Source organism: Aedes aegypti, chromosome 1, assembly GCF_002204515.2.
Source record: "Aedes aegypti strain LVP_AGWG chromosome 1, AaegL5.0 Primary Assembly, whole genome shotgun sequence".
NCBI classification, from domain to species: Eukaryota; Metazoa; Arthropoda; class Insecta; order Diptera; family Culicidae; genus Aedes; species Aedes aegypti.
This window is the reverse complement of record NC_035107.1, coordinates 171,500,415-171,572,503: the sequence shown is the minus strand read 5'-3', so window position 1 is coordinate 171,572,503 and position 72,089 is coordinate 171,500,415. Positions and strand designations below refer to the sequence as shown.

General features: G+C 38.7%; 2 protein-coding genes across 2 annotated transcripts; one reads left to right on the top strand and one right to left on the bottom strand.

Moving 5' to 3' along the window:
* The first annotated feature begins 50,467 nt into the window (after window positions 1-50,467).
* LOC5570640 (alpha-amylase A) lies at window positions 50,468-52,269 on the top strand. Its single transcript, XM_001653234.2, has one exon. The coding sequence runs from the start codon at window positions 50,500-50,502 to the stop codon at window positions 51,997-51,999; it is 1,500 nt and encodes a 499-aa protein (XP_001653284.2). The 5' UTR covers window positions 50,468-50,499; the 3' UTR covers window positions 52,000-52,269.
* Window positions 52,270-59,055: 6,786 nt separating this feature from the next.
* On the bottom strand, window positions 59,056-61,419 carry LOC5570644 (alpha-amylase A). The gene is made up of 2 exons (XM_001653233.2): window positions 59,693-61,419; window positions 59,056-59,626 (listed from the first exon to the last, which is right to left on the bottom strand). Exons 1-2 carry the CDS (start codon window positions 61,166-61,168, stop codon window positions 59,615-59,617), a joined length of 1,488 nt encoding a protein of 495 aa, XP_001653283.2. The 5' UTR covers window positions 61,169-61,419; the 3' UTR covers window positions 59,056-59,614.
* Window positions 61,420-72,089: the final 10,670 nt, after the last annotated feature.

The window sequence follows — 72,089 nt, the reverse complement described above, 5'->3', positions numbered from 1 at the left end:
TTTTGTAGGTTCGATATTATTATAGCGAAACATTTCTAGGGAAACATTGTTTCTCGCAATTGAGTACTTGGTGTGATGTCATTCTTTTTTCTATATTGGAGGATAATATTGCAAAACTACATAAGGGATGGTACACAAATTATGTCACGCTAAATTTCAACTTTTTCGACCCCCTCCCCCCCTCCCCTTTGTCACACTTTTTGTATGAGTCCTCCGAAAATTTTGTAAGGCTTGTCACACTTGACTTGACCCCCTCCCCCCCTTGGAGCGTGACGTAATTTGTGCATGACCCCTAAGTATAACAAACATTACTCATTGCGGTTCACTGAAGCTCATTTAAGGTGAAGATGAATCGAAGCCAAACTTCAAATTTTCAAGAGCACGGATCTGAAGAACCAAACATCCGTTTAAGCTGAAAACTTAATCGATTGGTCCCTAGCTGGTGGTGAGCAATCGATTAGGTTTTCAGCTCAAACAGGTGTTTGGTTCTCCAGATCCGTGCTCTTGAAAATTTGAACTTTGGCATCGATTCATATTCACCTTTAAACATACTTTTGATGCATTTTTTAATATAATTCAAGATAAACATATGAATACACCGTATGTCGTAAAATTGATTATCAAATACATCACACAAAGCTTTTTCTTGTGAACCCTTCCGCACCCAACTTAATGGCGACTCCAAAAATGATGTGCGGATCGTGAAGTTTCCATGATTCCCTCCTCTTTAACTAAGGTGCAACGCAATTAAAGGATCGTGTATTTAGTATTATACCTGATTATGTTCCTTAGTCTATCACCTATAGCAAACGACTTTGTCAGGAATTATCAAGCGAATTAAACGACGACGCACGGTGTGCTGAAACACACATATTATCGAACTTGCATGAACCTCCGATCTTTTTTCACTAAAAGTTAGCCTTGGTAGTCAAAACAAGCTTGCGACATATTAAAATATCTTTCATCGGCAAAAATTTGAGAAAGTCGATTTTTGTACTTTTGCCCTTTCCCCATATAAGGGTTCATAGAGTTACACTAATTTTGATGAACTTTTAACGGTTAAAGACCATTCTGACATATCTTGAACACGAATGAATTATCAGATGTTTCAAATTGAGCATAATTTCCACCTGCACTCACGCAATATGACCAGCCCATGGTAGTATGCCGTTTTATAATGACTTTACTTATTGACATAACCGTATTTAAATTTAAGGTAAACACACTACATCTCATCAATCTAATCCAGGCCTGAATAACCTTTTTGGATCATTTTGGACATAAATGGTTGATGTATTCGCAATAATAGTCCGACCAGAGAAAATCTTCTTCTTCTTTCTGGCGTTACGTCCCTACTGGGACAGAGCCTACTTCTCAGTGTTCTTATGAGCACTTCCACAGTTATTAACTGAGAGCTTACTATGCCAATGACCATTTTTGCATGCGTATATCGTGTGGCAGGTACGAATATACTCTATGCCCTGGGAAGTCGAGAAAATTTCCAACCCGAAAAGATCCTCGACCGGTGGGATTCGAACCCACGACCCTCAGCTTGGTCTTGCTGAATAGCTGCGCGTTTACCGCTACGGCTATCTGGGCCCCCCCAGAGAAAATATTTCCTCTAATGAAAGCTTGGTATTACACCTGATTAATCCATGTATAAAAAATCGACATCATATTAAACTCTTCGCTAGTGATGCAGATAAGTCGAGAAATTAATGCGGCCCGCGGACCGGATTGATTTTTGCCTGCATCGCTAGCAAAGAGTTTATTTAAAATATATATAACCAGATATAATACGATCATGTCAAAAAAGAATCGAAATGGTTGGGCAGAAGAACTATTAATTGAACTTTCACGCATCACTTCACTTTTGTAAAAGAAACAAATTAATACTAAAAATTACTAGTAAGGCGAGCAAATACCTTTAAAGTGCAATATGTTTCTTATCTTGACTGATATGCATATTTCGTCTGCGACTTCCAGACTTTTTCAGTGTCGTGTGCTCGACTTTGAGCAGGCCTGATCTAATCCATGGTCCCAATTCTACTGAATAATTGGAATCATTGGAAAATATTATTAAACATTAAGCTTTCTTGAGATAGTAGAAATGTCAATTAAATTAAACAATTACATACAGCCAAAAAAATAAACAGATATACACATACAGGTCGGACTCGATTATCCGGTGACTCGATTATCCGAGATTCGATTATCCGGAATTTTAGACTCGATTATCCGGAATATATATTTTGATATTCTTGTTTTTCAGTTTTTATGTATGATTTTGATATAATTTAGTATTGCAATATACAATATGAATGTTTTAGCAGTTTTGGACGTAGGAAAGAAAAGGGGGGTTTTTTGTGTATGCCGATCAAAAATTTATTTTTCTTCGCAAGATCCCTAATGTTCCTAGAAATAGTTTCTGGCTACGCCACTGCATCATATAAATAAAACAACGAAAAAAGATAACATTTAAGTTCATTTATCGCAGATTTTAATTTATTTTTTAGTGATTCGATTATCCGGAGGATTTGATTATCCGGAGTGAAGAAAAAATCGAGTCCGACCTGTATATAGCTCTGTATCGATTTTGTATGGCAGTTTCACTCCTACTAACCTTGTTATTCACAATTATTTTGAAAGAGTGAAAAATAGAGGAAGATATTTACGCAGAGTCCCGCTACAGTCGGTGGAAACTTTTCGTCAAACGAAAAATTCATCATTGGGCTACTGGGTGTTTCGTATTGTTGCCTAATGTTTGTGATCGTTCAGTCTGTGCAGCCTTGAGCTAAAGACGGTGTAAATTGTCTTTTTTTATATTAAATGCGGCATACCACCATGGGCTGGTCATATTGCATGAGTGTACGTAAGAAATTATGTTCAATTTGAAACATCTGATAATTCAATCGTGTTAAATGTCATGTGTCAAATTGGTCGTTAACCGTTAAAAAAGCATTAAAATTACTGTAACTCTAATATTCTCCTATAAACCCTTATATGGGGAAAAAGCAAAAATACAAAAATCGACTTTTTTCTAATTTTTGCCGATGAAAGATTTTTTAATATGCCGCAAACTTTTTTTAACTACCAAGGCTAACTTTTAGTGAAAAAAGATCGGAGGTTCATGCAAGTTCGATAATATGTGTGTTTCAGCACACCGTGCGACGTTCGACAATAGACCAGATCTTTCACGAGCGGCAAATCCAACAGAAATGCAATGAGTACCAGGTTCCTATGCACCACTTTTTCATCGATTTGAAAGAAGCATACGACAGTATTGACTTGTAGAGCTATGAAAAAGATGGAAGATAGCTTTGCAGGAAAGCTTAAGAGATTGATTAGAACAACGATTGATGCAGTCCAAAACTGCATGACGATCTCGTGCGAACACTCCAATTCGTTCGAATCCCGCCGGGGATTGTGGCAAGAAGGTCATGGCATTTCGTGTCTGATGTTCAATATTGCGCTTCTAGCTGTCATGGGAAGAGTAAGGCTGTACTGCCGTTCTGCGCATATTTGTCCCGCGATCCTAAGGTTCACATAAAACATGGGACAAGAAGGCGTAGAAGGGCAGCGTATAGTTAAGGTATGATTTTCACGAGATCCAGCCAGTTTGTCTGCTTTGCGGACGACATGAAGATCATTGATAGAAAATATAAGACAACGGCAGATTTGTTCACCCGCCAACGCGAAGCAACAAAAATTGACGGAACTCAGTGCGATAGGCCTAGGCCTAGGAACTAGTATCAAAATAGAAGGGGACACTTTCTAGGAGGGGGATGAGTTCCTCAATCTCGGATCCTTGTTGACGACTGGCAACAGCGTTAGACGTTAGAAATAAAGAAGCGCATCATCTAGGCGAGTAATGGCTACTGAAAACTCCGGAAGAAACTGAGGTCGAAAAAGATTCACCTCTGCACCAAATGTGCCATGTACAAAACGTTAATGAGACCGGTAGTCCGATCTACGGGAATGAAACTCTGACTATGGTCGAGGAGGACTTCAAGCTCGTCGAGCTTATGAACGCCGGGTGGACGATCTTGGGCGACGTTGAGAAAAACGATGTGTTGCGACGATGGATAAACTACGAGCATGCACAACTCTACTGTGAACCTAGTATACTGAAGATGGCTTAAGCCGAAAGTATACGAAAAAGGCCATTATAAATGAAAAAGTATTCATCCTAATCAAAAATAATAATAACTTCAACGCAGCACTGCTTTTTTAAAGGGCGATCGACAACCACTAATTTGTTCGAATTTGTATACTTTTCGTTGAGTGCTATGGAAAATAGAAATCATGTGGAAGCTTTGTACACATATTTTAGTAAAGCATTTGACTGTGTTGATATACCCATGCTTATATTTAAACTGCGAAAAATGGGTATTGAAGCCAAACTGCTGAAATGGATCATATTTAACCACTCGCGAGCTAGTAGTGAAATTCAAAGGAAATAGTTCAACTCCCATTCATGTGACTTCAGGGGTTCCACAAGGCTCTCATTTAGGTCCGCTTTTGTTTATACTGTTTGTGAACGATCTGTAATTTATTCTTGACAAAATAAAAGTATTAATATATGCTGACGATATGAAACTAAATTTGGAAGTAAAAATTTGGGGTGGGTAATCTCTGTTAAATAACCTCGGTTGACGTAGGACTACTATGGACACAATATCGATCATATCGGGGTCACTCTTACAACAGTGCGGTAGCTTCTTGCAGGTGATAGGATATTTGATTATAGAATATAGGTGCTGTGATTGTGAGTATTCAATTACGTTATGGTTTTAAGGGAGATCTGTTTTTTTGGAAGCTTTTTCAGAGTTTCGGATTTTAAAATAAAATACTCTAAAAAGGGAGTCGAAAGCATACCGCCGTCGCGTTCGAACGCTTTTCTGTATAGCTCTGAACTTATCGAATCGAGTTTCTTTGTTACGCTCCGAAACAATCAACTATTGTCTAGTGTTCTACCGATGTCGGAGCATTTTGCATTGTCTCCCGGAAGATAACTTGGGCTGCACACAGGGGCCCATTGTTCTCTATTGGTTGAAAGGGAATCCACGTGGTGTTGCTAGTCGTAACTTTAGAGCGGTGTGTTTTTTTTTTGCCTTTTTTGCCTCCTCTATACTAACAATTCCCCTTTCCTTTAGAAAGCACCGTACAAAACAACACAATTCTTGTAACTATCACACTATCTTAAAGGTGCAGGGATTTGAATCAATTGGGTTTGCAGATGACATTGTTATTATAGAGTTCGGTTTTGCGTCGTCCGATAGATTTTGCTGACAATTTCGCGCGTGTTTTCGTTGCCGGAGATTTTTTTTTTTCCTGTTTTGGAGCGTCTAGCTGGGTAGTGCTTCATGAAGCCCAAGCTGGACAGTTCGGTTTTGCGTCGTCCGATAGATTTAGCTCACGGTTTCGCGCGTGTTTTCGTTGCCGGAGAATTTTTTTTTCCTGTTTTGGAGCGTCTTGCTGGGTAGGTATTTGGGAAGGCCCAAGCAAGACGGTTTGTTTTCGGGACGCCAAGAAGTTTTGCTGTCAGTGTCAGTTTTGTGTTCAGTCGAGAATGGATTACCAACTGGTGAGTTCGTTTCATGCTTATGATAACACATTTTTTCTTGAAAGCGTAACTTTTATGTAATATTTAAACAAACATTGTATGGTTCGTCACTATAAGTGTCGGCATTATGTTTTTTTCTTATACAATTTCAATATACATATATTTTTCTCATTTTGACATTATTAAAAATTACCTCTGAATTGTTCGACATTGTGAATGTTGACGTATTTTCTAAAACTTCTACCATATCGAGACAAAATGCACAGTAATACTCATATGTAATTTTCAAACAAACTATGTAGGGTTCGTCACTACAAGTGTCGGCATTATTCCTGTTTCATATAATTTAAAATATAACATGTAATTTTCAGTTTTCTTCATTAATAAAAACGTCTTTTGAATTGTTCGACATTATAGATGTTGACGTATTTTTTCCAAAAACTTCTCGAGACAAAAATACAAAACTAGCTTTAAATATAAGTCGTATATTTCCCCCTTGTCCATGGATCGCATCACCGACCAGAGGTGACTACCAGATTATTTCCTCCCTCACTAATAAACACCCTTCCCGTGGTGATTGTGTAGATGCAGAGGTATTCTCGGTCTCTAGAAGCAACAATCATTACACTCTAACATTCCTTCCCCATCCCAACTGACTGTAAGGACTTGGCCGGAGCCGTTATTGATCAATAATATTAGATCTGCTAAAATTGCACTTCGAGAGTAAGCGGAAACTCCCATACCTTATTCATTTCGATCGTAGTGCAATTCTTACCAGTTCCGATCAATCACGGAGTAGCAACCATTGACATGTACAGTCAGTCTATGCTATGCTATGCTATGCTTAAAATAAAATACTCTAAAAAGGATTTGATTTGATGATGATGTTTGAACAGTGAAGTTTGAGTATGAGTGTAGTGAAAGATTATTAATAATTTGTCATGTGTATGAATTTGTAAGTGTACTAGTTTTGTGTTGCTATCGATCGGATGAATTTTTCAGATATTATTTCTTTTTGGACTCATTTTGGTGGTCCTGAAAAGGACCATTTGTCGTTATGTGGTTCCGAGAACCAGTGTTTGGTGTTGCAGGAATAATCCAGTGATGTGCCAGATGATTGAGTTTGTTTGTTTGGTCGTCGCTTCCTTGTGTTGTTTGGTTGGGTGATCAGTTTCAGTTCTGGATCCAGCTGTAGTTTGTCAAACTTCTTCAGTAGATTAGATGTTTGATAGCTCGGGTGCTTCGATCTTGAGAATCGATAGAATCGGTCTATGGTAAGAAAAGTATGAACAATATCGACTGCACTCTACACTTATATTTTTAATGAACGTTAAATCAATACAAGAACCACCTAATGTGGTCACTTCATTTGGACGATATGCCAACTTTAAATTAAAATGTTTATTCATGAAATAGATAAATTTAATATAATTTTGTTTGGAAACGTCAATATTAAATTCACCGGTGGTTACAATAGGAGTACTTTGTTATACAAAATTGAATAAATTACGAATCATGAACATTTACGTATCTTGCACAGTAGTACCTGGAGAAATGTACACTGTTATTAGCAGTACTTCAATGTCCATACCTATAATCGATGCAGCATAAATGTGTCCAACCTGATCTGCTACGCTAAGCATTGCATCATATTCCTCACTAATCTCTTGTGTGAGGAACAGCTTCGTTGAAGGCCATATCCATCTGGTAAATCGCCACACCACCAGCTCTCACGCCTGGGCGTTTGAACTGGTTATGCAGCTGTAGCCAGCAATGTCGACGGAGAAGTGATCGTCTAGCCAAGTCTCACTCAGTGCAAGGAATTCTACATTGGTCAGGATGTGGTCTGTAGCAATATTCATTTCATGAGCATTTAGGCTCTGTACTTTGATTCTCATCAATGTGCAGGCAGGGCCGCTATGATCCAGTATTTCACGTAGTTCGTCTTCAAGCGTCCGTAATCGATGATTGCCTAAGCGCTGCAGCTCGTTCCTCTTGGGAGAGTTGCTGCCTTTGGCGTGATGGAACTTGAAGGAATTGGTAGAGTTTGTCAAAACTAGTCAAGACCACCGTGATGAAGAAGACCCCGACGAAGCCGCTCCTGCAAACCCCATCGGTCGAGGAGGATTTCAACCAGTGAGCCGTCAAAATGTGTCCGTGTTACTCGAATTCAACAATTCAATCGGCCCTTTTCAGGGCCAACACATACTTGCTATAATCTCTTAATTCATCTCGTAGCATCATACAATATGTGATTTATTACGAATAATCGACAATACGATAATTTGAGGATGTCTCCGAGGACGTTGCTGCAGTGCCGTTGGGATGCAATAACAGCACAATGCTCATCTTGTACATCCCTTGCCAAGACATTAACTTCATATAGCTTATTTCCTATTAAGCCTATTTCTTCGCTTTCTGATCTGGGAACTAGGCTATATGACAATCACAGGGATTAGGTCGTAATCTGGAAACGTAGCTCAATATTGAGCGATTCCACATACCCGAAGATTGGCAGCTTTTTGGATCAGCCGATCATGAGGCTTCTTGTAGTGGTGCCTAACGGGATTGTATCTTGACTCCACCGATGCTGCGATTATCACGAGGAGCACTTACTAGCTCGAAAGTTTGAATGAAATAAACCTAATCAGTCGAAAGTAGTATGTTCTACACAATTTGAATAACAGACGATGTCCCTCCCTTACGTATTCGTCGCCTTCTTCTGATCGACCAATTTGGGACATAAAGTATATGAATTTGATGTCTTGGTTAGAGATTAACATATCTTTCCGATGGACAATAAAACATGATTTCAATAGTTTACAATAAATGAAAAATATGAAGGTTTTGCCTTCGAGCAAATTTTTAATATGTCTGATCAATATGCGTAAAAGTTATAGAAATCAGGATTTGAAATCAAATACAAGCATTAATATGAATACTGTGCATGACATTTTCAATGAATTTCTTTATTGAAACTAACATGTAGAAACATTTCAGATCAATAGATGCTTATGACAACTGGTCAAGAAACAGTTTAGTGAACAATATTTAAATTTTAATACATTTCCCAATTTCCGTACTCAAGAATTTAGGAAGTTTCTCCTATTATATGATAAATCAACGATGCGATTATAAATGCCATACACAGCTATGTACCGTCGTTGGGGGTCAAAATGGGTCGAAAAAGGATATGTACGATTTATTTAATGAATAACTTTTGCAATTTAACTCCAATAAACTTCAAATTTGGTGTGTATGTACTGTGATGGTACTGTAACAACTGTAGAAAATATTATAGAAAAATATTTATTCAATGCGGCGCTACAAGTGAATGAAAAATGACCCAATCTCACCCCATAGAGGGGGTGACATTGGGTCACTGTAATTGAAATAACTTGTTTTTGAGACTATGATTGCAAAATCATTCACAGCTGAAAAATATTGATGAAATACGATCCAAACAAGACAAGAAGACATCTAAGATGTTTCACAAGTATGATAAACTCACTCAAAAGAACGATTATAGCAAAAAAATTGAAGAGCTATGAGAAAAAATCTGTAAACCCAGCATTTATCGTCAAGTTTACACAAATTTTCTTGATTTCCCTCTCAAATTGTCTTCAAAGTCTCATCCCCATTACCATAAAGCCTATTAAGTTTCGCCAAAGATTTACAGAAACAGTGAATATTTTAAGCCTTCGCAAATAGTTAAATTTCGGTGTGACTTTCCACGATCAATACATTTTAGGCAGATGTTGACGTCATAATCCCGGTATTTCAGCAATCTAACTCATTTGTACTTCCGTGAGATGTTTCTATAATATGAAAACACTAATAAATAATTAAATTTAAATCCATTTCACTCCATTCAAATCCATTTGATAAAATAGTACGATGTTGTTGCGCACGAAAATCAGTTGCTTGTTTGAGCACTACCGTTTCGATTCATATTACGGACACTTGAGGCCTCAATGAACTAAAACCCATCAGAAAACATATAAAATAAATCAATCTGCATGATTCCTCGGTGCTATCGAGCTTTCAAAACTCTTAACTTTCGAATGGTGGGCAAATATTTTGATACCGCTACATGAACAATTTTAAATAAATAGAATTACGTGGACTTTTCATGATTCTTATTCCGTACGCTTCCTTACTTTTGCCTCATATTCCGGACACTTTGGTTCGAATTCCGGACAGCTCATGGAAAACCATAAAAAGAAAAGTCAAATCATTATTTTAAATTGACGATCCACTAAAGGGGCGTGTAAGGCAGTGGAGTATTATAAATCTTCATAGATATCAGTGGAAAAATTTGATTAAAACGAGCTTCGAAATTTTGAACTTTTGAACGGTAAAATTAGAAAGATTTCGTGTGATATGTTTCCCAAAAAAAGTAGAGTGTCCGGAATAAGAAGCTGTCCGTAATATGAATCAAAACGGTGGTCAAAATGCGTTGCATTGTTATTAAATGAACGGAATCCTCAACTAGACTTGTTTTATGTTTCAGCGATGCTGTATTTAGAAAGAATAATCACATCTTATTAAAGAAAGAGTACGCATGACACAGTAGAACGACAAAAAAGTAGACTTGTGATTTCATTCACCATCGTTCTTCCTTGACCCAATATCACCCCCATTTTTGATGTTTTAGACACCGTACCGAAAAAAATGAAATTTTTGTGGAAAAATCAAATAGATTCCGAAAAATACATGTGAAGTGTATTGAAAAGACTTTCAACATTCTACTAGTTTAACAATAGAAATTAAAGTACATGCGTTATACTTTGCACAGGAGAAATTTAATATTGTAAATTTTGTCTAGTTTCACCTTTCAAGTTTATTGATATATTAAACAAGAACTACTATTTCTAAAAATGTATATTGTGTCATTTATGTGTAAAAATATGTTCCCTAACATATGAATTATAAATTTTAGTAATATCAGCGTTATTAGCTGAAATATTTCATAAATCATATTTTTCCATTTTAACCCAATCTCACCCCTCAGACCCATTGTCACCCCCATCGACGGTACTATGATGTTATTACGGTCCGACGAAGCTGCAGCGGCGTCCACGAGTAAATTCTCAAATTTCATGAGATTATGTGGGATAAATTATGTGAACCAAAACAAGTTTTGTACAATACCGCTACATTTAGATCATGATAGATAAATCAGGAAATATTATTCAATAAACCCTTGTAACAACGTTTGTTGGCCCTGAAAAGGGCCGATTGAGCTTGTATGCTGTCACAGATGAATAGCGCTACGGGATGTTATTTATTTATTTATTTAAACCCCAACGAAAGTGTAGGGTGCAGAGCTACTTGGGCACTTCCAAGATTCACTTTGGCATGGGGGGTTTTTCTCGACCGAATTGTCTGAGACTTTACAACAAGAAGCACTTGAATACAACGCATATTGTGGCTGGATATGAACACAGTAGCTTTCGAAAACCCCCACTGCCGAAGTGAATCAAAAGTGCCACGAATTGGATCCGGCTCCCTATATGCGAATAAGTTCTCTGTTTATACGACAAACCAGCTGAATATTTCATGGTTGCACAACAGCAACAAGGTAGCGGATCACAGAGATTTAGTTGAAATCTGAAAACGTAGCTCAATCTTGAAATCTTGAGCGATTTCACAAGCCAGACGCTCGATAAGCAGCTCCTCGGATCAGCCACTCAGGGGGCTCTAGTATTGGTGCCTAGCGGGCTTGTTTCTTGGTTGCACTACCGATGCTTATCGACCAATCTGGGAAATGGGTATGTGCCAATAACGTTTTGGGCTTAGAATAACTTGAAAATTGCGGAGAATGCAAATGCGTGAGAAATTAGTAGAACATGAATTGTTGGAAGGGTTCATAAATATTCAATACGAGCTATTGATAAGCTATTGATATTGGATTGATTCTTGACCACCAATGCTGATTTTATCACGAGTCGAAATCTTGAAGCGCGGGTCAACAGTTCCTCGGCTGATGAAATTTGCGGCGGCGATGACGATGACTGGGTTAACACAACACGCGGTGAACTACAAAGCGAGAATGACTCGCCCGACCTTGTTCACAGTTCGACCGCAAATTCTCCTGTGGACTGCTTCCTCTTCTTCTACTTGGCGGCGGCAGCGGTGATGGCTTTGGCTTCGGACGGCATCTTCTCTCACTCGATCGACAGTTTTATTTGAGCGAAGCAAGACAAACGGAAGGTCCTTCGCTATCGATGTCTGTGTCTGAGAAGCACGCCCGGTCAGAGCAAGCCGACCTGTTGCCTGCTGAGATGCGATCCAAGCGGAGAGTAAAAAGCAAATGGCGTCAACTTTTCTCGAGCACCCCTATTAATAGATTTGATTGAAATCAACGTTCTTTTTTAAAACATTAATTAAACTATTTGTACAGGTATGTGGGATTCAGAAAGTAAACGACATAAACCTTTAATGTCTTGTCTTTCGATTGAGGTGCTAACCAAGGAATTTCGTTAAGCCAGCAAAAAGTTATAAATGTTTAAAATATTTCATGCCAACGTAACGCTCTTTTTTTTTCTTTTTTTTAAATATTTTATTTAAAATTCTACCACATAGTTATAACACTTGTTGAAGAGGATTCAGATGCCTAGCTACGCCTATGAACCTGGGTCTGCTGAGAGAGATGTTTGGACCTAAGTAGCTGAGAGATGTGGAGAAGTTACTACGATATAACTACTTCGGTACCTGAACCGATTCGAATCGATGACGTCGGGTAGAAGGTTCGGGTGTCGGAGTTAGGCTCGAGGTTGAGCAAATGGGTTAGTGGGTTGATGAGATGAGATATGTAATCAGTTAGCTCCGTATAGTCCGGTCGCGCGGTCATCCCACTCGATGGCTAGATCTAAGTTTTTATTTGTTAGTGTCTAAGTAATTCTATGTTAGAGTTAAGAGTAATAAATGTGAACCGCAGAGTTTTGTTTCCTTAAATAAATGTATAGTTGCTGTACGTCGCGTGTGTTATAATTGCAATATTGTGTAAGGAAGAGCCGGTTTTGTGGAGGAAATCGCCAGTGTCGGGACTCTGTATTCATCCCCTGAATACAGTCCACATCAGAACCCATACGATCGCAGGAAGGGCGATTGAATTCGTTTGGCTGGTAGGCCCCACATACACCCCGACAACACTTTTACATCAAATACCTATTCTATGTTCAACCACTTGCCAAAACAATACAGGAAGTATTTTCTATTATTCCATCTGCAATCCCTTATATTTTTCCTTAGAAGAAATAAACTACAGTTCGGGTAACTATTCAAAACATACGTATACGTAAACATCGTCATCCATAAAGCTGCGTTTTGACTTTAGTGTTTATTTTCCTAGTAAGAATATCTTCCGGATGTGCTACAACTACTTGTACACGGGTAGAAATCAAAATCCAAAAACAAGATTATGACTCATGATATCATGATTCCAGCGTGTTTTCGTCTTATGAAAATACACCATGATTTGGACTCATGATATCATGAGTCAGATTGCCGTAATGCAACACACGCGTTAGGTTTTTGTAGCAGATTGCTCGGAATCATGATTCAAATGCCAAAAATGCTGAGTCGCGCATCCGTTTATGATCGACAAAATAAAATAAAGTTAAAAATAGCGTGCATTGAGATTCAAGCCAAGAACCTTCCGATTGTGAGCCACGTACTCTACCACTCAACCGCTTCGTCATCTTGAATTTAGAGCGATCGATACGAATGTGATGAAGCAAAAAGCGCCGCTCAATGTTTTCACACTGGATGTTACGCTTATGAGGAATCATGATTATGACTCCAGGAACCATGATTTGTGATCCTGATATTATGACCTAACCAATTTATGAATTTCATGATTTGTAAATCATGGTGTGGGGATCAGATTTTTATCCGTGTAAACGTTCTTTCAAAACATAAGCTAACCAACCTGTCACAGTTTTCGTACGTATACATTCCTTCAGGATAGGGTAACCAATATATTTTGGACCCCTATATATTTTCGACCCCTATATATTTTGGACCCCCTGGGCCATTTTCCTTCACATTTCTTAGTTTAAATCGAAGGAGCAACTCAATTTGCATGCCATTTGGAAAGGTAGGATTATTCGGCACTTGCATCAACCGTTTGTACATAGAAAATGTGTTTATTTTATATGAAATTAATTCAATTTAATCGGTTCATCCATGCAACCGTTACAACACGTTACACACAGAAGCTGTCAGAAATTTCTCAAATGTAAACAAAAACTTTTTCAAATTTCTGAACTAAAAGCGTAGAATTTCTTCGGTTTTCCATTGTCAATCGATTGATTAAACTATGGGCAAACATATCATACAACCAGTGTCGTGGACTTTGTCGCCAAACGTTAAAAAATCGGGGGTCCAAAATATATACTTTGAGGGTCCAAAATGTATTGGTGTGTCCAAAATAATGAAAAACAATGCTTCACAATTTAATTATTCTCGCCGTTTTTTGGATCCTACTTGACCGTATGGGCATTTATATCTCATAGAGGAAGTTTTTCTCTACATTTTGGCATGTTCTTTGACTTGGTTACGCTGTGCAATTAATTAATTGGGACAAAAAACTAAAATCACTTCCATAGGGGGTCCAAAATACGACCGTTATCCTATGTCTGTTGCTTTCAGTTTTTGGACAGAAGTCACATTCATTACTAGTATGTCTTCCAATGTTGTATTTTACTAACTTATCCTTGGAGACAATCAAATCGTTATACAGCAAAAACATTTGAGATTTGCACTCAGATGGTATGAATCCATGAGCGAGATTTTCCCAAATGTTTTCCCAATTAATGTTGGGAAAACATCCTCAATCTTTGGATGTATGTTTCGTTCACCCACAAAATGAGCATACAGACGTTTCACTGAATCCAAAAATGGATTTTGTTTAACTATCAAAGGAAGTTCTAACCATTCTCTGGTGTTTCTGCCTAATGATTGCATCTTTGAATGGTAAAGCATTACTGAATCCTCATTGCCTTCAATATTTAAAACGGTTTTGATGAACAAGGCTTTTGCTTTAGACTCAACATCAATCAATTTTATGCCACCTTTTTCAAAATCTAAATACAATTGATTCCGATCGACTTTGAAAATTTGTTTTGCTCCCCAAACAAAGTCTCCAACTATTTTCAACAATTTTGCCATGTGCTGATTATTTGGCGCGAAAACTTGACAAATGTACCACAACTTATGCAAGGGATACACCATCCGGAACTTTCACCATTGCTTCAGATTCCGATTCGTTTGAAGACTCGCTCTTGTCTCCGCGATTCTTTTTTCGTTTCGTTTTTTCACTCTTTTGCTCAGCGAACAGCTGCTCTTCTTTTCGCGGCTGATCGTCAACATCTCGCTAACCCCCATCTTCTTGTTCTTCAGCGGTCGATTGCACTTACGTCACATCTACTGGGAGTCCAGGAGTGTCGTTCGCATCGATCGCTTCCTCTGTTTGCCCTATGGCACCAGTCCCGGAACCAAATGACCCCTGCTGCGCAGGCTCCGATTGCTTCTTCAGAATCGTCATTTGGCATTCAAGTTGTTCCTCCTCCACACGCTTGGCGAAATCCGGACGAAGATCGCGGGCCTCCACGATATCGCTGTACAGTAGAGTGATGCAAATTTTGAAATGTTTGCTCCCCTATGCTTAAACGATTTATATTATGGTAAATAGCATCTTCCCAAAGTTTGAAATGATTCGGAAGAAATTTGACTGTGCACACGCCATTTGAAGTTTATATGGAGATTACTATGGAAAACGCCAATCTTTTGTGTTCAGCCCTCTAACACGTCATCATAATATTTTAGGTAAAAGTGAACACACTCATCTTATGTGAAAACTTCCCAGCTACAACTTTGCCAAAGACCACTTTTTGATTGGACCTCACGATAAATTGTTATTCGTCATCATAAAGCTGATTTGCATGTAGCATGCTTCACCAACTGTTCGGCAGGCAACAGCGGTACTCCTGGCAGGAAGCATAGATCAAAGTAATCCAGGCTACTATGTTCTACAGCAAAAAAGCAGTGTTGCTCTGAAAGTAATTGAATGATCATCTCAGCACGATTTGGACTTTGGAATCAATAATAACAAATAATCCTTACGTCCCATCGAAATGTGGTCTTCGGCAAAGTTGTAGCTGGGAAGTTTTCACATAAGATGAGTGTGTTCACTTTTACCTAAATTATTATGATGACGTGTTAGAGGGCTGAACACAAAAGATTGGCGTTTTCCATAGTAATCTCCATATAAACTTCAAATAGCGTGTGCACAACCAAATTTCTTCCGAATCACTTCAAATTTTGGGAAGATCATTTTCATCATAATTGACATCGTTTAAGCATAGGGGAGCAAAAACTTCAAAATTTGCATCAGTCTACTGATACCCTGATATACTTGAACGATATATCCGCTTCAGACACTGTAACGTTGACCGCTTTTCCACTCGCGTACTGGAACGTTAACACCGGCTGCATATTATGCAAAACCGCCTTCATGAAACTTTCACTTTTGAACTTGACAAAGATCGCACTCGAATCCTTTTCCTTATGGATAGATTTCCTCTGGATTGAACTGTCTGTCACGACAGAATCCAAACATTTCCGCATCCGTTGGTTCCGACGAGTCACGACCGAAAGCAAATTTCAGTGTGTTAACTCGAACTTTTGCATCCGCCATTTGCACCACGTGATTGAGATTTGCCTCACCTCAACTGGATGTAAAACTGGAGTAGAAATAATAGCGCTACGCAACGGTGCGCGCCATTGTGCCGATACAATGGGTTTCGACACAATACACTTCTATCACTTCACTGATCAGCACGATCAAAGTACGTCTATCCTGGACCACGATGTGAGAACGAATGTTGCAGGGGAACTTATGAGGAAGGGCAGGAACTTGGTTTTGAAAGTCCAATTTCACTCATGAATAGAGGAGAAAGACGTAGTTCTACATGAAGATGTTTTTTTAGAACACAAGAGTGTTTGACAAAATTGTTACATATAATGAGGACAATATTTTGACATTAAGTGATATTAGGGTGGTCCAACAAAATGCGGAAATATTTTTGCCAACTTTTATGCTTTTTAAGTAAGCGCTTCGAAGTGATCTAGAAAGTTGTTCTTGTTTGATTTTGAACAACTTTGCCGAAGGCGCCAACCTTGTAAGTCTACTGTAGATCTTGCTATAGCGTTTTCAATGATGCAGGGTAGAATAGTCCATGAAAACTTTATATATTGTCCATACCTTTTTTATTTTAAATTCTATCGAAATTACGTCTTGTACAAAGTTTAAGAACTAGTTAAAACGCGCATTTTGATGAAAGATTTAAGTGGTTCTATCTATTTGTTTAAGAGATATGACCATTTTTATTAAAAAAAATCATAATTTTTCAAACGACAAAATCGAAAAAAAGGGGGAAAACGGGGATGCAATTCGCACAGGATCTGAACAGTATAACTTAAAGATTTCAATAGCATATTGTATCTCTGGAGGATATTGGAGGATTTACAGTATAATTTTGATGTAAAAATGAACACTTTATACTGAAAATTCATGATTTTAGTTGAAATATCGAACATTACGGCAAAGTTCTAAACATAGTTTGTTTATAAACTGTTCAACAGATATTTTTCAGCATTTTATACTTATTCATGTAATGTTTAGATTCATATTCCGAACACTCGCGGCTTACGCTAAAATATTAAATTTCTTTGCATAATTCAACTGTGAACCGTATACCGTGGTATTTAACCAGAATTAATGATAAAAATATTAGTATATTTCCTTTTAGTGTAAGTTTTTCGCAAAAGTATTGAACAACATTCTGTTTCCACTGCCGAACACTGTGATTATTCTACCACCTATTCCAATCCCCGTTTTTCTCCCTTTTTGAGATATTAACGTTTGAAAAACATGAATTTTATGAATAAAAATGGCCATATCTCATAAACGAGTAAATAGAATCACTTATTTCTTTCACTAAAATGCGCGTTTCAACTAGTTATAAAACTTTGTAGAAGACGTTATTTTGATAGAATTTGAAATAAAAAAGTTTAAGGCAAAATATCAATGTTTCATGGACCACCTTACCCTGCAACATTGGAAACGCCATAGCAAGGGCTCCAGTAGACTTACAAGGTTGGCGACTTCGAAGCGCTAACTTCAAAAGCATAAAAGTTGGCAAAAATATGTCCGTATTTTGTTGGACCACCCCAACGTTACTTAATGTCAAAATGTAGTCCTCATCATATGTAACATGTTTGCCGAAGACATTTTGTTCATAGTCACAATATTTTTTTATCCTCCTAATTTTGCGGTCTGGTCCAATGTGCATCGATGCCTGCCCTGGTATAACCTAGCGTGACTGGGCAAACTGAAGGTCACCACCGCATACGCGCAGCATCTCGAGATAGCGTTGCCGGAAGAGGGCAAACTTGACGAAACCCCTCTTGAGGACCGCTGGAGCACCATTGAAGCAACCATCAACAACACAACTGAGAGCATCGTCGGATACGTGGCAAGAAGGACATGTAAATATTGGTGCGATGAAGAATGCAGGCAGGTTTTGGAGGAGGAGGATGCAACGCGGACTGCAATACTGCAGCAAGGAACACGACAAAACGTGGAGCGATATAAAAGGAAACGAAAACAGCAAACCCGCGTATTCCAGGACAAAAAGCTCTTTCTGGAAGAAGCGGAATGTGAAAAAAATGGAGGAGCAACGAGAAACGCGAAAGTTCTACGAGAAGTTTAACGCACCCCCAAAAGACATCGTGCCACGAGCCAAAATGTGTACGGATGAGGGTAAAAGCATATAAACGGACGGACGTGAGGTGATCGAAAGTTGAAAGCAGCACTACGACGAACACCTGAATGGCACGGAGAACACAGGTGCAGAGGGTCACGACAGTGGAGGAAGTGACTACGTCAGCACGACGGATGATGGAAATCTGTTCCCACATTGAGGTATTCTGGATTGTCCTCCGGTATCCTTGAGCTGTGCTCCTAGCCGGAGTGTCCAGAGATTAAGTTGCTCAGACTCTTCACCCTTTAACTAGCATCACGATAGCGGTCGGTTAAAACGTACAAACGCTGAGAACGGAGTTTGCACACCGTGCGTCCAACAGCCACCAGCGAAACTGTCGCATTCAACTTTACTCGCGAGTTGCACGCGCATACCTAGCACGAGGTTCGTCAAGACTTTAACCCACTTCTGTTTATTGATAGTCTTCTTTTATACCGTTTTACAAGTAGGCATTCTTAAGGTCTACTGGGACAAAATGTTGACAAACAAAGTATTGTGCGAAATGCCTTCCGCATGCTCATCGATTCCTTTAATTTGATGTGAGGTTGGCGGTGTGAGTCACCGTGATAATTCGGGTCAGTCATGCATATGGTCCTGATCGTTGGTACTACATAATGGTTTGTTTTGTAAACTGCACCGTTGGGCGTGCGTTTAGACTTGAACTGAAAAGTTAAGGTGATATGTTAGATTAAGGTGAGACGAGAGAGATGTATAGTACTGAGGATGGTTAAGGATGCCACCAATCAGCTTAAGAACAACTAAGCAGCTGGTAAGGATGATATTGGAGCCTGTCTGAACCGGCTGACTGTCAGATTTTGGGAAACAGTCGTGTAATACGAAGACACATCATCAATAGAAGTCGCGCCTACTATGGGCTCCAGAAGAAGCTGCGATCTAGAAAGATTCGCCCGCTAAAAAGAGCAGTAGTCCTTTATGGACATGAAGCTTAGACCATGCTGGAAGGGGATTTGCAAACACTGTTCGAACGACGGGTGCTCAGGACCTGAGAGAGACTCGCGAAGAGGAAAAATATCAACGTCATTTGCAGCCCAGATTCCCCTCTTACGAAACGTCAAATGCAGCCCACCGTTTTTATGGCTGAAAAAGTGAAAAGTATTGTGTTCAAAGTAAACTGTTATTAAAAAGCTCAGTCGGCGGAGCAGTTTTTCCAAAGTTGCTGATGAATCTAAGCAGAAGATTTATTATTTCTAATGTCTGCTACGTTTGCTGGCATGAAATTTCACTCAAACGGCTATTTATGATTCGATGTGATGCAAACTCAATCATTTTTTGCTGAGAGGTTCATGTGAGGATTTGAACAGCATGCGCATAATTGGTATAAACACAAAGTGGAATAAGAAAAAAACTCAGCAATCACAGAAAAAGAAGACCGTCTTCGCGAGTCTCGTCTCAGCTCAGGACCATCTTCGGCGGTGTGCATGAGAACGGTGTGTTTTTTTATTAATAGTAGGGTACAAAAAAGCTTCACAAGCCTAGCCTGTTGTGTGTTGACACTGTGAGGGACTCACTTTAAGCGTGCTTAACCACTCAAAAACTTTCTCTATTGCGCCTGTGCCCCGATCACCCCCGAAATAACGTCACGCAACTTTATTGGGGAGGGGCACAGCACAGGCTCATGCTCTTCATCAGTCTCAGTCTCTAGCTGTTCTGCTAGTTCACTGTTAGAGCTTAATGTCGTCAAAAACGCTGCTCACAACGACATTTCTACAGTGTCTCTGTGACTATACGTTTTGCCCAATTGGCGGTATAATATCTCGACTTCGGCGGTGGACTCAGCCTACTCTCACTCAACGTTGGTCGGCCAAGTGCCAGGGTCGGTTCTGCAATTCCGGTTGGAGGATGACTTCCGGTTTTCAGGCACCTCGACCACTTTTTACCGATTCTAAGTGCTTTCATGCTGGCACATGTTCTGCACGATGTTGTCCGGATTTAGAACGCTTTCGGTTTCTGGCTTCATCTCGCTTTGTATATCCTTGAAACGAGGGAAGTCGAAATAACATGCGGACAACGTGAAGACTCTGAGTGTCCGAATCTGTGCAGATATTTCGGAAGCATCCATGGCCTGACAAAAAGTGGGTCAGGAAAATTTAACTTCTCCATGTTTTCTGGTCGTCCATTGTATCCAATCTGTTGGTATTCCTCACATTCCTAGTGTCCCTTTGCTGGTAGCATGCAATGTCATCAGCCAGAGTGATGCAGATGGGGATCATTCCGGAGATAACGCACACCGCCTCCGATGATAAAGTCAACAAGACGGATGCTTTAGAAGGAGAACGATGTGTGGTGACGGAGAATGAACCACGATGGTGGTGGACTCCAAAGGGTGGCAAAAGCCGGAAGAGTGCATTGGGCAGAACGACTACCGGACAACAAGCCTGCAAAGATGGTGTTCGCGTCGAATCTGGTAGGTTTGGAGTACAGCGGGCGAGGTGACTTGACCAGATACAACAAGATCTGGAAACGTGAGCCAAAATCGAAGTTGAATGGACACCGCCATGGACCGAGTAAATTGCCGTTATAATGTTTATCAAACTAATTTATGTAACACAGTAATACACAGTAAATAAATAATAACTAAATAAATATATGAAGTAATTGAATGATATTCCCATATGTAAACGAAACACGATTGCAAAATAATGTGATTCAATTTGTTTTTGATCCGGTTGCACATATCATTGAGTGTACTTTAAAATCAGGAGATCGGCCAGTTTTTCTTTTGTATTATGTGGCAAAGGGCAAAAATATGTACGTGATGCCTAGAGAAGTTCAACAATTTCAAAAGATCATCGACCAGATCGGGATTTGCTACGGAGATCAAGGTCCCTAGTTAGGAACTAGTTACTTGCAGCTTAGAGTTCGTATAAAATATTGTTGAACTGAGGAAAAATATGAACAAAAAATGTCCAGTTGTCCATGTTTGTCCAGTGACTTCTGAACGCTACTGAACTTTCCAATACTGGTAAGCAGCTAATTTACTCAATGTCAAATGACAACGTATGATTTGTCCGTTGAATATTTTCAATTTACTTTCTCCCGTCCAGATTCCCCATAAGTAATTTAGGACGGTCGTTGTCAGGCGTGAAAGCTATTTGCAAGAATTTTTCTACACCGTCATTCAATTTAGCAGCCTTCGGACCGAATGTGACCATTGTGGTGCAGCATGGCACACGTAGCTTAACATGCTCCTATTTTCCTTACTGTCCCAACCGTCGATGTTGGCTCCTGCAGTGTAAGGGTATGTGATGTGCATTTTGTTCATTCACATATGAAACGAAACGATACAAGCAGCTGCTTATACTGATAATAACGACAAGGAACGAAGTATGGTAAAAGTTTCGTGTAACTCGATACGAACTCCGATATGCCACGAAATTTATCAAAACGAATCGAATTTGAATTTGAATTCATTCTGCGGAATACGACTTTCGTTATCAATTGTTATAATTTATCTAGCAACGTTTGAAAATGCGGTTACATTCATTATGATTTGTAAAAACGACGATATCTTTCATACGTTATAACAAGGATGGTATCGGTTATCAATCCAACATGGCTTGAACTTTTGTCTTGTTTCCAAGCAAACGAAACGAAACACAGTCCTAAATAACAAACTTCGCTCTATTGGAATCCGTGATATTTCGTGGGTAATTCGGGGAATTGCATTTCCGCGGTATTCTACGAAATCCTTCGAAATATCGCATACCCATAATGCAGTGTCAGACTACCTGTTAAACAGCACACTCGGAACGGTGGCAGAAAGGAGCCAATTTTCCCCAGCTGTAACCACCGACCATGATTGCAGTTCGGCGGCAAATTAGAAAATGCTGCATTCACCACCATCCATCGGCATCGATGCGGACTTCGATAAGGAAAATTGTTGCTAAATGTAGAGCACTGGGTAATGCAAGTGTACAAATAAGTGCCAAATAAGGTAAGCAAATTAACTATGCATACTTTGCACCTTGTTTTCTCGAGTTATTTGCCAAGTACGGTGCATAGCTGTGGCCTATGACTGCCAATTTTGCTGTCGGTGGAGGCGGTTGAAGCGTTTAACTACCACGATTTTACACGTGAAAGGCTTTGTCTAAACTGCCATCATGCCAACTGTAAAGTTTCTCGGGCATTTGAAACGAAATAGAAAATTAGAAACATGCTCTGATGATGGGCATATATAAAATAAGGAGTTTGGAATATGAGTATCATTCCAAATATTACACTCGATTATCATAATATTGAATTTTTAATGATAAACTATTCCTTGAGTAAAACCATTCAATGATGTACAAATTTACAGCATATGAGAAATTTTCAGATAGTATCGGGTATCAATCTATGGCAAAAGGTCAAAAGACAAAAGGTCGAAAGGACAACAGGTCAAAGAACAAAAAAGACGGAACAAAAGGTCGAAAATGTATTTTCAAAGAAGGAAACAATTCTTACCGTTTTGTTTCGTCTTTCGACCTTTTGTCCATAAACCATCCGGTACTGTGGGCCATCTTTTGAGATTGTTCAATTTCGTATTAGCATATTTATATTTTCATATTTATTTTTGTACCATAAAAAACCAGGACCTTCCTCAGCCGAGTGGTTAGAGTCCGCGGCTACAAAGCAAAGCCATGCTGAAGGTGCCTGGGTTCGATTCCCGGTCGGTTCAGGATATTTTCGTAATGGAAATTTCCATGACTTCCCTGGGCATAAAGTATCATCGTACCTGCCACACGGTATACGAATGCAAAAATGACAACTTTGGCAAATAATGCTCTCAGTTAATAACTGTGGAAGTGCTCATTGAACAGAAGAAGATGATACATTATAAATGGGTAAAAAGATCATAAAAAAACAATCCATTTCGAATTACGATTTTAGCGGTTTCTGGGGAACCTCTGCCTGAGGTGCTATTTGGTTACTTGGTAGCGGTTGAGTTTTGATTTGTCGTATGATAGATAAAAATTATTTTTTTGCTATTCCGTTGCTTATTAGCCTACTTTTCATCAATTAAATGAGCAACATAACGGCCTACTTTTCCTAACAAAAAAAAAACAGAACTGAAAAGTGCTACTTTTCAGCACTGTTTTGGGTACTGAAAAGTAACACTTTTCAGCACTGTTTTGAGAATCGCCAATTGAATATCTGAGTGGCTTATACAGCCATCCTTCGAATTGTTTTGTATTCACCAATGACAATGTACTTGCCCTACATCCATTAGATGATCCGAATACCATTCGTGTGTGCGATTCTGATTCGGCATCGGGTCGTCTAGCAAAGTACGATGAGGTAGTAGAGTTATCTAGTTCATAGCTTCCCAAACTTGAACTTTGCGACCCCCCAACGTCTCACAAGTTCGATTTTTATTGATAAAACGAGCGAGGTTACGGTTCTTTTTCCAACCACATAGAGCTTGCATTGACTTTGAATGCATGTGATGGGCATGGGTTAAGCAAATTTTGATTTAGAATTATCTATTTGCAACATCAAACTGCAAACTGGTGGGTGTCTTTATACAAATAAGTTGTATTCATATTTACTATTATTTTATCCAAAAGTAACCAAGTTAACCATATATATGTTCAACTTCCGTGCAAGTACCCTATTAGAAATTCTGCAAATTCTCCTTCACAATGCCAAAAAGAGCATACTTCAAATTAGCACATTCCCACCATAAAACTCACCAAGCATCTGACCGACAAATAACCACAGGTCGGGGAAAGTGTAACACACATCTTGAATCAGAGCACCTTAGAGCATTAATTAATCCACGCTGTAACCGGTTCCCCATTGTCTGTGGCAAAATATTCTAATTATGTTTCCCCTCTTCCTCTTCAAATTTCCCAGCTATGTGGTGAGCGGTTTGCGTACTGTGACGAAAGAGTGAATTCTTAACTTAGTTTATATGAGAACAAGCGTAAAAAGCGCAAGTCTACCTTGAGGTACCCAGTGAAGACCGAAAATTTGCATTAGATAGTATCTCTTATAAAATATAACGAAATTTAGCCAAATGAGATGGTGGTGTTACGCCTACCCCGAACGTTTATCTTCTTCTGGAGGATCACCTCCTAAGAAGAAATTAAGCTCTTTATACACAAACCTTCTTCTGGATGATTTTCCAGTCATCGTTTGCGAAAAAGTGATTTTCACCCTGTACACTTTTAAAAGGCTTTTAATGTGCGAAAGTCAGAATAGTATCTAACCATTCAATTGTTTCCATAAGAATCTTTTTCGCGTACAGTGAATACATGCAAATTACATTTTAAATCATGTTCTTCTTTCTGGCGTTGCGTAGTAAAATTTGTTGAAATAAAAATCAGTATTTTAAAACCTAAATTAGTGCAATAAAAATGAGAATCGGCAAAAGTGGAATAAATGTGCACCTGACGTGTGATCGTTCGTGAGCGTTCTCTGGCATAAGCGAAAGCGGAGGGAAGCACAGTAGATGGAAGCTTACATGTCAATGACAGCTCCACCACCGTGGCCTTCGATCAACTTAGTGAGATTGTTCTGATTATTATTATTATTATTTCAAGTTTTATTTACATATCAAAACAAATAGGGGAAAGTGGTACAAAATGCCAGTTTGAGGATTTGTGGCGTTTTCGCGTGTGTTCGTTGTGATTCACTTTCAATTTACATACATAAATTAAATTGACGCTTATATTAAACTGTTCGGTAATCCAATCCGCATGGGTAATAAATTATTTAACTCATTACGCGTTGTAAAAATGGACAAATTATGGATGAAATTATGAAAAAATCCACGTGCTCGGCTAGACGACGACGACGTGTATGCTAGACGAGCGCTTTACCAACTAAGCTACCGAGTCACTTGGTGACCCAATAACTGAGTTGGTTACAAGTTTACCTTCAAACCCCAAGTCTGCACAGTGTGCCTGGCCATTTTAATATTTGTATCAAATAATTGATATGCTGCAAATATAAATGCTGACAAGAAAATACTGGAAGAAATTTCAGTATTTCCAGGATGCTTTTCAATATTGGCTGTGCTAGCACTTACAATAGAATAGAATTGTCGACCTGAAGCCAATTACTGTACTTTCTTTAACCATATCATAGAGAAACAACGGTATTTGATCCTCAACCTGCACATTCTTTTGTTGATCGGCCGCCTCCCGATTGAGAGATTTGAAGTTGCACGTGCTGAGTTTCCAGAGGACCATTGCACCTAAATGTTCGGAGAGCCATAGTACACAGTTTAGCTTAGAGTCCTTCTCTGGCACGATGATCAGCCGCCTCTGCACTATGGTTCGAAGGCGGTCAAAACTTCAAAAATCAAAGTTGTTTTCTCCGAACGGTAATATTTTTCTCGACTTCCTTAACATATTGGTGGTTTGAATCCAAAGTTTGGAGCAGATCCATTGAATTTTTAATTTGATACGACTCTTCGAGTGAACCGTGGACATGATTTTTCAAGAAAATTTATAATTACGATCCATAATTCACCAGCTCTTCATGAATTTAAAGACAGCTCAAACCGCCATGATATCTTCAGAGAAATTGTTTGTAGATACATAAAGTACACCTGAATAGAATACAATTTTTGCATAAATTTATACAAAGTAAATTTAGGCGTAAAATTCTTAAAAAATCATATTATTTTTTATAAAAGTAACCTAAGACATTAGTAGCCCGTAATGAAAATAAGTTCATTCGAAAGCTAAAAACAAGAGCTTTCAAGTAAGGTACAAAATATTTTGCGAAAACTTGCCATATACCACTTTTAACGCGTTTGAAGGTGTACGGAGTGTAATTCTAGTTGAATCCTGTGATAAGCTAGCACGTGCATTGCAATCGTAGTAGCCATGAATGGCATCCCGAGAAGGAACAAATTATTTGCACCTATATTTTTCTTTATCGTCTTTCTGGCGTAACGTCTTAACTGGAACAAAGCCTGCTTCTCAGCTCATGTTGCATATTCCGCAATTATTAACTGAGAACTTTTTTTCTGATTAACCAATTTTGCATGTGTATATCGCGTGGCAGGTATGATGATACTTTATGCCCTGGGAAGTCGAGAAAATTTACTTTACGAAAAGATCCTCGACCGGTGGGATTCGAACCCACGTGAGCTTGGTCTTGCTGAACAGCTGCGCGTTTACTGCTACGGCTCTCTACGCCCCTATAAAATTTTGGAATTATAGCCTTATTAAATATTGTTCACATTTTATTTTGTATTATTATGCTATTGAAGTGCTTTGAACTAAAATTTGAATTGGTACTTAATAATATATTAACGTGGTCGAATGAAACTATTTTCTTCGAATGCAGCCTCCAGATAATATTAAATAAATTGGAAAAACCACTACCTACCTGGATTAGCTTTTGCTGCCAAAGTAAGTATGAAAACAGACTTAAGCTATAGACACATTCCAGCGTAACGCGACACCACGAGGAACCGCCTTTTCTTATCAAATTAGGCATGTTCTCGGAAATATGCCTTGTGACCATGTGATTAAACAGGTTATATATCATGCATATTAAATGTACTTGATGTTGTGACATTCATTTTGAAATATAACACTGCATATATGGTAATTAGAAGCAGTTGCATTTCGTAACGCGACACCATCGCTGAAATGCACTTTTTTAAACATCACTCTATAATCGCCTATATCTGCTCTGCTATAATTTTTACAATCCGGGTTTATTCTAGGCAATCCTTCTATGTATTGATAAGAATCAGAGTGTGACTTTAAACTAGATGGAAATATTGAATAATTGCAGAAATCATTGATTTCATTTCATGAGCGCCGCGTTACGTTTATCTTCCAACAGTGTTCTGCAAATGGTGTCGCGTTACGCAAAAAGCATATTTTATTTTTATTGATAAAATCGGTAATGTTGCTTTCGGGTTTCAGAAAAAATGTATATCTAGTATTGTTATTTGTTTAATACAATCGACATTCTGCCTCACAGTGGGGTAATTTGATCCGACACTGGTTAAAATTAATGTAATGTTTCTGTGAAACCTTTTGAGAATGTCGTGTTTTGTAAAAGCGTAGATGGCACTTGTGGTCACCATATAAATTTGACTAAATTCTTTGCAATAATGTTAAGATATTTCTGTGATTTTTTAAGAATGTTTCTGGTACAGTGCTTTCGGATGGCGGTGCGAATAATCTTGAGCTTTGATACATGTTAGAATGATTGAATTTGATTGTAAAATAAAATTATGTAAACCTTTAAAGGATGTACTTTTAAAAGTATGCTTTCGGCAAAGTCGACAAGCAGACATTTATGATTTTCGGAACTATCCGAAATTCAATAACACAGTGGAGTTAATGGATCTGATAAATGGGTAAAATTATTAAAAAGATTCAATAAATTATGTTGAGAATATTGTTTCAGAAATTTGTAGACGACCATAAAAGCTTCCCAATGATGGGACGAAAAACATGTAGAGCTGCTGTACAGTGGGGTAATTGCACTTTTTTAGGGGTTAAATTTTTTAATTGTTCCTTTGATCTGTTTTTGAAGATGATGAGAATATCCGATGTACATTCGATTTTTATAATCTGCTTGTTCAGACATAGCGTATGCAAGTGTTTATGATTTACTAAAGGTGGTCTGAAGGATACAGAATTTTGTGGCACAGGGGTGTAATTGAACCAGATATTGGGCCAATAAAATTTCAACGTAGCCATGTATTTTGAGGATCATGTTGTAGCAAAATTGTTAAGGACGTTTATGGTCTCAAAATAGTGATCTGAATATCATGGAATTCTACCGAAGAGTTATTGAATCAGATTATTAGGCGAAACTGTGAATACATTTTAACTCATAAAATTCAGTTCCTCAATTATTCAACCGATTGTTTGAGCTTTCATTGAAAGGAAATAGTTGTACCAGATTTAAGCGTTAGCGCAATTCTTCTGAAACTTTCCACGTTTTAGTGAGAGGTAAATAGGGTAGGTGTACCAGTTATGGACATAGTGAGTCCCTATTTCGCCATACGTGATTACTTTAATGTTTTCAAATATTGAAAATGTTTGTGTGTTGTAGTAGTTAGATTTAACATATATATTGATGTAAAAACATTCAAAAAGATTTAGAATGTGATAGTTATTAAAATTTTACATATGGCCAAATAGGGAACTACTTTAGCCATAACTGGTACACTTCCCCTATGTTTCTTTTTTTTTGCACAAAGCTCTGGTTTTAGGTCTGGTTTTAAGAATGGTTGGTTAATATTCATAAAAAATATCAATTTATAGAATCATCCAATCAGGGCTGCCATGGGCCACTACAACTCCCTTTGTAAAATCCACAAAACTGGTCGTTAAAATCATCCTAGACCACTGCGCGTTTTTTTAAACACGTAAAAAATCATAATTATAGAACAAATAAAATTGGGGGTATTTCTTAGCCGAGTGGTTAGAGTCCGCGGCTACAAAGCAAAGCCATGTCTGTGTTCGATTCCCGGTCGGTCCAGGATCTTTTCGTAAAGGAAAATAATTTGACTTCCCTGTGCATAGAGTATAATCGTACCTGCCACACGATATACGAATGTGAAAATTACAACTTTAGCAAAGAAAGCTCTCAGTTAACAACTGTGGAAGTATCATAAGAACACTAAACTGAGAAGCGGGCTCTGTCCCAGTGAGTACGTATCGCCAGGAAGAAGAAGAAGTATAATTTGTATTGAAATTAAACACCACCTTGATCACCGAAATTCATTGCAAAAATTAATCAAATTAATTATCATACAACGTAAGGATGAATGTCAACATACATAAATGTCATGACAAGACATCCAGAAGATTTGAAAAAAAAAAAAAACTACGTGTCTAAGTTCATTTTTAAGAGATGACCATTTTTTTACGGTTGCTGTAGATCCTCCCAAGAGCTTTATAATGGCCACCTATATCCAAGAACAATCTCAATCATCCGTTATGTTTAGTAAATGATTTCTGATATGTTTTGAAAAAAAGCGCAGTGATCCAGGATGATTTTCACAAAATGACTATGTTCCGGATCTTCCGGAGGTCATTATTGTGACCACCTAGGTCAATGAACAATTCAAATAATCTATTGCGTTTTATATTAAGGAGTTCTGGTGAGTTTGCAAAAAAAAATCTGTCTTGGATTATTTTCATGAATTGACCATTTTTACGGATATTCCGGATTATCCGCTGGAGAACCACGTTGTTTACCATCGAAGCCAAGTATTCCACAACATGTAAGAGACTTTTCCTGTACTAAACGGCACCTGTCTGATAAGATTTGGGTCACTAGCCATTAAAAACCAGAGCTACTTGATCAGATTTGAGTGAAAAACAAGAGAAAGCAGACATACCCATATTTTACAAAAACGGAGAGGGTTTTAGTGGGGTGGCACCAACGCTGAGAGCTAGTATACCTATTTCCATCTACTAAAAATCAAAAATTTCGAAAATCGGTTGTAGCATTGCTGAGAACGAGCATTTTGAAATTTGTAGTTTCACCCTGAAAATTAACGGAGAAAATTAACGTAACGCGACACCAAAACTTTGCACCTAGTGTAACTTTTCGAAGAATGGTCCGATTTTAAATCTTTTTTTATGGAAACACGTATCTTGACGAGTAGGAAGAGAATCCAAAATAGAAGAGTTCTATAAGAAGCATTTATTTTACAATGTCAAAAATAAGGCTATTTTCGTAACGCGGCACCATAATAATGTGACTATTTAAAAAAATACGTTTTCAAAGAACCAATAATTCGTTTGAAAAAATTAAACCCGCACATAACAATGTCATCTAATACCCTTCTAGTTAACGGATAAGACAATCATATTACACTTGATAAACTATGATACAGGGCTATTATGAAAAAGTTGTTTAATGTCTCAATTTCTCACCATTAAATTATATAAACTTTATATAACTTTTCAGGTATGTTTTTCACTGTATTTTAAATCAAATTTATGTTTTTTATACAATTCAACATATTGTCTTTCATGTTCTGCATAGCTTTGGAAATATTTCAGAGTTTGAATTTTTGATATCCTGGCGTAGATGTGCGTGGAATGTGTCTATAGACATGACAATCATGCTGAAACTGATAAAATTGATGATACTTGCACTGAGACAGGGTTAAATCCAGGGCTGCATTTACGGGGGGCCGAGGGGGCCATGGCCCCCGAGCCCCCACATTTTAGGGGCCCCCACAAATCTTGACAAAAATATTTATAGTTAAACTTTCACGAATAATTAAAACCATTGCAATAGTACATACTTTTCGGAAACGCATTCATTTTTTTTTATAAATCCGGGAAAACGGGCGTTTTTTTTTTTCAAATAAACTCTAATAAGTACTACAACTTCAACAAAAGCTTTCTCAACGAAGTTTATGACTAGATTCGAATGCAATTTATATATCTGCAGATCAAGTAATAGGACTTAATTATTTAATTTAAAATTTCTTTGTCGATAAAATTGTAGACATGATAGCGTTTAAGTGCATTGAATATAGGAACTTTAGAGAACTCTAGCTTAAAAAATGGACCAAAAAGAGAACAGACAGGAATCGAAAGCATTTTTTCAAAGATTCAGAGATAATTCCGAAGATAAAGTTATTAGTTTCTATGGAATTACTCGCAAAGTTTCTAAGAAATTTTTCCAAGAATTTTGTTTCGGATATCTCATGTATTCTATCTGGATTTTAACAAGAATAGCTATAGAAATTACCCAGGAATTGTTTCAGATATTTTTCAAGGAAAGCCTAAGTCCTCCATGATTGAATCAGGTGATTCTTCCATCGATTTCCTTAGTAACAACTGTACATTCGGTTAAAGGATTACTGAAAAAGAATTCTGGAGGAACTTTTTAGTCAATAGAAAAAAAAAAACTCGTTGTAATCCTGGAGGTGGATTTCTTGGAGAAAGTCCTCTAAGCATCCTTTGCAAAATTACTGGAAGAATTTCTAGGAGGATTGTTAGAGGAATCTGTAGAGAAAAAAATATAGAGGGATCCCAGTATGAATCCCTAAAAGTATTTCAGATGAATCTCTGGAACAATCACTAGAAGTTTTCTTGAAGTTTTTTCATGAGACATGTAAGAGGAAATTCTTGAAGAACCTGCTAAAAAGCTCCATTAAAGTATTTGATTTTTTTTTCTCTGGAGCCCGTAGAATTTTGCATCAGGACTCACTGCAATCCTAATTAGGGAGAAAAATACTTGAAAGAGAGCATTTGGATTAAAATAGATTGCTTAGAGATCTTACATTAAAAATAGAGACTATTCAGAGACTTTCATTGAAATAGAGAGTATTCAGAGACTTTCATTAAAATAGAGACCTACCCAACAAACATTACTAGTTGAATAACAGTTCAACTCAAAACTGTTGAATAAATCTGTTTGTCCAACATTTTGAGTATTAAACATGAAGAAAATAAGCATAATTTGAATTTAGCTACCTATAAGAAAAGAATTATCAAATGAATTTTGTTCTTGACGAAAAAGCCCCAAAAAAAATTGAATTTAACCTGTTAACATATGACATCTACTAAGATGTATTATGTTTATAAAAAACCATTACCTACATTAATTTAAATTTCAAATTGATTTACGGTTAAAAGGGATTACAAGTATTTTGAACTTCATAACATAGTTTGAATCTGGCCATGAAAACCTTATAAAACATTACAAATATCTAGTCTATGCTAAAGTATCGGATTTTTTTTTCTGGGAGAAGGCCCCCACAAGATAATGGCCCCGGGCCCCCACATTTGTAAATCCGGCCCTAGTTAAATCTAAGATATTTATGGATAAATTAGCATGAAATTTTCACAGTTTTTTAGACATCACATGAATTGCATCATATATTTTTGAGTGATTTTTCATATCACGAGTTCACCGTATTGTTTTACAAATTTGAATAATTGGCAAATTAAAAAGATAAAGTTATACATTTAGAAGAAATGAACAAATATATTATGATGATGTTTGTGTAAAACATCCATATATTTGGATAAATCGTTTATAAGTTTTCGTCAAAAATTTCACTTTGTTGTTTTAGCTATTGGAGTTGTGTATGGAAAAAAAAATTCGAGAATATATGTTGAAATACAAGTTATGCCTGACATGCTATGAAAATTGTATTTAAATCCGTCAGTAAATAACTCAGAACTAGCCTGACCGAGTTGACTGTTTTGTATGAAAGATTGAAAAAGTGGCAAATGTATTGTCCAAATCTGTATATTCTAATTATCAGACCAAAACTAGAAACATTTGAAAATAAAAGTCCATAATACTTAAGGTGAAGATAAATCGAAACCAAACCTACAATTTTCAAGAGCACGAATCTGGAGAACCAGACATCCGTTTAAGCTGAAAACTTAATCGATTGGTCACCACCAGCAAGTGACCAATCAATTAAGTTTTCAACTTAAACGGATGTCTGGTTCTCCAGATTCGTGCTCTTGAAAATTTTAGGTTTGGCTTCGATGCATCTTCACCTTAAATATGGCTTAGAATATGTCAAATATATGATTTCAGATATTTTAAATATAGTTTGAGGTTTTGGCTGACATTTGTTCTAGATCGAACCACTGTGCTCTGACATGGGAAACAGACAATGTTGTGGCTCACTCCTAACATGGAGTACAGACGCTCAAGGTTTGCACAATTTCCTGAATTTCTTTCTCTTTATAAAAATCTCGTTTCTTTAAACTGGATTCCAAGAGAACAAAGAGATGGTACACAAATTATGTCACGCTAAATTTCAACTTTTTTGACCCCCCCCCCCTTTGTCACGTTTTTTGTATGAGTCCTCCAAAATTTTTGTAAGGCTTGTCAAGCTTGGCAAGGCCGCTAGTGCTCTATGGAGAGAAACCCAGCCACCTCGTGGCCTTTACTATGCAAAGAATCTGACAGTATATTATAATAAAAAACCCAAAAATTAGCACAGATTTCTTGTAGGACGAAAATTGGTGCTTTTCCCTTAGTAAAAGTTGGTTTTCATGGCTACCTTGAGGTTCCATGGTTTTGAGTTCTATAACTCGATACCCTTAAATCGATGGTCCCTTCAACATCAAATTATGAAAAGTTGATTGTACAGTCACCCCACAGTTATGGATCAGCTAAGGGTCATTTTTCTGAACAAAATAGGATTAAAAAACATTCTGACGCTGTACAAAACAAAATTACCTACTTATCACTGCAAAATATATTTATTTTTGAGAATACACCTCAAAATACCCGATTATTTACGAAACAGTGTCGATGTCGATAGAAATTCCAAACGATGTCCACCCCACAGATGTGGATCAGTGGGAGAGGAGGATCCTTATTATGGATCAAATCGACTCATATTATGGATCAAAACACTATAACAGCAATTTATCTGCGTGGCAAACGAATGGTGTGCTAGTGAAAGCATACGTTTTGGCGTTTGTTTCGAAATCATCTTATCATTGATTCATAACTGTGGTATGGTTTTCATTGCCCCACAGTTGTGAATCAACACTTCTGGGAATACGGTTGACATTTTATTTCCTACGCACGGCAATACTATGCATAAGCATATTATAATTGACTGCGATGCTGTACAGATTTATGGTTCATATATAGAAAATGTTTTCTACATAATTATAATTCCATTTGATGATGATATTCCCGTTATAATCCAACTCTGATCCATATCTGTGTGCTATCCATAACTGTGCGGTGACTGTATTAGTGTGCTTTCTCATATAACGCGATTCTTATTAGACCCTTCCAGTGAAATTGCAAACTGACGAATCTGAGCAGAATGACACATACAATGAAGATTGTGCCGAATTCCTCGAAGAAGTGCAAACTAGGGATATTGAGCCAGACGAGATTACTGCAATTCCCACGACGTTATCTACACCAGCTGAAGTTACATACGATGAAACAGCTTCAGCTTCGATCCCACTTGCCATTCAAGGCACAACAAAACGGCAAAGAGCTACTCCGACGCCTTCAAGAGCTAGACAGCTTGGTAGTAGAGACGTTCCGATACTTCCGATATATCGGAATATCGATATTTTGCTTTCGATATTCGATATTTTGGTATCAATATTTCCTACTCAGTATATGGATGATATCGATATTTAATTTCGATGTATCGTAAACTAATATTTGGATAATAATTGTAGGGGTTTCACGAAATTGTTATATAACGTATCATAACAGAAGATATTCATGTCCATATTGATCGAAATACCTATAATATTGAGGGTTCAAGGAATAGGGTCTTCAAGCCCTTTCCAATTTTAGTACCAAACGCTTAAGTTTAGGTCTGAAACACATGTTTACTTAATTTCTAAGTGTATTTTTTTAAGTAAAAAAAAATCCTGTTTATTGCAATTTTGACACACCCCTTGGCTTCAACTCAAAATTTGAATTTATTTTGTTTTCCGTGTCTATCTCTAAATTTCAGATAGGAACAACCCTAGTGTTATCACCTTTTAAAAGTGAAACCTTAGTGGAAGTGAACGTCAAACATGATCAAAAGTGTCAATGTTCAAATTTGGACCAATTTTTATAATTAAAGTTTAAATATGATTCTGCCGTTACATAAGCGCGAAAATTTCCCAAAATAATAGTAAAAACACGCTCTATTGTGTAATGTAATAAAATAAAACTTCTGACTCAACGTCAGGTATCAGGTATCAGAAGGCCGGCTCCAAAGGCACGTTCCCCACCAGTTGGGAGATTTGTGCCATCGCCATATTTGAGCCTATTTCATCATCTACCCGATGGGAGAGGAAAGGGAAGGGAAAGATGGGAGGAAATAGGAGTGGGGTCCCTTGAAGAGGGAAGATCGCATAAGCGAAATGAGAGCATGTAGCTCCATACCACAATGGGTTCGAACAGCGCCCTAAAAAGGGCACTGCAAAACGCATGAGCGTAAAGAGAGCCTATAGCTCATTACCACAGCGGGTTAAGAATAACAGGATGTCCTGAAGATTCAGGCTTCTGTATTCAGTTTCACTTAATAAGTGTTTACCAAATAATTGGAATCGCATTTGCGCAAAAACTGGACAGTTACATATCAGGTGATACGAAGTTCCATAATCGGAGTCACAACTATCACACACAAATGAGTCAGCACGCTGAATATTTGCCATATGATAGTTGAGTCGGCAGTGGCCTGTCAACGCTCTGACCAAGAGACTGCAATTCTGCTTTGACAGATTTGTTAAATACTTCGCCACCTTTGGAGAGGGCTCAGTAATATACAATTTTGTTTGACGACACGACTCCAAACTATTCCAATATTGCTTGTGCTGAGTTGCCGCCCAAGAGTTTATCTGAAGCTTCACCCAGCACTTCGAAATTGGAATAGCCGGCTCAGGGCCAATGAAGTCATGCGATGCTCCATCGCGAGCTAGCTCATCAGCCAATTCATTTCCAGCGATGGAAGAATGGCCAGGTACCCATACAAGGTTTACAGAGTTGACTGAATTCAGTTCCTCAACTTGAGTTCGACATGCGATAACAAGCTTCGACCTTGAGTTGGCCGAAGCGAGAGCTTTTATAGCAGCCTGACTATCTGAACAGAAGTATATGACTTTACCCATTACGCGCTGTTGAAGTGCTGATTGCACTCCACACATAAGAGCAAATATTTCCGCCTGAAAAACGGTGCAGTTTCTACCAAGTGAGTAAAACTGATTCAGCCTTAGCTCACGAGAATATACTCCTGCACCAGCTCTACCTTCAAGAAGGGAGCCATCAGTGTAACATACTATATTGTTTGATATACCGTAATCCGGGGTATCATTGATCAGCGGGGTAACATTGATCGGAATGATCCATCTCATAAAAAGTTCGCATTATCATATATTGATGGAACATTTCCAAATCATGAATGGTGCTTCTCTTTCTTATATTCATCAGCTGATAAAAATGAAGATTTTTGCGAAAATTGCGTTTACCTTATGCGTAAATTTGGCAACTTTTCGAAACAATGATTTCAATGGTTAAGGATGACACTACCAAACATTCATGTCTCACATAAGTTATGTAAATGATATGAGCAAAGAAAATGCGGTTCTTGCTAAAAACGGCATCGCCGAAAACGATTCCGTTGTCAAAACTCTCATAAGTATGTTCAATTAGGCAACATTACCGAATTACTGTTAAGAATGTATCTTTCCCTTAGGAAATTGCCTACCTTTAGGCGTATTCCGTGGTTCAAGATGTTTTTAATTTTAAAATAACTCAAAGATTAAATGAGTTGTAAGCATTTGGCCTTCATATTCGGCTTCAGGGGCCATGATTTTAGAGGTAACGTCATTTTCAATATTACCGAACGTTGTTTACATAGATGATCAATGTTACCCCATATCAGCTAAATAAAAAAATCTCTTAAAACATTTTTTTCAACATGCTTAAACCTTTCAAAAAACAAATTAATTAATTAATTATTTGGCTTTACATCAATTATCTTGATAAAGCCTCGCCAACAATAATTCGCCAATTCCCTCGGTTCATGGCCGCTTCTCTCCATCCTCGACTGTGACCCACGCTCTCCAGGTCCTGGTGTACCTGGTCAATCCACCTAGCTCGCTGCGCCCCACGCCTTCTTGTTCCGACCGGGTTCGTGGCGAACACCATCTTTACAGGGTTGTTGTCCGGCATTCTTGCAACATGCCCTGCCCAGCGTATCCTTCCAGCTTTAGCTACCTTCACGATACTGGGTTCGCCGTAGAGTTGAGCGAGCTCGTGGTTCATCCTTCGCCGCCACACGCCGTTCTCCTGCACGCCGCCGAAGATCGTCCTTAGCACTCGGCGTTCGAAAACCCCAAGAGCTTGCAAGTCCTCCTCGAGCATAGTCCACGCCTCATGCCCATAGAGGACTACCGGTCTTATGAGCGTTGTGTACATCGTGCATTTGGTGCGGGCGTGAATCTTTCTTGACCGCAGTTTCTTCTGGAGCCCATAGTAGGCACGACTTCCGCTGATGATCCGCCTTCGTATTTCCCGACTAACATTGTTGTCAGCCGTCAACAAGGATCGGAGGTAGACGAACTCGTCCACCACCTCGAAGGTATCCCCGTCTATCGTAACACTGCTTCCTAGGCGGGCCCTGTCGCGCTCAGTTCCGCCAACCAGCATGTACTTTGTTTTCGACGCATTCACCATTAGCCCGACTCTTGTTGCTTCGCGTTTCAGGCGGGTGAACAAATCTGCCACCGTTTCAAATTTTCTCCCAATAATATCCATGTCGTCCGCGAAGCAAACAAATTGTCCGGATCTCGTGAAAATCGTGCCTCGACTGTTAAGTCCGGCTCTCCGCATGACACCTTCAAGCGCAATATTGAACAACAGGCACGAAAGTCCGTCGCCCTGTCGTAGTCCCCGCCGAGACTCGAACGAACTGGAGTGTTCGCCAGAGATCTTCACGCAGTTTTGCACACCGTCCATCGTTGCTCTGATCAATCTTGTGAGCTTCCCGGGAAAGCTGTTCTCGTCCATGATTTTCCATAGCTCTATGCGGTCGATACTATCGTATGCCGCCTTGAAATCGATGAACAAATGGTGCGTAGGGACCTGGTACTCACGGCATTTCTGGAGGATTTGCCGCACGGAAAAGATCTGGTCCGTTGTCGAGCGGCCGTCGATGAAACCTGCTTGATAACTTCCCACGAACTCGTTTGCTATAGGTGATAGACGACGGAAGAGAATCTGGGATAGCACTTTATAGGCGGCGTTTAGGATGGTGATTGCACGATAATTTTCACACTCCAGTTTGTCGCCCTTTTTGTAGATAGGGCATATAACGCCTTGCTTCCACTCCTCCGGTAGCTGTTCCGTTTCCCAGATTCTGACTATCAGCCGATGCAGACAAGCGGCCAACCTGTCCGGGCCCATCTTGATGAGTTCGGCTCCGATACCATCCTTGCCAGCGGCTTTGTTGTTCTTGAGCTGTTGAATGGCATCCTTAACATCCCCCATCGTGGGAGCTGGTTGATTTCCGCTGTCCGCTGTGCTGACGTAGCCATCGCCTTCGCTGTCCTGACCTTCTGTGCCTGTGTTCTCTGCGCCATTCAGCAGTTCATCGTAGTGCTGCTTCCACCTTTCGATCACCTCGCGTCCGTCCGTCAAGATGCTCCCATCCTTATCCCGGCACATCTCAGCTCGCGGCACGAAGCCTTTGCGGGATGTGTTGAGCTTCTGATAGAACTTCCGCGTTTCTTGAGAACGGTACAGCAACTCCATCTCTTGGCATTCCACCTCTTCCAGGCGGCGCTTTTTGTCCCGGAATAGGCGGGTTTGCTGTTTCCGCTTCAGTCTGTATCGTTCCACGTTTTGCCGCGTACCATGCTGCAGCATTGCAGCCCGCGCTGCATTCTTCTCCTCTAAAACCTCCTGGCACTCCTCGTCGAACCAATCGTTTCTTGAGCTCCGTTCCACATATCCGACAACGTTTTCGGCAGCGTCGTTAATGGCTGCTTTGACTGTCCTCCAGCAGTCCTCAAGAGGGGCCCTATCGAGCTCGCCCTCATCCGGCAACGCTGCCTCAAGATGCTGCGCGTACGCATTGGCGACATCCGGTTGTTTCAGCCGCTCGAGATTGTACCGGGGCGGGCGTCGGTACCGTACATTGTTGATGACGGATAGTTTTGGGCGCAGTTTCACCATCACCAGGTAGTGGTCGGAGTCAATGTTGGCGCCACGATAGGTTCTGACGTCGGTTATGTCGGAGAAGTGCCGTCCATCGATCAAAACGTGGTCGATTTGCGATTCTGTCTGCTGAGGTGATCTCCAGGTGTACCGATACGGGAGGCTGTGCTGGAAATAGGTGCTACGAATGGCCATGTTCTTGGAGGCGGCAAAATCTATCAGTCGTAGGCCGTTCTCGTTCGTTAGCCGGTGGGCGCTGAACTTTCCAATCGTCGGTCTGAACTCCTCCTCCTGGCCAACCTGAGCGTTCAAATCTCCTATGATGATCTTGACGTCGTGGCTTGGGCAGCGGTCGTACTCGCGTTCGAGCTGCGCGTAAAATGCGTCCTTGTCATCATCAGTGCTTCCGGAGTGTGGGCTATGCACGTTGATTATGCTGAAGTTAAAGAATCGGCCTTTGATTCTTAACTTGCACATTCGTTCATTGATCGGCCACCACCCGATCACGCGCCTTTGCATATCACCCATCACTATGAAAGCTGTTCCCAGCTCGCGTGTGTTGCCGCAGCTCTGGTAGATGGTATGATTACCTCTAAACGTTCGCACCAATGCTCCTGTCCAGCACACCTCCTGCAGCGCTACGATGTCGAAACCGCGGGTCTTCAGTACATCGGAGAGTATGCGAGTACTTCCAATGAAGTTGAGAGATTTGCAGTTCCACGTACCGAGTTTCCAATCGCTAGTCCATTTTGGTCGCTGTGGTCTTTGCCGATTGTTCCGGTCCGTATTCTCTCGTTGACGTTCCTGTGCTGATGTGTTTTTACGGTTGGCTTACAGGGCCTGACACCAACCCCCTAGATTTCCGGAGGACCATTCCCCCTAAATGTTCGGAGGGCCATAGTGTGCAGTTTAGCTTAGAGTCCTTCTCTGGCACTCGGACGATGATCAGCCGCCCCTGACATGGGGAACAGACGCTGTTGTGAGCCGCTCCTAACGTGGAGTACAGACGCTCCAGGTTTGCAAAAGCAAACCCCCCCTTCCCTGTCAGCATACGACCAAAGTTCCCACCGGGGGTTGGTTACCCGATCTTCCCCAAGGTTACTCGTACCCCGGCCAGTACCACGAGGAGGTAGGGATAGGAGTTGCTGGGCAAGAGGCTAAGGACCGCACAAAGGGGTCTATTTTATTCCTGCAGGTACGCGAGGTACCAATGGTACGCCATGCCCAGCCATTTACCGCGCCAAAAACAAAATAAAGTATATAGTCACGAGCTATGGGTGGCAGTACTTGTTTTGAAAATATAAAATTTGCAACTATTGCATTTTCGAACCAAATATTTAAGAAATATTCAAAAAAATGATCAATGTTACCCCGTACGGTACTTCTTTCCAAATAGCCAGACGTCCACTCTTCCCGTGAAGGGAATTGTGTGGTAAATGTCCTGTAAGGAAAGTTACAAGCAATTGTGAGATCACTTGGAGCAAGGACAATTTTGTCCCAATTCACCAAAAGTGGAAACAACGAAGTGTGTGTAGATCTACGATTCACTGGATTTTTCTCCAGTAGATCCAGTACCCATAAACGGTAAGAGCAAGAAAGTGCTTCTTGTTTAAGATATATGTGTAATGGCGCAACGTCGAAAAGGGCCTCGAGCGCCGCTGTGGGAGTTGTAGAGAACGCACCAGACATCGCCATCAAGCACATCCTTTGGAGATGGCCCAATTTTGATTGGATTGTTCTCACTTCGCCCTTTTCCCACCACACAAGACATCCATATGCCAATATTGGTCGAACAACTGTTGTGTAAATCCATTTGATATATTTGGGTTTGAGGCCCCAAGTTTTACCAAAGGTTCGCCGGCATTGACCGAAGGCCATGCAAGCTTTTTTGACTCTGAAAGTTTGGAATCTAGAATGACTCCGACATACTTTACTTGATCAGTCACATTAATCTCAGTGCCAAAAAGACGTAAAGGTCGAATTCCATCGCGGTTTCGTCTTTCCGTAAAAAGAACAATAGATGTTTTATTCGGGTTAACCGAAAGGCCATATTGGCGACACCAACTCTCGACTACCTGAAGAGCACTTTGCATCAGGTCGAATAGGGTGCTTATGCACATACCAACTATCAGAGCTAGATAGTCGTCGGCAAATCCATAAGTTGGAAAACCGCAATTATTGAGTTGCCTCAATAGCGTATCTGCTACGAGATTCCACAAAAGTGGTGACAAGACTCCCCCTTGGGGGCATCCGCAAACACTCAATTTTCGAATCGCTGCTTGACGCAATGTCGAGAAGAGATGTCGGTTTTTGAGCATTTGATGAATCCAATTGGTAATCATTGTAGGTAGCCCATGGTTTCGTGCGGCTTCCAATATGGCATCGAAAGACACGTTATCAAAGGCACCCTCAATATCCAAGAAAACACCCAAGCACGATTGCTTCTGAGCGAATGCTTTCTCGATATCGTATACAACTTTGTGTAAAAGAGTCACAGTGGACTTTCCAGATTGGTAAGCATGTTGATTCACATGAAGAGGCATGTTTGCCAAATAAACATCACGGATGTGATGATCGATAATGCGTTCCAGACATTTCAGAAGAAAAGAGGTCAGACTGATTGGTCTAAAACTCTTCGCTTCCTCATACGACGCACGTCCTCCTTTTGGGATAAACTTTACAGTAATATCACGCCAGGATTTGGGAATGTACCCGGTAGCAAAACTGCTTACAAGTGGCTTTTTCAAAACATGTTTGATAGACTCAAATCCCTTTTGGAGCAGAACAGGATAAATCCCATCCGCTCCTGGAGATTTGAAAGGAGCAAAACTATTAAGTGCCCATTGAATCGATTCAGTAGTTACGATACTGCGAGCCGAGGCCAGAGACTCGTAACTACATGAAAAGACATTTGGTTCATCCGTAGATGCTATGTCCACACATCCGGGGAAGTGTGTATTGAATAAAAATTCTAAAACTTCTTCATCGGAAGAAGTAAAGTCACCATTAGGTAAGCGAATTTCGTTCACATGGAAATCCTTAGATTTTGCAAGAATTTTGTTCAACCGACTGACTTCACTCAAACTGGAAACATTTGTACAAAGGTTTTTCCAGCCGGATCGTTCAGCAGAACGAAGAGCCTTCTTGTAAGCCTTGCGAGCTGACTTGAACGACTCTGATCCAGCTGAATGGCGTCTGTTCCAACTCCTTCTACATTGTTTCCTGAGTCTAGTCAGATCGGAATTCCACCATGGGGTCCCTCTTGTAGTCTTTACAGACCGCAGAGGACATGCTTCTTCAAAAGCTTCCATAATGTAGGATGTTGTAGTATCAACGGCATCATCCAGATCACTTGGATTTTCAATGAACGGAGAATATCCATGAAATTTGGTCGCAACCAATTCAATGTAGAGTTCCCAGTTTGTTGACCGGGGATTCCTAAAACGCAAAGTCTGCGCAGTTACATTTGAATGTTCAAAGAAGATGTAGCGATGATCAGATAATGATTCCTCATCTGATACATGCCAATTCGTCAACTCGTGACTGATTCTATTCGAGCAGAGCGTTATGTCTAACACTTCTTCTCTATTAGAAACCATGAAGGTTGGGCGATTGCCTATGTTAAGTAATCCAAGGTCTGTACTACTTAAGTATTCCATCAGACTGGAGCCTCTCAAATTGATATCCGAGCTGCCCCAGATGATGTGATGAGCATTGGCATCACTGCCCACAATCAGCGGAAGGCCTTTTGTTACGCAGTGTACGACAACTCGTTTGAAGTCATCCGTTGGGGATGGTTCATCATGTGGTAAATATACCGAACAATAGACGTATTTCCTGTTGAGGTCACCAACAGAAACATCGATTGTGACAGCACATACATCTCTGGTAGTTAACTCAGAAATGAGTGTAGCAACGATTGCTTTATTAACGAGCACGCATGCGCGGGGCATGGAGCGCGAGTTTGCCATTTCAAGCTTGCTAAAAGTAGCAAAAACTGGGTCCACAAGGTTACCTAGATAGAAGTTCCCTCTACGAAAGTAGGGTTCTTGAACTAGCGCCACTTGGGCTGCACCATTTTGCATGAGTCTGCAAAGATTGATCGTTGCTGTTCTTTTATGCTGAAGATTGATCTGAGCTAACCTAACCGTAGCCACTACCCAAACTAGGCAGGATTAAGCTTTTTGCAATCTCAGCACGAAAAAGACCAGCAACGAAAAAACCAGATCGGTATCTATTTAAAGTCGCCAAAGGCGAAAGAGCACAGAATACACTGTGTTAAACGCATAATGCGAATCCATATAGGTGATAATTTAAATTAAATGTCAACATATTCATAATCCCACCCTTATTAAGCCTCAAGATAGAGACTGAAGAAGGGCAGCCGATTATCTCGGAGAAACACAAGGTCACCTGCACCATTGCTCCGGGTAGCACAGGAAGGACTCAATACTGTGGAGGGTGCCCTGGTACCCCACAGGCTCCGTTTGCGGTTAGGTTTTATTTAGACCCCCCTAACCATTCATTCTTAGGCACGGTACGCATCACACCATAAATTAGGGGTCACCTGTGAGGTGGACTTTTACCACCGGAACAGGCAGTCCGTAGTGTTAATTCTTAGCCAGTTGAAACAACCGCTACCGACACTACGCGGCTATCTAGGCTGCTCGGGAAAAGGAGGTTAATATTGATGATTAACTCCTGACGTGCCCAAGCAGCCATTAGAAGGATTTCCAATTCACAGTTCACAACATTTATAGCATCATAAATATAAACAAACTATAAAATTGTTCCAGCTATTATGCAAAATGATACTCTCGACAGAGATGGCAAAACTCAAGAAGGTGGTTTCAATGCACCGTTAAGTTTATATTTACAGTCAGTTCTCTATTACTCCAATGTTCGACCTAGCACCAATTTTCGACCTAGCACTTATTTCATATTACACGCGACCTAAGCCTGAGGGAACTACGCGTCGCACTTTTCTCACCCTGCTAATTTGGTTCTTATGGGAGAATATCATTGCGGTGTTTGCCCAAGTACGGTGCGTCGTTCGATCAGAAAAAGGCCGCTAGTGCTCTATGGAGAGAAACCCAGCCACCTCGTGGCCTTTACTATGCAAAGAATCTGACAGTAAAATATAAAACCCAAAAATTAGCACAGATTTCTTGTAGGACGAAAATTGGTGCTTTTCCCTTAGTAAAAGTTGGTTTTCATGGCTACCTTGAGGTTCCATGGTTTTGAGTTCTATAACTCGATACCCTCAAATCGATGGTCCCTTCAACATCAAATTATGAAATGTTGATTGTACAGTCACCCCACAGTTATGGATCAGCTAAGGGTCATTTTTCTGAACAAAATAGGATTAAAAAACATTCTGACGCTGTACAAAACAAAATTACCTACTTATCACTGCAAAATATATTTATTTTTGAGAATACACCTCAAAATACCCGATTATTTACGAAACAGTGTCGATGTCGATAGAAATTCCAAACGATGTCCACCCCACAGATGTGGATCAGTGGGAGAGGAGGATCCTTATTATGGATCAAATCGACTCATATTATGGATCAAAACACTATAACAGCAATTTATCTGCATGGCAAACGAATGGTGTGCTAGTGAAAGCATACGTTTTGGCGTTTGTTTCGAAATCATCTTATCATTGATTCATAACTGTGGTATGGTTTTCATTGCCCCACAGTTGTGAATCAACACTTCTGGGAATACGGTTGACATTTTATTTCCTACGCACGGCAATACTATGCATAAGCATATTATAATTGACTGCGATGCTGTACAGATTTATGGTTCATATATAGAAAATGTTTTCTACATAATTATAATTCCATTTGATGATGATATTCCCGTTATAATCCAACTCTGATCCATATCTGTGTGCTATCCATAACTGTGCGGTGACTGTATTAGTGTGCTTTCTCATATAACGCGATTCTTATTAGACCCTTCCAGTGAAATTGCAAACTGACGAATCTGAGCAGAATGACACATACAATGAAGATTGTGTCGAATTCCTCGAAGAAGTGCAAACTAGGGATATTGAGCCAGACGAGATTACTGCAATTCCCACGACGTTATCTACACCAGCTGAAGTTACATACGATGAAACAGCTTCAGCTTCGATCCCACTTGCCATTCAAGGCACAACAAAACGGCAAAGAGCTACTCCGACGCCTTCAAGAGCTAGACAGCTTGGTAGTAGAGACGTTCCGATACTTCCGATATATCGGAATATCGATATTTTGCTTTCGATATTCGATATTTTGGTATCAATATTTCCTACTCAGTATATGGATGATATCGATATTTAATTTCGATGTATCGTAAACTAATATTTGGATAATAATTGTAGGGGTTTCTCGAAATTGTTATATAACGTATCATAACAGAAGATATTCATGTCCATATCGATCGAAATACCTATAATATTGAGGGTTCAAGGAATAGGGTCTTCAAGCCCTTTCCAATTTTAGTACCAAACGCTTAAGTTTAGGTCTGAAACACATGTTTACTTAATTTCTAAGTGTATTTTTTTAAGTAAAAAAAAATCCTGTTTATTGCAATTTTGACACACCCCTTGGCTTCAACTCAAAATTTGAATTTATTTTGTTTTCCGTGTCTATCTCTAAATTTCAGATAGGAACAACCCTAGTGTTATCACCTTTTAAAAGTGAAACCTTAGTGGAAGTGAACGTCAAACATGATCAAAAGTGTCAATGTTCAAATTTGGACCAATTTCTATAATTAAAGTTTAAATATGATTCTGCCGTTACATAAGCGCGAAAATTTCCCAAAATAATAGTAAAAACACGCTCTATTGTGTAATGTAATAAAATAAAACTTCTGACTCAACGTCAGGTAACTAAGCCATACAAGATTTTTCAAAAATATCAAATGATATTGCGATATATCGATAGTTTGATTCAATATATCGGTAATATCGATACTTCAATTCGATAATCGTATCGAATCAAATAGCTTTACTTCGCAATATTAGAACGTCCCTTCTTGGTAGGGGTCAAAGATATTCAGATACCGGAATGCAAAAGATGGAATTACAGGTTTTAAAATGTTTTAAAACCATGAAAGCAGATAAAAAGGAACATATGAAGCGTAAACTTGAGCTGCAGGAGAAAATGTTGATGATCGAGGAGAGAGAGCTTACAATCAAGCAAAAAAAAGATTGATGCCTACAATTCAATCCACGCAAGCCTATTGATACTATTGAATCGAAATGGGAAATGAATAAACAAATATGTCAGAGAATTGATTTATGTTAAATTGTTGATTTCGAACCTTACATTAGCTGAAACAGTTGTTAACAATGTTTTCTCGTTCTCTTCTTCTCGCATGCAATGCCTTTCATTATCATCATCATAACCAAAGTACTCTGCTCCAGCTTCTTAAATGATATCATTACCCTCGTTGATACATTTTTTCCTAAATGTCTTCCACTGGATACTTATTATAAACAGGAAAGTTGTGAATTATTAGACAACAATTTATAATCTGACCACAAAAATCTCTATTGTATCGTAGTAGAGAATCGAAAGACATACATCTAATTCTAGACTTCAGAGACTCGTTGTACCACTCGATGGGTTGTATTGAAATTGATTTCCGATTGCCTTGCAGTTCTTGAAAATGGCACAAGCAGCCATGGCTCAGCGTGATATCCTCCTTAGCAAGTATGTGTTTCTGCTTCCGTTTTTATAGCGTTGCTGCAAGTACCGACGTACTTGACTACATTTCCATACGAATGCATCATGAGTCGAGCCCCCGAACCTTGCATTTACATTAAATATGTGAAGGTCTTATTGGGGAAGGGAATCATTCCTTTATTAAATATTTACTTTAACCAAGATACCTCAAGGTTGTAAGAACCTTCAAATGGACAGGGATACCTATAGTTCTCTCGTCTTTCAAAGGAATTGCATTTAACGGTTCATCCATCAAGTCGATACATTTTTCTGCCAAATGTTTCGGCATTCGAAAAAGTTTCTCAAAATTGCCATCCGAAATTTCAAAAGGATTGCTAAAATTTTTGAAAACCGACGGTGTTGAATTGATTGCAGTTTTTCTTGTCATGCATACCATCTTTTTTAGCGAAATAATTAGCATCCATTGTAAATATTGAGTCTGAAATTGACACTAAACCCAACCGATATCACCCATATCGCAAACCCAATGGAACCATATTGTAATGCACAAATGTGACCTAGATTGCGAGCAAGGATGCAACAAGATCCATTGTGCATTGGAGCCAAGAGCGGAGCGACGGCTCCATGCAGTGTTGTTAAATATCACGAATATCACGTGACTTTGACAATTGAATATTGCACAAATCATCCTACTCCGTGGAAAAAGTCATCGGAAAATGTTTTTCCCGGTGACCTTTTCCAAATTACTTGCAGATGCGGTATTTCGCATCGGAGGGTGCTATAAGCATTTTAAATTTTTCAAAATTTTGACATTTAACAGCACTGGCTCCATGTATATTGCAGCGGCTATTGCAGTGGTGAATATCGCAGCCGATGATAAGAGAACGATCCGAATCTCAGTGGACCGTAAAAAGATCATCGCCTGAAGGTATCCGTCGAGGTTGGATGATGACCAATAGGATAGGTAGAGTTCAAATGTAATCCAACAACCCACCTATCGTGTGTGGAGGCTGGGCGCGGGAATTTTTAACTTGTTTACATTGTGTTAGGATTAAGATAAATAAACACCCGGAATACTGCAGCAAGGGAATTTGCAGTGAAAGTTCTCTCCCCTGAAACCCACCATCCATCGAGTGTTGGAGAACCATCAATGGAATAAGGCTATCGAAGGCGAGGAGGTAAATCGGTTCCCCAACATATTGAATGAAATTTATAATCTAACATGCTTCACGTCATCAAAACATTTCTTTTTTCATTTTCTTCCGCAAAAATCTCAATGAGATTTATATTTTCTTATTCTTTCCGAAGTGTCAACATATTTCGTGACAATGGTGTAAGCAATCGCAAAAAAAAAATAAATTTAAAAAATCTCTTGCAAAACGTCCTTCTATTTTCAAAACTTTTTTGCTCGATACACGGTAGCTGATACGTTATTTTCCTTGAACTTTCTTTTCTTCCTAACTTATATTTGTGAATCTTACCAGAGAAAATTTTGATTAACCCATCTAATAGTGAAGATATCTTTCGAGTATAGAGAAAAATAAAAATAATAATATGGTAAAACTTCAACAACCTTTTTTGGTGTTTTATTCAAGTTAAATAAAAAAAAAAGTCAATTATTATACAAACTCCTGTTAAAATAAACTTCTTCTTATTATTATTTCTGGCTTTTACGACTGCTTCGCAACACAGCTTAGTGTTCTTACGAGCACTTCTACAGTTATTTACAAAGAGCGTTTTTTACGATTAACCCTGTTTGCTTGTGTATATCATTTGGAAGGCTCACAGTCGGCCCAGATAGGCGGCAAACGTGCAGCTATTCAGCAAGACCATGTTGAGGGTCGTGAGTTCGACCGTCTTTTCACAGTGGAATTTCCCTCTTCTTCACAGGACATAGGGTATCTTCTTACCAGCTATCTGAGCCCTCATTGTTGGTAAGTTGATATCAATTTATCAAACGTCATTTGACCATATCCATTGTTCGATACATACGGTACAAATATATTTACAAACACAACGAGAAGCCTCTGAGGCCAAAAATTAAGTACTAACTCTTGAAAGCTATTTTATTTTCAAATTACCGTAAACCGGAGGAACATTGATCGGAATGACTATCCTCATAAAAAGTTTGAATCAACATTTTTCTTCGAAACACATTCGATGTATGAATGGTTATTCTCTTTTTATCATGAGCTTTTAGAATATTAATTTACTGTAAAACATAAAACACATATTAAACTCAAGCATAAATTTTTCAAATTTTCGAAACAATTATTTCCTCGACACTTTCGAAGGAGTTTTGCAAATGATATAAGAAGGGAAAATACTGTTTATACTAAACATGACATTGAAAAAGCAGATTCTATTGCTAAAATTGTTAGAAGTATGTTGAATTCAACTAATTTTATAAATAAATTGAAATAATGCGGTATTTTCTTAGGACATTGCCTACCTTTAGGTGTATTCCACAGTTCAAGGTGTTTTCAGCTCTTTAATAACTCAAAAAGTAAATGACTTTTGAGAACATGGCTGAAATCGGCGATATAGCTTTTTTTTAACATGCTTAAAACTTTTTGAAAACCAAAATAACTAACTACACAACTGATGGGTGCCAGTACTTGTTATATACCATATAAAACTTCCTACATTTGGATTTGAAGAAATAAAAAAAAAAAGATCAATGCTACCCCGGGTAACGGTATTTTAAAATTAAAAACACCATGGATCATGGAAGACGCCTAAAGGAAGGCAATTGTCTAAGAAATTTCAAAACATTTCATAGTAATTCGTCAATTCTGCAGATTTTAAAATACTTGCGAAAATGTTGGCAACAGAATCGTTTTCGGTGAAACCATATTTAGTGAAAGTGCTTAGTTTATTTGCAAAACTAATGAGAGATATGAATCATTGTCCATGGAAACCATTATTGTTTACATAAATTGAAAATAATACGCGTGAAAAAACCTCAATTTAAAAAAAGCTTTTGTATATAAAACAGATAATGATTTTTGTTACATTTAGCGACAATTTTCAAAACCACTATTTTGGAAGGAAGCTATGGATTCAAAAAGTTCATGGTAGTAATCATAATCTGTTAATATTGAAAAGTGACATTCTAAAGGTATTTCTTGAAGATGGTATCCAAGAAGGACTACCACCGTTAACTAAATTTCAATACTACCAACGAGTCCAGTGTAAATTCAAAGGCATGGTTCCAAACAACGATAACAAATGAAAACATTTTTTTTTTTCAAAACTAGCACTGTTTTATTGATTTAGGTAGTATTCAAGTTTCCGACAGCTGAAACAATTTGTGTATTTAAACACAGCACGAAGTGTAATGCGTTGCTCTACTTACACCGATCACACTATTATGGATCACCTAGTCACGATTAACAGCCACTCATTATCACATGAAATTCAGATGGAAATGACCCATCATACTGGGTGACCCGTAGAAGTGTGACTACAGTAGCTCATAATGTAACTTATTGGATTAAACAAACCAGAGATTCTGTAAAAACGCTTATGTTTTGCTTTCCCCTTTGCGTGAAATACGTTTGGAACAAAATTGAGCGGAGTAGATGATAACAGTGAAACTTGATACATCTAGAGTTCGTCAGAAAAAAAATCTACCTATCGAATGGAGGATGATAAAGATTGACGAAACGCATCCCAAGAAATTGATAAGAAAGGTGATCAATCATCAATCATCGATGAATCAACATATGTACTGCACGGCTAGTGGAAGAAAAATTGATCATATGTATAATTCCAGGTTAGCCTGAAGCAATCGTCCAGAATGCAGACAGCACTTGCAGTTGCCCTGTTGATTAGTAACGTTTTAGTTGCTTATAGTCAGTTTGACCCCCACTGGTGGCCAGGTCGTAGTGGAATAGTACAACTGTTTGAATGGAAATGGAACGACATCGCAGATGAGTGTGAACGTTTTTTGGCTCCGATGGGCTTTGGAGGAGTTCAAATTTCACCAGCTACGGAAAATGCTTTGATATTTACTCCGTTTCGTCCTTGGTGGGAGCGATATCAACCTGTGTCATATTATTTGAATACTCGTTCCGGCAATGAAGCAGAATTCGCTTTGATGGTGCGTCGATGCAATGCTGTTGGCGTAAGGATTTATGCGGATGTTGTTTTAAATCATATGGCTGTCAATACTCTGTATGGTGGAGGAGCTGGATCATTAGCAGATGCTAATACCCTTGCTTATCCTGCAGTTCCATACAACTCATCGGATTTCAATACGGATTGCCAAATCAACGAGCAAAGTAATCCCATTGAGCTGAGAGATTGCCGTGTATATGGTTTACCAGATTTGAATCAACGTTCAGAATGGGTTCGAGACAGAATAGTGAACCTGTTAAACAAATTCATTGTCTACGGAGTGGCGGGATTTCATGTAGATGCCGTGAAGCATATGTGGTCAGGTGACCTGCAAGTGATTTACAGTCGACTTGCCAATCTTGCGCAAGACCATGGATTTTCAGCAAATACTAGGCCTTTTATTATTCAAGATGTTGTTGACATAAGTGACGATGGCGTTTCAAAGTTCGAGTACACATCCCTTGGAACAATAACTGAGTACCGATTCTCGGAAACAATCGGATCCATCTTCGGTGGACAACAACGTCTAGCTTCATTGATTAATTGGGGTCAACCTTGGGGATTCCCTTCATCTGAGAGAACGCTTGTGTTTGTTGATAACCAAGTAAATCAAAGAAATCACGGTGCAGGAAACAGGCATGTCCTAACCTATAAAGATGGGAAACATTACGTCATGGCTGTGGCTTTCATGTTAGCGCATCCATACGGTATTCCTCGGATCATGAGCTCATATGCCTTCAATAATGACGATCATGGCCCTCCAGCTGATGCCAATGGGAACATCATATCCCCGACAATCACCTCAGATGGCATGTGTAGTAATAATTGGATATGTGAACATCGTTTAAATCCAATTGCGAATATGATAGGATTCAGAAATGCTATCGCTGGAACGGGTATTACACATTGGGTGGACAACGGAGCGAATCAGATGGCTTTTTGTCGAGGCAATCGAGGATTTATCATGTTCAACCTTGAGGGTACTGATTTCGATCAAACTATGCAAACGTGTCTACCTGCGGGGATCTACTGTGATGTAATCACCGGAAAGGTTGGAGAAGGTGGTATTTGTACGGGATACTCAATTGAGGTTGATGAGAATGGCTTGGCCAGAATTTACGTTTCTGCCTTTGGAGCGTATAATGTATTGGCAATTCATGTTAATTCTAGAATCCAGTAGAAAATCAAGCGGATTGCAATAAGAGTAGGTGTTGATTTGCATTGCTGGACAATTTGAGAGCCGAACATACGCCTTTTGAAAGGTGTTTTCGGACTTTTCCGGGCAATTCGAATCAACACGGTAAGTGGAAGATGTATCCGAGCATGCAGATAATTAAAAATTGATATATTTTTCAAATCCACAATACGTTGTCGATAAGCTGTGTTAAAAAGGTAATATTAAATTGACTACGGTAGAGACATCTACGATACTTATTTAGATTATTTAAAAGACACATTTTATTCTCCATAACATATCACAGCCTTTCATTGCTAATACATGGATATTGTAGGCATATGGAACGGTGGCAGACCTGTACACTCGCCTGAAAAGTGAAGCGATGAAAGTCGGCTTGGTGATAAATGCGTCCGGAAGGGTGCGTTGGGCAGGGCATGTTTCAACCCTGATCTCGTGGAATCCGGATGGTACAAGAAGGCGGGGAGCACTGCGAGCGAGGTGGCTTAATCAGGTGTAACAATATCTGGAGAGCGTGTGTGTGTTTGTACAATTCATCGCCCACTGAACCGGCAGTGCTTTTATGGAAGAAACTTATGTCCAACTATTTATTGAATTTTATTCATAGTTGCAAATAAATTTAGCCCTGGAAATGGAAGGTTGATAGCTCTTTAGTTCAAACAGCGACCCATTTCAAGGATGCCTGTTCATACACGTACATCCTGAGGTCGTTGTCGAATACAATAAGCCCCGCATTAGGCCATTCCTAATATCAAACGGATATCTGAAATGCGTTAATACTTCCTCAATCAAAGTTTGAAGCTTTGATCTAGGCACGTATTTAGTTTTATAGTCAACCAAATAAAAATGGAAATCTCTCACCAAAATTCTGCGGTCTTCAATTTTGAACCATATACTCGTTCCGTCTATTGGGCCTTTGCCGTTTCTTGTTTGGCCGAATTGAGAAAAACGCGAAACAGACGCTGGAAGACACATTTATCAACAAAAATACCACATAACTCGAACGAAACCACTTGAACAGCTGAGCTTGATTAAGGGGACACGGGAGACCGTGTTATTTTCCCTATCTTTCGTCTCACTCTAACAATTATCATCAAAACTATGTGGAAGCAAATCTCGAGTTTTAATGAACCGATGAAGCTGAAAATTTATCGGGTTGTGCACTACATATATAGAATCATAGTGATACATTTTCGCATCGATATATGGAGTGGTTCTTGGGATTTGCTTCTTGAAATGGATAGGGTGATTATGATGACGTCCCGTGCGGCCTTAAACATTTCCACATTCACATGTGTTGTTGTTATCTTTCAACGGCCAGGTTCAATAGGATGACAAAGCAACGCCATCAACGAAACGCCGCCGTTTTCTGTGAATGGGAATCACCACAAGTTGGCGCCGCACTCTGTAGCAATATCTGGAGAGCGTGTGCTAAAATTGAAGTTGGAGGGACACAGCCATGGACCGAGTAAATTGACGTTACATCGTTTTAAAGCTTGAAAGCAATTTGAGACAGCACTGTAACTAAACAGTGTGCATCGTACCTTCGTTCTGTGCGTACACGAATTCTCTCTGCTCTTGGAAGTTTTTTAAAAACTACCGAAAGCAATAAAATAGTACTTTTCAGTGCTACTAAAGCAGTACTTTTCAGTACTATTTTTTCTACTACTGATCCCTTTACGATCCTTGTTTGGACCCGTGCCTTCGATTTTTCGTTGAACCCGTTGGCGAAAGCTAGCGGTGGTAATCCTTCTTGGACACCGTCTTGGGAATACACCTTTTAGGAGGTCTCGTCTTCTTTCGTTTATTCACTAACCGCAACTACAAACAAAAGGAAAGGAAGGGTGAATCTCTGAATTCACAACTTCCTTCCAAAAAAGTGGGATTTAAAATTGTCACTAAACGTGGCAAGAATAGAAGAAATGACGTTTCTCCGAAATGCGAAGTTTTTTCCAAGGGTGAAATGCATCAGAAACGCATCATCAGATAACGGCAGTTATCCTGAATGGTAACTCTCCGTACTGAGCACGTTGCGATAGTAAACAGGGGTATACCACAATAGATCAATTAATGGTCGCAGTGGTTCAAATCCCAACAAAAAAAAAAAAAAAAAAAAAAAAAAAGGGTGAAATGAATAATGTTGATAATTGCATCGAAATGAGCAATCGGTTCGATGCTCTAGACAAATTTTCCGAACACCAAATTGAAGCAGTCTCAAACCCAGGCTCTTTGATTGAAGTGAGGTAGCAAAGAGTGCCACCTATCGTGGTCAGTTGTTCCAAATTTGGGGGATATAGACAGGAGATCTTGCACTCCATTAGGGGAAATTCCAAATTCCAAATCGCAAAGAAAGGAAACTGTCGCGTTTTGCTGGAAACTCTTAAAGATCGCGAACTTCTTCTCAAACATCTTGAAGAGAAGAAGCACAAATGTTTTACTAATGACGACAAAACTGAATATTTGTTCAAAGTCGTCTCGAAAGGTCTCTCAAGTGACTTTAAGTCACATGAAGAGATCAAAAATGGAATAAATGATTTACCCCAGTCCAAGTAATCAACCCAATCTGGCATTGTTCGGAAAGAGAACCCAATCTGGCATTGGCGAAAGAGAACCCAATCTGGCATTGTTCGGAAAGGGCTTTCTCAAGAATATTATTTAGTACACTTTTACAAAAAAGATCTCAATGATATTAAAGTTTTAGAAAAAGCTAGCCTTATGTTCGATGTCCGTGTGACATGGGAACATTTCCAGAAACCTGGAGGAAATTACCAGCAATCACTGAAGTGAAGGAATACCACCAAATTTATATGCTCGAATTGCGGGGGCAATCATAAGTACAATTTTCGGGCTTGCCTTCGCGTAAGCAAGTCGTCAAAGCTCGTGCCAGGCACATGAACAACCCGACTAACGGTCGTTTCCGGAATTTGCCTGCACAGAAAGAAAGATCCATGTGAATTTCAGCGTAAAATCATACACATAAAGGGAATGCCAAATTTGACTCAAATTTACATGACACATCGTGTAATATAATATCTACATCATGTGAATTTATGCGTTAATGGTTAGAGCCCATGCTAGATTACACCATATATAGCGGAAACTTACATGATGTAATTGTAAATTTACACGATGTGACGTGTTAATTTGCGACATACCGTCGTTGGGGGTGAGAATGGGTCAAAAAGGGATATGTACGATTTATTTATTGAATAACTATCGCAATTCAACTCCAATAAACTTCAAATGTGGTGTGTTTGAACATTAACAAATGTTCAAAAAATTATAGAAAAAATACTTACCCACAGCGGCACCACAAGTGAATAAAAAATGACCCAATCTCACCCCATAGAGGGGGTGACATTGGGTCACTGTAATTAAAATAATGATTAAAATATGATTGCAAAACCATACACAAGTAAAAAACATTGATAAAATATGATGCAAACAAGACGTAAAGATATCTAAGATGTTTTACAAGTATTATAATCCCACCTTAAAGAACGATTATGCCAAAAGTTGAAGAGCTATGAGAAAAAAATATGTAAATCCAACATTTGTAGTCAAGTTTATATACATTTTCTTGTTTTTTCCCCCAAATTGTCTCCAAAGTCTCATCCCCATTGCCATAAAGCCTATTCAGTTTCCCCAAAGGTGTACTGAAACAGTGATTATTTTAAACCTTCACAAATAGTTAAATTTCGGTGTGGCATTCCATGATCAATACATTTCAGGCAGATGTTGACGTCATAATCCCGGTATTTCAGCGATCCAACTCATTTGTACTTCCGTGAGATGATTCTATAATAAAAAAAACACTGATAAATAATTAAATTAAAACAAAATCCATTTGATAAAATTTTACGATGTTGCTGCGCACGAAACATAGTTTCTGGTTTAAGAAGTTGTCAGAATGCGTTGCTTTGTTATTCAATGCACGGAATACTCAAGTAGACTTGATTAATGTTTCAGAGATACTGTATTTAGAAAGAATAAACACATCTTGATGAAAAAAGGGAACACCCGATGCCGTAAAATGTCAAAAAAAGTGGACTTGCAATTTCATTTACTATCGTTCTTACTTGACCCAATCTCACCCCCATTTTTGATGTTTTAGAAACCGTACCGAAAAAAAATAAATTTTTGTGGAAAAATCAAATAGAATCCGGAAATTACGTATGAAGTGTAATGAAAAGACTTTCAACCTTCTACTAATATAACGATAGAGGTTAAAGTACATGCGTGCTACTTTGCACAGAAGAAATTTAATGTTGTAAATTTTATCTAGTTTCAACATACAAGTTTACCGATATAGTAAACAAAAACTACTATTTCTACAAATGTATATTGTGATGAAATACGTGCAATTATATGTTCCCTAACATATTAATTATAAATTTTAGTAATATTAGCGTTATTGGCTGAAATATTTCATAAATCATATTTTTCCGTTTTGACCCAATCTCACCCCCTAGACCCATTGTCACCCCCATCGACGGTATCTGGCATTCCCTTCATGTGCATGATTGTACGCTGAAATTTACATGGATTTTTTTTCTGTGTGGTAGAGTATCGAACAATGCTCATTTTTCAGTTAAGGATCGCTTGATCAAGAATCACACCCATCAGGAAGATCATAATCATGCTCATTCACAAACTAATTTTAATCCGTCGGGTAGCCGTTCGAATCTTTTAATTTTGAATGTATCTAACCACTGAAAATCCTTTACCGAATGGAAATGAAAAAAAAAACTCTGCCGCCACAGGTAACACCTACTCCGCCTCTTCGTCTACCGAAAACTCTAACAGAATATCATCAAATGTACCCACTACAAGTGATATAACTGCCCCTGATTTTAATTTTCTAACTGAACAATTGAATATAATGATTGATGCAATGTTCAAAGCCACCACTATGACTGAAGCAGTCCAATTTGGTATAAAATTTACTTATCAAATTGTTGTTGGATAACGTTTTTCTAATGGATCTAATAAATAATAATTTCCTCTTCGTTTTGGCATTACGTCCTCCTGGGACAGAGCCTGCTTCTCAGCTTTTCTTATGAGCACTTCCACAGTTATTAACTGAGAGCATTATTTGCCAAAGTTGCCATTTTTCGCATTCGTATATCGTGTGGCACGTACGATTATACTCTATGCCCAGGGAAGTCAGGGATATTTCCATTTCGAAAAGATCCTGGACCGACCGGGAATTGAACCCAGACACCTTCAGCATGGCTTTGCTTTGTAGCCGCGGACTCTAACCACTCGGCTAAGGAAGGAATTTATATATTTTAAATTAGAATGCTCGTTCCTTGAATGGTAAAGAGGACGAGCTGTTTAATTTTCTTACAGCTAATAACGTGCATATAGCATTTGTTACTGAAACATATTTAAAACCTGAATCCAAATTTAAAAATGATCCCAACTTTTTTGTTTATCTTAATGATCAACTAGTGTAATATGTTGTTAACAAAATGTTGATAAAATCTTAAATTTGTTTTACCAAATTAGGATGATAGTGTTGTGTAACACAGAACACCTAGAAATAAGAAATGAATGTAATTTTTGGAATGATACTAATAAAAAAATTAAAAAAAACTGTTTAGTTAGTAATTTTGATGTTGACACCACAGTGTGTAATAAAATATCATTTTGGGAGAAATAACAAAATATCCAAATAGAAATATTTTTTAACTACGAATGTTTAGAAAAAGGTTTGTTTCTAAAAACTTCTACGTTAAGAAAAAAATCGAAACATGGCGGAATATAGTACAATACAATATGAAATGATGTATTTGTTTATTTTCAAAATATAATATCAAAATTGCCAAATACCAAACAGTGCTTCCTCAAATTGTTTTTGAACAACTTTCTAGGTTGGGATCATGAGCTAGAATCTACTGGAATATGACCAAATTACATGCACACTAGCGCCACGTAGCGGCAAAATTGCTTGCTAAACAGAGCTGTCTCAAATTGCTTTTAAGTTTCTGAACAACTTTGCCGAAGACACAAACTTTCTAGGTAGTCAGGATCATGAGCTAGAGTCTACTGGAATTTGACCATATTTTATGCACACTTACGCCACGTTGCGGCTAAATTGCACATTGAAAATTTCACCAAATTAACGCCATAAAGCTGCTGAACAAATTGGCCTAAAACCACAACTTTGCAGAAAGCAAGGATTCCGAGATATTACTCATAAATATTATTGTTCTTGGGTGATGCTAAACTTGTTGGGGGATGCTGCAATATTCAACTGGGGTGTTGCAACACTAGGTTATGCGACTCCATACTTATGGTGGGTAGTGTATCTCACTTTCTGACAGGAACTGAGAAAATTGGTGGTTCCATGTTTGAACAAGTTCAATAACTCCCTACCCACTTTAGTTTATACTGGAGAACGAAATGTTGGTTTATCGTTAGTTTCCATGCCTTTTTATTCAAAGATAAATGGACCAAACAGCGCTCCATTAGTCACCACCAGCAAGCAAACAATTTGAATGATTTTCAACGCGAACGGTTGTCAGATTCTCCAGTCTTGTGCACTTGAAAATTCAAAGTTTGGCTTTGTTTTATAATCACCTTAATGTCCAATGCCCTTGCTATCGAACGACTATGTTCCAAATGTTCTACCACCAACCAAAAGCACAGGTCAAAAACGCTGGCCACGTTTGTTGTCTATGGAGTTTTGATTGCAAAGAATTTCACTCAACCATTAACATTTGCTGCGTATTAGATTTGTAAGAAAATTTTATCTGATCCATTCCGTGACACTACACCGAAAAAAATGTTTTAGAACAGCTCAGCAGTTTTTACATTATCTTTTTCAATGATAATTCAAAAGAATAGTTTGACAAGAAAACCGAATTGCCCATATTTGTATGGAACAGCGTACTTTCAATTCACGTGACTTACAACACTGATATTTTTAGAATTCAGCTCAGTAATCTTGTAGCTACGCTTCATCCGTTGTTTTCACTGTTGTTAATTGAATAACTAAGCTCCACCAATGATTATGATGTTAAACAAAAGGCACCATTCAGCAATAGTTACATAATTTATTCACTTAATAGCTATTATTAATTAGAGGCACTACCACGTAAGTATTGCCGATCGCAACTTACGAGCATTTATGATGAGCTTCTGTTTGTGACGAGATCCGTGTCTGGACATCAACCGCGTTGCCTTTTCCCAGTATTTCCAAGAACGTATCACTTGCCTGAGTCGCTTTGGTGCATTTCCATTTACATTTACGACCAGCAATTTGTGTAGAGTCCACTTGGGACGCGCAAATACAGCACCACGGACCGTAATAAAGAACCATAATATGCTCCTATTAAGCATTGTTTGCCTATCCTGCATAAGCCAGTTGAGGATTGACGGTAACGGTACTATTGCGAGCATTGAATGTATTGCTGGAGGTAGGATCGCTTCTTAACGACGTAATAAAGCTAAAATCTGATTCCTTTTAAGTGATTTATCGAGTCTGCAGAAAATTGAAGATAATCGAATGTGGGAAACCAGCATGGTTTTGAAAAATAATGTAAGATTCGTTTAATTTGCATGTAGAATGTGCATATTGTACGGTGTCACGGCATTATATCTTTGCCTGAAAAGAGATCATGAAAATGGAGCATGAATTTATTGCCAAGGCTTCAACTCAAACAAAACTTACGTTTATGTGTATCGCGAGTACACCATCTTCAGCAGTAACTGGAATATGGATTTTTGCATAACCGGATGAATTAACAGCAATTCTTTTGCCTGTGCAGGTTCCATTCACTATGCTTCCAGAGATAACATCACAATAAGTTCCATTTGGAAGACATGTCTGCGTCTCGCGATTAAAGTCGTAGGTATCCAAGTTGAATGCAATAAATCCTTTCCCTCCACGGCAGAATGATATCTGCTGGTTTCCGTTATCCCACCAATCATTTATCTGAGTACCAGCGACTGCATTCCGAAAACCTATCATGTTGTAAATCTGTCGCCAACGGTGTTCGCAAATCCATCCATTCCCACAACTACCATCTACGTTAATTGATGGTGATATAATGTTCCCTTGTTCATCCTGGGGAGGTCCCTGATCTGAGGAATCAAATGCAAATGAACTCATTATACGTGGTATTCCATAAGGATGGCCCAACATAAATGCGTTTGCCATCTTATAATGTTTTGAGCTTTTGTATGTAAGAACATTGCTTCCTCCAGGACCATGGCCTCTTTGGTTATCGTGATTGTCAACAAATACAAGCGCCACTTCGGAAGGCATAAATCCCCAAGCTGGTCCCCATCCGCTTAACCACTTCAATTTGTTGTTTCCGTGAAATGCGCGACCAATCTCCACTGAGTATCGAAACTCAGTGACGACTCCTAGATCAGTGTACTCATCACGTGAAATCGCTTCCCCTCCCAGGTCGATTACCTCTTGGGAAATGAACGGTCGAGCACCAGATGGAAAACCATGACTAGAGTTGAGATTCTTGACTTTTCCATAAATCACTTTTAAGTCAGCTGGCCACATATGTTTGACTGCATCCACTCTAAATCCTGCAACTCCATAATCCACTAAACTATTCATCAAGTCCACAATTCTATCTTGTACCCATTGAATTGTTTGATTCAGATCCGGTAGTCCAACTAGCTGACAATTTCTTACTTGCATAGCGTCGTTGTAATCATTGATAGAACAAGGCTCATGAAAATCGTCACATCCATAGGGAACAGCTGGATATTGCTTCGCATCTGAGTTTCCGGTGGAACCTTCTGTTCCTCCAGAGACAGTCGTTGCAGCCATGTGATTAATAACCAAATCAACATATATTCTCACTCCTACAGCATTGCATCGACGCACCATATCAGCAAACTGTTGTTCTGCTCCCGAACGAGTCTCTAATTTGTAAGAAATTGGCTGGTATCGCTCCCACCATGGTCGATTGGGATCCTTTACGATCGAGTTTTCTGTAGGGGGTGACACTTGAACTCCTGCATAACCTTTGGGTGCCAAAAATCTTTCGCACTCTTCTGCGATGTCTTTCCATTTCCACTCGAAAAGGTGCACTATTCCACTACGATTACTCCACTGATGTGTGTCAAATTGCGCACGCACTAGTGTCACAATGCTCAGTAAAAAGCAAGCTGATAGTTTCATTTCACAAATGTAGTAGCCACTTTCATTTGCTCGACCAGATAGTCAAGCATCCACTAACGGAATCCTTTGCGAAGCATTCTGAAATATTTGCTTTATAAGTAGTATAGGTTATCGGTTTCTCTCGCTATGACTCATGTGACACAATGGGTTAAGCCAGCGACAAGGTGAAAGTATCATCATTCTACATGATATAGCTGAGATCACTGCACTAACCAGAGTGTCCAACGAAGTACTTCCGTCAACTGGAAGCTTGTCTGCGCAAATCTTGCTCATGAATAGTTGGCACTCTTTGAAGCGGAACATTATGTGTACAATTGATTTGTTTGTTTGTTATTGTTGGGATTGTGATAGAGGAGCATTATCAGCTCACTCGTTTCAGTTACATGTGTTGTTTGAATTGAAGTCACCTCACTATTTTGAATGGCACGTGGTACAGATGATTATATTTACTGAAGATGGCTTCAAATTGGGGTACATCTACCAATTAGTTCGCTGACGAAAGACTGTGCACTTGTGACATTTCAAATGCTTCAAATAATCATGCTGTTCTTGAAGTCTGTAGCCTGTGAGAACATACATTACATCATTTCATTACACTGCTGAACGCTTCTTGTCTCAAACACCAAAATAAAACTTCCTCAATTAACATAAAAAAAAATTACATGATTTAGAGTTGCTAAATCCATTGTCGTTCACAAAACTATAATAGCAAGTCCAGATTTTTAGATTTCGACATGTTTATCAGCTTGTTGGCGTATACAACTTTGGCGAACTGTAGCCAAAAATTGTGACGTGCTGAAGCATTTCTGAAAGCGGAATCAGATACAGAAAAACATGATTTGATCCTTGAGATACGCAACAATGTAAGCACTGTTACGATGCTGTGGGCGTTCAACAAAGTTATGTCAGATATTAAACGAGAATAACTCAAATAATACCCGATAATTTTTGCGCATATTGATCAGAAATGTTTGAAATAATTTGTTGAATGCAAGAAATTTGTTCCGCACAACGTTTGCATTTGCGGGATGCTAACTCCTACAAACCTTAAAATCATCATTACCATCCGAAACTTCCAAGTGCCTGCAGATTTTTTCGAGCGGAGTCCACGTTTCATGCCTGTAGATGACCACCTGTAGATGGGGCTTTCCTTAGCCGTATGCTTAGAGTCCGCAGCTACAAAGCAAAGCCATGCTGAAGGTCTTCTTCTTCTTGGCGTTACGTCCTCACTGGGACAAAGCCTGCTTCTCAGCTTAGTGTTCTTATGAGCACTTCCACAGTTATTAACTGAGAGCTTTCTTTGCCAAAGTTGCCATTTTCGCATTCGTATATCGAGTGGCAAGTACAATTATACCCTATGCCCAGGGAAGTCAAGGAAATTTCCATTACGAAAAGATCTTGGACCGACCGGGAATCGAACCCACTTCACCTGCAATCGATAGTTAGGATGCCGGTACTTGTTTTTAAAATATAAATCATAACCCTTTGAAACAGCATGCATAAATATTCAAGTTTTCTTCGAAAAAAAAACATCAAAGTTATCCCGTTTTACGATATATAGTCGTTATCGGTGGGTGCCAGTACAGTAGCGACCCGATTGTATCATCCCCTTTATAAATTTTAGGCTGAGAAAATGAGGAACCTGACAAAATCGGGTCATAGTTTTTGTTTCTGTTTTTCAAATTTTGACGTGTTAATATTTGCTTATGAACCGCGTTAACAACTCAGATAGACTGTTAAGGGGATGAGGGACATGGGGGAGACAAGCGGCCCTCACAATTTCATTATCAAATTTTGTGCCGAAACGATCTTTATACAGGGTGATTACTATTTCCTGTCAGTAAATTAAGTTTAAAAGAAGGGTGTTTGAATTTTATATATCAGTGCATATCCAGTTTTGGACATCTATAACATTTGATTAGATAACATATTTATTTTTTACTTCATTCTCCAGCCACATGCGTTGTTCCAGAAGCATTACAGTTTACTACAGTTAACACGCACGTTATTCAGAAGCATATATTTTAACCTTTCGGTTGTCGCGCGGTTTTTTGTAAAGCGAGTAGTCGCGCGTTGTACTTTGTACAACACCCTTGGTTTTTCATGCTAAACATGAAATACCTCGCGATCCAGATTCAAAATAGAAAAACCAATTTCGGCAAAGTTTAAAGTAGTTCAAAGTATATGTATTTAGGCCTTGAAATTGTAAATTTACTAAAATAATGATAGTCCTTGAGCTACTGAACATTTTTCTCGAAGATGTCATATTTCTTAATGGTCAAGATCCTGAGATATTCGAAAAACAAAAGTTTCATACCCACTAGCGCCGCCTGATGCCAAAATCGCGAAGACGTGAATCCTAAGTGGTCTGGCTCCTGAAATGTCTTCAATACAAAAGATTCATGTTCACTAGCGCCACCTGCTGGTGGCATACCGTTTTGATTCATATTACGGACACTTAAGCCCTTAGTGAAGTATAACCCAGCATAGAGCATACAAAATCAATCATTCTGTATTATTCCTTAGCTTTATCGAGCGTCAGAAACCCTTAACTTTCGAATGGTGGGTAAAGAATACGCTTCCGCAACTTGAACAATTTTAAATAAATCAAAATGTGTGGCCTTTTCATGATTCTTATTCCGGACGTTTTCTCACTTTTACCTCATATTCCGGGCACTTTGATTCAAATTCCGGACAGCTCATTACAATCATTGATAGAACAGTCGAATCATAAATTGAAATCGTCAATCCACTTAAAAGACGTCTAAGGTAGATGGGCATTATAAATTTGCATAGATATTAATGGAAAAAGCTTATTAAATCGAGAGTCGAAAGTGAGAACTCTTGAATGGCAAAAATTTCGTGTGAAATGTTTCCCATACAAAGTAGAGTGTCCGGAATTTGAAGCTGTCCGTAATATGAATCAAAACGGTACTTTTGAATCAACTTGCTCAAACAATAATTGCCCTTAAGTTACTGAACTTTGTCGGAAGCGACATATTTCTAAGTGGTCAGGTTCTTAAGATATCTGCACAACAAAAGTAAAAGTTTCATGCACACTAGTGCCACCTAGCAGTCAAATTTCGAACTAAATCAGTTAGATAGCGCTCCACCTTTAGAACAAATTTACTTAAGACCAGTGTTGATAGACTCACACTCAAAATCTCAATCAATACGCTCTCCCGTGAGAGCAAACTCATTAGAGATCTGCTTCGCAAATCTCACGCTTGAGATTTCGATGCAAAATCAACTCAATCAACTCAAACCGTAAAAAATGATTCAGTCGCAAAACCCGGCAAAAACTCGTGAAACCCGAATGTTGTTGTTAACGTTAGAAAGGATTAACATAATTTGACCAGACTAACAAGAAATTATTGCCATGTGTGAGTAAACTGTGGATATACGAGACAATGAGTTAAAAAGGTGAGCCAACTCATCCATGATTTTTTGACTGCTGAGATGCATGATTGACAACTCACGCATGAAAAATCTCAAGCGTGAGTTGTGAGAAATTGAGTTTTTCACAACACTGCTTAAGACCCCAGGTTTCGAACTTGTTTGGATTTCTAGATATTTCGATTTACAATTGTAGTCTACTTGAATCGTATATAGTGCGTTCTTTATTATGCGGCTTCTATGTACATTTGTTGATTTACCGAATTATGAAGGGTATTTTGCCGCCCGGGTCAGAAAGAATTGGCCACTTATCCAGGAAACACGGAACCTAAAACTAAAACTAAAACTGGGTGGCCAATATTACCCTATATTACTGAAAACATGTCAACTGAGTTCTGTTCGAATTTTTGAAAAGCTTGATGTATCGCATGAGTGGTGAATGAATTGACTACTTATCCGGGAATTCCGGAACATGTCACGGAACGACTAGGTGGCGAACGCTGCTTTTGATATTTGAAGATATTTCTGATTAATTCGATATGGAATTCAAATGTTAATGTATTGCACAGCTCAGCTCAACCAAATATTTGAATTGGCCACTTCTCCGTGAATCCCGGAACCTGTTACGGAACCAATAGGTGGCCTCTGTTGCCTTAAATAATTGAAGGCATCTCCAACAAATTCTGCATGAAATTTTGAAAAGTTTGATAGGTCGCGTGGTATGGTTCTATTAAATGATTGAGTTGGTCACTTTTTTTTCAGGACCTCCAAGGAAACCCGAGAATCAGCCATGGTAAAACATGTGGACAATATTGCCATACTTAGGCAAATCTTGGATCAATTTATTATAAAATTCTACAAAATTTGATGTGCCGCGCAGGTTGGTTCTACCAAAAACACAAATTGACCACTAATCCGGATGCCGTGGAAACCGTTCATCAGCTTCCGGAATTGGCTCCTTGTCCACTTGGAAACCAGTAGTGTGCAACCGGTTCAATGGATACCATCCTTTGTCCAACAATTCACAACAAATGCATTTTGCTCTTACAAATGCTCTTTCAGAAATGGCCAAACCTTGGTCCCTTCGGCACCGGTTCTGAGCAGCCAATTCCAGACAAACCGAGATTTGTATCTAGATTCACAACATATAAGCCTAGACGATAATTTTAAGTGTAAAAAATTTTTTTTTTTTTAAGGCACTCCGTGCTTGTGGCCACTACTGTGCCGGACTCAGTTGATCTTGTAGCTTCTTTACGGATACAGATCTATTTTCAACTTATCTATATTTACATCTAGTTTCACTCTCTCCTACTCTTTTACTCTCACACCGAGCAGGTAGGAGAGAGCTCTGCTATTAGTGAGGCTAGCTGCCTGCGAAGAGGGTCAGTTTGTCTCAGTCACCATCTGATACTGACGGAGGATGGATGTGCTCCTCAAAGCAAAGTCCTCCGTGAGGCGTCTTCTGGTGGCTGGACGGGTTTTTTTTGTGGAGGGACTGGGAATCGAACCCATGACCTTCAGCTTATTAAGCGAAAGCGTAGCCTCAAGGCTACAGACCCCCCTAAAAAATATATCTGGTTAAAAAACGGCTGCGAAATTTGTAGGTCAAATCCGGGTCAATATGACCCGAACACCTTAAACGTAACTTTTTTCCCAGCCCTCCAGAATTGTCCTACATTTTTTTTCAAACGTGAAATTCTTATTTTCCACGAAAGATTTAAAGTCACCAAATTTCAAAGCAATATGAAATAACAAACAAGAGTTGTGGCGCTTCGAAAGTGCGTTTCGGGTCATATTTACCCAAACACCGTAGGAAGGTTAAGTTTGGTAATATTTTTTTCTTCAATCAAACCATTCATTTTTAAACACAGTCAGTGCCGTAGCGTGCGGTTGGCCAGGTTGGCACCCGCCAAGGGCGCCAGCCATTGGGGGGCGCCAAAATGCGTAAAGTATTTTGTTAATTTTGAAAGGCATTTAATAAATAAGGTCCTAAAACAAATTTCCAACAAATTTTTTTTAACATAATAATGGAAAATTAGAACAATTCCTGAATCGCTTTCAAATACTTTTCAGTATTTTGGACGATTCCCATACATTTATTTCAAATTTTAACATGATGGTTACTTGCTAAATCTCTAATGGTTTTTAATAGCCATTAAAACTGGTTTGAGCAAAAATCAAGTTTGTGGTATTTATTTGGAGGTTCTATTGGAAATAAAAAAAAATATTCAAATAAACTTGATAAGAATTAAACAGTCTTTTTGAAAGCCTAAGAGCATCTTGAACAGGGTTCTCAGAGTACGGTAGATCATTATAACAGATAATCTTGAACAGGCCTTTCATTACAGCTCACAGTGATTTATCTCCATACAAATGGTATGGAAAGTCTTGAAATGGAGATCCCTTACTATGAATGACCAGATAATTGCCGTCTGAAACTATTTATCTTCATCGCATGATAGACTCTTCTTTGATCATATCATCATGATCATCATATCTGTCAAGTTATATGACGCATCAGCCAAGCAACAACAAAACATGATACAAAGACGTTCAACTTATTTGCATTAGAATTTTTCAAATGATTTGTAAATGTTGTTTCAACATTTAAACAAGAATGTTCATTGGATCCATTTAAACATTTTGGCCATACAGATTTGTAGCACCTAAATTCTTCAACCAACCGAAAACCGAAAATTATAGTGTATAGTTTAAGCGGAGCATGTATTCGAGTGTGTGCTCACATTTGAAAATTTAGTCGAAGTTGATTATAATTCCCCATACATTTCACTAGGGAGCACAAACACAAGAATTTTGATAACGTTCTTTGAGGAAATGTAAAAAAAATCAGTTTTTATTTAAACTTCAAAAAATTCTGGGTTTGAATTTAAAAGAGAAATACAAAAATACTTTCAGAATTGTTAGTGAAAGTTATTTTTAACTTTTCCCCGGCTTGACATCACTGTGCAGCTGGGCAGAGTATTCAAAAATTTCTACACGTGGGAGGAACTCTTACAGAATTCTGAACAACATTTTCAGAGAATTTCGTGTCAGTGATAAGCAAACATGAGTTAAAAAGATTGAATTTATTTTTTCCCTAGTATGAACATAGTCCACGCTGACTGACTAAAGTTTTTTTTTTAATTTTTGATTCGCTGAAGATGATTTAGCATTAATAAATTTTAGATCACATTAAAAACCATTTCTGAAATTCAACCAAGAAAGGGAAGTGTTGGAGATTCTAGAACAGTTGTAATTTTCTTTAAGTAAATTACTAACACGAGTATCACAGAAACAAGGCTATTAAGTAAGGGATGCTTATAAATTCGTTGCAAATTCCAAGAACTTTTAATTAACTAATAAAACAAATTCATACTTTTGCATGTCACTATTTAGGAATTAAATTTCTAAATGGTATAACGAAACACATATTATCTTATTATTTCTTCTGATTCCACTAAAAAATTGATAAAAAGTTTTTTATTGCATTTTATTCTAAGAATTTGACGAATTTGCTTCCACTCATTGGAAGACTCTTGCGAAAACAACTAAAAAAATGTTTTCTTAAGGTGATTATAGAACGAAGCCACACCTCAAATTTTCAAGAGCACAAGACTTGAGACCCAAACAGCGCTCCGCGTTAAAAATCTATCCCATTGGTTACCACCAGGAAGCAAGCAAGGTGATTGGTTTTCTATGCGATCTGTTGTCAGATACTCTCGTCTTGTGCACTTGAAAATTCAAAGTTTGGCTTCGTTTTATAATCACCTTAAGGAGTTGTTAGGCAAAACCATTACAAAATATTCAGAAGCCTTTGCATTTTTTAACAAATGAAAATATAATTAACAATGTCAAGAAATAAAAAAAAATGTATTTAAGAAATTAAAAATAAAAACTATTGATTTTAAGAAGAGTTTCTTCAATGCTATGCTTAATTGTTTCCGCAAAAGTGCCTCATGAACAGTAGATTTCTTACAAATTTCTTCAAAACATATTTTATAAAATCTAACACAGTTTTCAAGAAGAACTGTGTTGTACACGTTTCATCGATATTTACTAATTATATTAATGAACTCTAAATTAGTGAATGCTTGAGTCGTAATTTAATATATGCATTCATTTAAGAGTTTTCCTAGTATTTTAAAAAGGATCTTTTTGGAAATTGTCTAGTATCCCAAGCAAAAACTACAATATATGCATATAAACGGTATACGTTAAGCTAGCAATACTGTATAACTACAATTAAAGTTTATTTAAAGTGGAAGAGGGCATACAGAAAAAGGGCCCTCCACAGGCATTTTTGTGTTATATTTTATAAAATTTACTCGACCTTTGTGAAGCCTTTTGACACCTTAAAGTAGCTATACAGTAGATGCTAGCTTTATGTACACCATATAAATGCATGGATAATAGCTTGAGCCGCATGGTTACTTGGGATGTTCAACGAAAACTTCAATCACATACAAAGTTGCATCATAGGGGCGCCCAACGGGAGGTTTGCCAAGGGCGCTGTGAGGCCACGCTACGGCTCTGAACACAGTTCGCATAAAGCCGCATCACATAACGAACTAGAAGTATCATGTGAGGTGGGCTATAACTGCCAGAACCGATTAAAACAATTGCTACCGACCTTACTCATCTATCTTGGCTACCCAAAGACAAATTGTACAGTATGGCCCGTAAAAAATGCGAAAATCGTCAAAGCATGTTTTATTATAATTTTTAAATGGAAAATGCAAACGAAACATAAATGACATTCATTATTTGTATTGTTTAATCAATTTAGACTCTGTTTTTCACTTTGGACATGATTTTTTTTCGTTCACTTTCACCTTACTAAAGGGGAAATGGAAGCATACCTCTAAATATTATCATGCAGTCGTCGAGTTCAATATCTTTGTAATGAAAGCTTCTAAAATATCAGCGTTGGGGTGAGATTCTTCACAGGCCTTTTCTCCAGCAGTCGCCCATATCAAATTATAGAATGGATTCATACCTGGAGCAATGGAGACTTAAAACTATTTTAGAAAAAAACGGCTCATTCTGGAGAGCCGTGGTTGAACTTGTATATAAGTGTGATAAGCTGCTCTGTTTTACTCAAAACCTATGAGCTAGTTTTGATATAAGTTGCCTCTAACCGAAGGTACAAATCTGTAAAAATCCGTTATAGACCTCTGTATCTATTTTTTATTTATTTTTAATAAAAAAAGGCATATTAATCCCATAAGACGCAAATGCCCCCAAAACTATGACCCTTGCAAAATATTCCATTGCGACCATGGAAAACGCGTTCTCTAAAAACCCCTCCTTTCTCTGATACCAAACATACTAATATTTTAACATTAAAGAGTAATTTTCGAAGGTGGAAAGTTTGTCGCCAGAGTATATGACAATCAGACGTTGTTTCTAACTTTGATTGGACAAAACTTTTAAACTTCTTTGCTAAATTACATTTTTAAGGGTAGTAGGAAAAATATGACAAAAATTGTTCTAGATAGCAAAGTTATGTCAAAATATACTACAGTAATTAGAAATTACATTCACTCACAAAAACAATACAAATATGGCTCACGGATGCTAAATTCACGTTCGAACAATTTTTGCATTTTTTCTGGGCCATACTGTAAATTATGCCTTTCTTCTAACGTACCCAAGCAGCCTACAATCGACTCTCTATTAGCTTGTATTGTACAGTGCCATGAACTCTAAATCAACATGTGAAGCTTGTTGAAATATTTAAGCAAACACTTTTCCTAAAGAAACGAAGTTCAGACGACTTTCGCAGAGCATGATTAAATCTTCAACCTTGAATATTCAATCGATCACATTCCATGCGCTTTCGAAGCCCTACATGTTTCAATGACCATAATCTTTTGCAATCTCACAGACCTAGTTTCACCTCATATTTAATCGTGGTCGTCATCGCGAATTTCCTAACGTCTTAGTCAATGCACTATCTTCTGTGACTTTGAAGCCTGATTCAGCGAATAGCAATAAAAAATATGTCCAATATTAAAAAGCTGCACACAACCATTGGATCGCATGGGCACATTACTGGAATCCGCGCGCAACATGTCATCTTCAATTGGCCATAACCAAGTGCAATCAATTGCCTGCAGCCGTAGATCTGGATGTGGATAAGACAGAGGAAAAAGCGCTTCCCCTCTGCCCTCCTGTTAGCGGAGGGAGTAAAAGCATCCACCTTATTGTGTACCACCAGCTGTTTTCAATCGAGCGACTGCTGAAGGAAAGAACTGCCAAGTCAGCAGGCATTTGTCGATATAAACCAGTTGACAGGTTACTTTATGCTAATTTTCAGCCTCTCACCCCTGTAATCGACGACCGGGCATCAGGCATGATTTCATTATCCATTTACTTTGAAAAATGATTATAAATTTTCCATTCTTTTGCAGATTATCTTGTATCACGGAGAAAGCGTTCGACCGACATTCAAATTTGACAGTTGATTTAAGCTTAAGAGTTTAATACATGGAGGATTCATTGATGGCTAGTTGGCAGTAGTAGGAGCTCTCTCTAGCCGAGAGCTTAGAGTCCGCGGCTACAAAGCAAATCCATGCTGAAGGTGTCTGGGTTCCATTCCCGGTCGGTCCAGAATCGTTTCGTAGAGGAAATTTGCTCGAATTCCCTGGACATAGAGTATCATCGTACTTGCCACACGTTATACGAATGCGAAAATGGCAATTTTAGAAATCTCTCAGTTAATAACTGAAGAAGTGCTTAGAACAACACTAAGGGGTCGTCCATTAACCACGGGGTCTTTTTTCTGGATTATCAGACCCCCTTACCCCTCATGGACTGTAGTGCATACAGTAGAGATGGTCGGGTCTCGGGTTTTCAAACTCAAAACCCGACCCAAACCCGAACCCGATGGGTTCGGGTCGGGTTCGGGTTTGAAAATTTGAAATTATTCGGGTTGGGTTTGGAGGCTACAAAAATATCGGGTACGGGTCGGGTTCGGGATTGAAAAAAATTGGGTTGAGTCAGGTTTGGGTTGGGTTTGGTGAGAATTTTGAACAGTGGCAACCTGAAAGCATCTCTATGCATCAGATACGATTAATTTACCGTAATCCGGGGTATCATTGATCAGCGGGGTAACATTGATCGGAATGATCCATCTCGAAAAAGGTTCGTGTCGCCATTTATTGAAGGAGCATTTTCAAACCATGAATGGTGCTTCTCTTTCTTATATTCATAAACTAATGAAAGTGAATATTTTTGCGCAAATTGCGTTTACCTTATGCGTAAATTTGTCAACTTTTCGAACATTCACTTCTCACATAACTTCTGCAAACGATACGAGCAAGGAAAATGTGATTCTTACTAAATATGGCATCGCCGAAAACGATACCGATGTCAAAACTTTCATAAGTACCGTAAACCGGGGGCAAATTGATCACTAGGGCGAATTTGATCAGGTCGGTACCGAAAAACATTTCCTCTCAAGGATGCTGAAGGGTTCGTTGGCACCAAACACATTCCATGTTTACAAGTTTATAGGTGCCTA

Excerpts from the sequence above, each read along its gene's own strand:
- LOC5570640 (XM_001653234.2), top strand. The coding sequence starts at position 50,500 with ATGCAGACAGCACTTGCAGTTGCCCTGTTGATTAGTAACGTTTTAGTT.
- LOC5570644 (XM_001653233.2), bottom strand. The coding sequence starts at position 61,168 with ATGAAACTATCAGCTTGCTTTTTACTGAGCATTGTGACACTAGTGCGT.